This window comes from Sebastes umbrosus, chromosome 18 (assembly GCF_015220745.1).
Source record: "Sebastes umbrosus isolate fSebUmb1 chromosome 18, fSebUmb1.pri, whole genome shotgun sequence".
NCBI classification, from domain to species: Eukaryota; Metazoa; Chordata; class Actinopteri; order Perciformes; family Sebastidae; genus Sebastes; species Sebastes umbrosus.
This window is the reverse complement of record NC_051286.1, coordinates 15,200,299-15,271,959: the sequence shown is the minus strand read 5'-3', so window position 1 is coordinate 15,271,959 and position 71,661 is coordinate 15,200,299. Positions and strand designations below refer to the sequence as shown.

General features: G+C 39.6%; 5 protein-coding genes across 11 annotated transcripts in view; 2 read left to right on the top strand and 3 right to left on the bottom strand.

The window, feature by feature from the left end:
- Nucleotides 1–2,409: 2,409 nt before the first annotated feature.
- LOC119477552 (SH3 domain-binding glutamic acid-rich-like protein 3) lies at nt 2,410–3,943 on the bottom strand. The gene is made up of 3 exons (XM_037751690.1): nt 3,782–3,943; nt 3,359–3,526; nt 2,410–2,688 (listed from the first exon to the last, which is right to left on the bottom strand). Exons 1-3 carry the CDS (start codon nt 3,824–3,826, stop codon nt 2,626–2,628), a joined length of 276 nt encoding a protein of 91 aa, XP_037607618.1. The 5' UTR covers nt 3,827–3,943; the 3' UTR covers nt 2,410–2,625.
- Nucleotides 3,944–11,199: 7,256 nt separating this feature from the next.
- On the bottom strand, nt 11,200–43,570 carry LOC119477521 (deleted in malignant brain tumors 1 protein-like). The gene is made up of 29 exons (XM_037751626.1): nt 43,240–43,570; nt 43,005–43,082; nt 42,638–42,664; nt 42,195–42,509; nt 40,116–40,409; nt 39,673–39,987; nt 38,953–39,240; nt 38,289–38,603; nt 37,796–38,095; nt 36,604–36,912; nt 36,023–36,337; nt 35,127–35,435; nt 32,476–32,763; nt 31,817–32,131; nt 31,326–31,625; nt 30,134–30,442; nt 29,553–29,867; nt 28,657–28,965; nt 26,008–26,295; nt 25,348–25,662; nt 24,857–25,156; nt 23,665–23,973; nt 23,084–23,398; nt 22,188–22,496; nt 21,777–22,070; nt 12,817–13,110; nt 12,374–12,688; nt 11,655–11,941; nt 11,200–11,305 (listed from the first exon to the last, which is right to left on the bottom strand). The coding sequence occupies exons 2-28, from the start codon at nt 43,054–43,056 to the stop codon at nt 11,757–11,759; spliced, it is 7,599 nt and encodes a 2,532-aa protein (XP_037607554.1). The 5' UTR covers nt 43,057–43,082; nt 43,240–43,570; the 3' UTR covers nt 11,200–11,305; nt 11,655–11,756.
- Nucleotides 43,571–49,254: 5,684 nt separating this feature from the next.
- Nucleotides 49,255–60,116, bottom strand: sh3bgrl2 (SH3 domain binding glutamate-rich protein like 2). Of its 2 annotated transcripts, none has more exons than XM_037751688.1 (4): nt 59,851–60,116; nt 55,254–55,439; nt 53,700–53,780; nt 49,255–51,847 (listed from the first exon to the last, which is right to left on the bottom strand). In XM_037751688.1, exons 1-4 carry the CDS (start codon nt 59,893–59,895, stop codon nt 51,833–51,835), a joined length of 327 nt encoding a protein of 108 aa, XP_037607616.1. In that variant the 5' UTR covers nt 59,896–60,116; the 3' UTR covers nt 49,255–51,832. The 2 variants fall into 2 exon arrangements, with proteins under 2 accessions (XP_037607616.1, XP_037607617.1); XM_037751689.1 differs by lacking the exon at nt 59,851–60,116 and adding an exon at nt 55,605–55,704.
- Nucleotides 60,117–60,949: 833 nt separating this feature from the next.
- Nucleotides 60,950–67,035, top strand: lca5 (lebercilin LCA5). 6 transcript variants are annotated; one of them, XM_037751635.1, is made up of 9 exons: nt 60,950–61,132; nt 61,584–61,667; nt 63,366–63,766; nt 64,126–64,367; nt 64,595–64,900; nt 65,006–65,143; nt 65,242–65,338; nt 65,586–65,722; nt 65,815–67,035. In XM_037751635.1, the coding sequence occupies exons 2-9, from the start codon at nt 61,663–61,665 to the stop codon at nt 66,901–66,903; spliced, it is 2,415 nt and encodes an 804-aa protein (XP_037607563.1). In that variant the 5' UTR covers nt 60,950–61,132; nt 61,584–61,662; the 3' UTR covers nt 66,904–67,035. The 6 variants fall into 6 exon arrangements, with proteins under 6 accessions (XP_037607563.1, XP_037607561.1, XP_037607564.1 ...); XM_037751633.1 differs by having other exon boundaries at nt 63,351–63,766; XM_037751636.1 differs by having other exon boundaries at nt 60,990–61,132; nt 61,568–61,667.
- Nucleotides 67,036–67,110: 75 nt separating this feature from the next.
- LOC119477544 (protein FAM167A-like) overlaps nt 67,111–71,661 on the top strand; it is a 7,602-nt gene continuing 3,051 nt past the window's right edge. The window contains exon 1 of the mRNA XM_037751679.1: nt 67,111–68,467. The gene's annotated coding sequence lies outside the window, so the exon portion shown is untranslated. The remainder of the gene's footprint in view (nt 68,468–71,661) is intronic.

Sequence of the window (71,661 nt, the reverse complement as noted above, 5' to 3'; positions counted from 1 at the left end):
TAAGTAAGATATGTTTAGTAAAATGAGTAAATAAGATAAGATAAGTAAAATAAAAAAAGGTAAAGTAAGATAAAAAAACAGATTTTCTTTTGTCTTTAGTGAATTACAGAAGTGGAAAACACTTTTCAAATTGTTCTTAACAGTTTTAAAATACATGTTAAGGCTGATTATCAGACCAAATTACTGGTCAAATAATGATAGAAAGCATGACTTTTTAATTCTACAAAGTGGCTCTCTGGTGAATATAAAAGGAAAAATAAAAATAAGATAAGATAGAACTTTATTAATCCCAAAGGAAATTCTTGTGCCAGAGATTACTCAAATATACAACAAAATTACAACAAGTTCAAGTGTATAAAATACAAGTGTATAAAATTAAAAAAAGTACTATTTCTAGCACCAGTGCCTAATAGAATAACAATTAAGTAATATACATTTAGTAAAATGAGTAAATAAGATAAGATAAGTAAAATAAAAAAGATAAAGTAAGCTAAAAAAAAACAGAAAAATAAGTAATATTGCGCATGTTGGACATTAACATTGCACACAATGAACAGTGAATGTAAAAAGTAGTATTGCACATGATATTGATATTATATTTGTACTCAGTGTCCGGTGTTTTCAGCTGTCCTTCCTGCAGGAAGGAAATTATGGAAATTATTTTCATTCTTGCTTCATTTCACAATAACAAAAAAAGTAGCACTAAAATCACTTACCAATATTCCAGAGTCCCTGAATAGATATATAAAGTGTTTTCAATCTGTACATTTTAAACTATGAAAGGAATTTTGTCAGAGAGTAATACACTTTGTGTACTATTATTCTCAGTATCCTATGCCACTTTCCCTGTCAGATGTACATTCTGCATAGAGAGAAAACGGCTGAAAGAAAAAACATTTTGTACAACACTGCATTTTTTTATTACTTCTTTTTAGTGTGTTTCTTTAAGCAAATGGGTCTCAATTTGCTTGAGTTGTGTGTAGCAATTTTTTTTCTACATGTGACGCATCAGTTGTCCAACTGGTTAAGACATTTTAAAGTTGCCGGAATTTTTTAAGAATTGGTATGTGCCATTAAATTGCAGTGCTTTGAGCCCCTTCAGCGATGGTACTCTCACATTCAGGTTACAGCTCAAAGTGGGAACCAGTTTGCTACATTTCAAATAAAATTGTAACTTTAATGCAGCCACTGACTTTTTCCCAGAGAAATGACAAATTTTAGTTAGATTTTTCCAGTCACTTATTCACAATACAACAAATTAAATGCATTGATGGCTTCCTGTGTTTTATGTCGTAAAATTTTGCATGCCTTATGATTCATCTGTTATATCGACGCAGCGTTTTATATTCGTACTTCCAACTACATCGATAGGTACTCGGCAAGTTGTCCTTCACAGGTGACGTACTGTATGTCGATCTAAAATCAGTAAACTGAAAGTATACTCTCTTATTTTAAGTGTAAAAGAAGTATAGTAATAGCACACTTGAAAAAACTTCATTTTGGTAAGGGTTGTCTTACTTTTCTTACAATAACTTTGTGGTTATTTCAGTCAGTGATAGTATTAGGGGCAAGTTGGGCAGCTATGGATAGACTGTTACACTGCAATTGTGATTGTGCCTGGAGAGGACAGTATTTCAATCAGAATATTAAATTCACGTGTAGCCCTTTGACTTAAACGGTTACACCAAGTTCTCTTTTGCAATACAATATGCTTCACCGTCCACAATGAGCAGCTACAGTTTGTCTACAGAAACAAAATGTACTATGAAGTCTGATGTACTGAATTCAACATGCCTTATAAAATTGTGTTAAATGTTACAAATATGTCACAATATGACTACAAGTAAAAGAATGAAGCAAGTCAGACTGCACTTTAAAAAACAACACCTAAAGACACTTTGAGACAAAGTGAGCAGGCTTAGCCTGATAAACAAGTTCACCTCCGGAGGCAGGTAAACCAGTTACCTGCCTGCATGGACACACCCACTTGTGGGATTGCCATTCCAGTTGTTGTTTATTTATTTATTTATTTTTATCAATGTACATTTTAAACTATAAATTAAATTATGTCAGAGAGTCTATATACAGTCTATAAGTATGCTAAGTATTTTCTCAATACAGCGGTGCCCTGGGGGTATAGGTGTAGTGAAAGCCGGTGACAATTTCAGATGTTAGAGCAAATATGATCTGTTGCTGTGCTGATGCGCTAATAAAACTCCCCATTGAATTAGACACCTTGACTTGCTGAGGTATTCTAAGGGAAAAACCCTAGCTGGCCACAATATTCATTGTTTCTTAGACATTATGTTTACAGTTTTGTGTTTACATAAAACCAGATTATCTCTGTACAAACCTTTCACAAAAATAAGACGTGACAAAACTCATATTAATGCAACAGGCAGAGTTCAAACTTTTTAATATTTTTTTATTTTAATCATACAGATGTGCAACTCTGAGCCTTTCCCTAAAAAGAAGGCAAGCACTTCCACTTAAATGCACATTTCCCTTGAGCATTATTTATCAAATATAAATAAGGCCTCTAATACAACCAAAGGAAATGACAGGAAATAGTAGTGTTAGTCTTTTATAGGTGTGTTGTTGTGTCATAGTTGGTCTCTATTCCTTTTAGAGTTTGAGAAACTCATTTATTTTTCCATCCTCGACTGCTAGGTCAAATGCTGCGAAGTCCTGAAAGAAAGAAAAGGTGTCGGGAGTCAGAGATTTTGGGTTGAGGGTGGAGGGGATGCAGAGAGACAGAGAGAGAGTAGCAGTTATTATACAGAGTTTTTAAACAAATCCTGCAGTAATATATGTATTAACTACTATAAATTGTAGAGATTGTGTCCTGTACATGTTATATGTTGAAGTCAATCCATCCAATAATTGTTGAGATATTTCAGTCTGGACCAAAGCGGTGGATAAACCAAACAACCGACTATCATTATAGAGCCATGCTACGGGGCTAAAAATAATATATTTAACGGAAACCAACCTGTGAGGATCAAACGGGCATTCATAAAGCCAGAGCATCTTCTCTGTCACAACAAAATCTGAATGAAATTACTTAAAACTCTCCAGGAGTAACCTGAAGTGTGTGTGTTTTGGGGGAGGGTTTAGGGTGTGTGCCAGCACACCTGTGTGTGTGTGTGTGTAATGTACCTGTGTGTGGGATTGCTGTACTGTAAATATTTATTTAATCGCTGTCTCCACCCCAGACTATCAAAGTTTTTTTTTCCTCTTTCCAAATGCAGCAAGCGTGTAAATGATTTACATACGATTAGAATTCCATTACTTTTGAGAAAATGTTATTGTCAAGACACCTTATTATTACTTTTGCAGGTTATTGTGTGAGACTTACCCCACAGTGGACGTCCCCATTGAATATTTGAGGGGGCAGAGCCTTCGGGTCCCCCACCAGGTCCCTCATTGTTTTCTTGTCTTCCTCACTCGCAGAAATGTCAATCACTGTGTAGGCAATACCTTTGCTGTCAAGGACCATGGTAATTCTTTGCTGTTGTTTCTTCATCTGGAGAGGACAGAATTTCATCAGTTACATTTGCAAGACATTATACAGTTACTCTACCACGTTCTTGCAATAAAATGTACTTCACTGTCCACAATGAGCAGCTACAGTTTGTCTACAGAAACAAAATGTACTTTGAAGTCTGATGTACTGAATTCAACATGCCTTATGCCTTTCGTTAAATGTTACCAATATGTCATTGTATTAAAAATATGACTACAAGTAAAAGAATGAAGTAAGTAAGACTGCATACTGTACCTCCTTGTTACCGCTCACGCTGGATGCATACACTGTGATCCCCATATTTGCTATTTTAACAACAACACCTTGATGTAGAGACAGACTGAGAGAAACGCAGAGAGACAGAATGTTTCAGTGCCCTAAATGACGGATGTTGTATGTGGGGATGGTATTTAGACAGGTTTGGACACAGCTTACCTGCCTACATGGACACACCCAGTTGTGTGATTGCCATTCCAGTTGTAGATCCCGCCTACAGCGATTGTGAAAGAACAACACACACCTACACATGCACACACACTACCACCAGTGGTGGAAAGTAACTAAGTACATTTACTCAAATACTGCGCATAAGCACATTTAGAGGTACTTGTACTTGACTTAAGTATTTCCTGTTTATTTCAGAGGGAAATGTTGAACCTTTTACTCCACTACTAGGCCTTTTTCATGGAAGATATTTTGACAGGAAAAGTACAAGTGTAAATGATAAAATTTATGATAGCTGAATTAAATTTAGCTGATTTGTTACTGTACAGATTGTGTTGATGATTAAAGATTACCTATTATGCTTTTGTGTTTTTTCTTTTTCCTTTAGTGCATTGTTTAGATTTTGTGCATGGAAAAGGTTTGCAAAGTTACAAATCCCAAAGTCCACGTCAAAGGGAGTTACTCTCCCCGACAGAAACACTGCTCCTGAACTGCCTGAAACGCCTTGCTTGAAGTCCCGCCTTTTCTTCTGTAACGTGGTGATGTCACCAAGTAACACATTTTGCCTATAGTGGCTAGTTTGACACGCCATCAAACAAAGGTAGTTAGAGCGGAGCTGGAGCGGAGTCCAAAGAGTTTGGTTTGGTTGACCAATCACAACAGTGGGTCAGCTGACCAATCAGAGCAGTCTGGGCTTTTCGGGGGGCGGGGCAGGAGGTCAAACAGAGCGTTTCAGACAGAGGGTGAAAAGAGGTGCTGCAGCACAGCCGGTATGAAAAAAGTAAAGCGTTTTGTGAAATTTAAAGCATAAACATGTTCTAGTAGAAACCCAAAATACAAGTATGCACCTGGAAATAAGCACAATAGGTCCTCTTTAATATAATTACTGATGATTATTATTTACACAAATTAAGAAGTCATTGCTGTATTTCATGGTGTAAATTGTATCTTGGCTGCTGTTTTGGTCAAGTTTAACAACATTTGCTCCCTAATCAACTGGGTGTAATCAATCAAAAACTGCCAAGTTAAAAGATGCAAGTGTTGTAAGAAATACAAATTTATTGATCAGCATTCACATAAGCCAAATAAAGCAAATTGTCATGCAATACAAAGACAATGTAATCAGTATCTTGCTACAAGTCAGTGGACCTTAGCTTTGTGATTGGCAGAATCTCCCAGAAAAATACAAATCACTACAGAAATAAGTATGAAAAAAAGTGTTACGAGCAAACTTTTTCCCGTTTACACAGTATGTTAGTCAAAATCACATTTTCAATTGCCACAAACTTTATATTCTACATCTTTTATAGCAAATAACACAGCATCTATTTGAGGAAATGCAAAGTGTGTAGCTTTCTAAATAATTTGTTTATTTAAAAAGGTTCCAATGGTCTACCTTAAAGAGCAACTGAACACCAGCTGAAAATCTTGTTTTCTGCAGACCTCCAGTGGTTTAACTTCTCTCTTTGGTGCCCTGACGTGAAGTATACTCCAGGGTGTGTTAGTACATCGTCACATGACTGTTGGGTGTGAGTACAGGTGTAACAGACTTAAAACTTTCAACCAGAGAGAGCCATAAAAGCTGTTTTTTCAGCCTGGCGTTATGTTACTCTTTAAATTTAGTGAAATTGCATGACAGGTTATTCCTTGAGGCATTTTGTTATCACTCGAAAACGAGTGGTTCCAGCTCATAACAGACTCTCCCAGCCAGGTCTTCAGGGACCTTCTCAGCAGAGTTATCAACATCAGCATTGTTGTCTTTCGGGACAGGACTGTGTGCGTGCTCATTCACTTGGGTATTGGGGTCTCTGAGGGCGATAAGAGGGGTAACAATTGCAATCATAAGGATGTCTTTCAAATTGTTTGATCTGAAATAAAATGTGTAAATCTTGGCAAATAACATCAGCAACAACATTTTTTTATCACCTTCCATCGTATGCTACATTGCTCCTGTCTTCCACATCTTGCTTTATCGCTCCTCCAAACCTGTTAATAAACTGAACCATAGTACCTGAAAAGAAAAAAAAAGGTTTTGAGCTGACTCAAATACAGGGGGAATCCAGAGCAAATATGTCATTTTTAGCGGTACTGATTTTTTTGGCCACTCGGGGGCAGCACAACAAGCTGTATTAACCCCCTCCAAAGGCCCAGACACGGGAAGACTAGCGCTGACGGTGCGGGACACACCACCAAAAACTAGGCCAACAGACACTCACCGACGGCCGACCGTCAGCTTGGTGTGTCAGGGCCTTGAAGCAAAGAGTAGTTGGTGTTGAGATATTTTCCATGCTTCACTATGTTTACCAGCTAATCGCTAACCTTGCTTATCTGCCGTTTGCTGCTGGGCAGGTCATGTTCATTGGGTTTATTACAGTTTTTTGAAAACAGCAGTCTGCAGCTGAAAGACTGAACCAAAGCAGTAAAGTTATGGGCCCTTAAACCAAAACAATGAGCTGAAAGATGCTACACTCCTTAGAGCTGAAGGAAACTGCAGAATTGGATGAAAATTATCTGTGGGTAGCATACTGTCTTTTTTTTAAATTATTGAACCTCTTGGGGTCAGCGGAAACAAGCTGTGAACCCAACACTGATGCATTATCACTGCGAGTTGCGGGCCCTAAAACCAAATCAATGTGCTGGGGAGAACTGAAAATGATCACTGGGCCTGTCACTAAAAGCTCCAACTTTCACATTATAACTTAAATTTTTTTTTATTGTTAATATCAATATTTTACTTGGTGCAGCTTTAAACTTAGAGGACATCGGGTTAATTTTGGAATATAAAAAGTGTCTGCCACTTACCAGCACCCCGCCATCTCCTTCTCCAGACCAGGTAACCTAGAACCAGCATGAGTAGCAACACCACTATCCCACCCACAACTCCTGGGACAACTGAAGAGGATGAGGCTGCTGTAGGGGTTAAAAGATCATGTAGCAGAGTTAGTGATGGAGAAAGCTAGCTACATTAAGACAAACAAACTCTCAAGGGCTCTTTGGGTCTTACCGACTACAATGACTTGGAGTGACTTGGAGGGAGCAGAACAGAAGGACTTCGAGGAGATGTTTACGCCGTAGACACATGTATACACTCCTTGGATTTTAGGATCTACTGCAGGGAATTCAAAGTATGCCAGGTAGAATATAGTGTGGCCAAATGCTTCGATCGCTTCAGAGGTGTTCGTGTCAGTCCTTGTCAGATAGAAGAAACCCCCTGGATATCTGGAATGAATAGAGCAAGTGACAGAGAAGCTGCTGCCTTGGTTGACCGATATTTTGTCAGGGCTGTAGATCACCATTGCATGAGGAGATGTCAGGGAGATGCTGGGCTTCTCCAGTTTCACTGCAGAATAGAAGACCGATTTTTACAAACTCATCATAAAACCTGGTTGCAATCTTGCAGCACAAACTTCCAACAATTGTGTTCAAGCAAAGTAGCCAATTATTGACCTTTGACAGAGAGCTCAGCAATATTTCCTTGAGGATAATAGATGACTTGATTGGGCAATTTCTTTTGATATTCACAGAAGTATGACCCCTTCTGGATGAAGTCCACTGAAGGGAAGGTAAAGCTTGCAGCTTCGTTCTCAGAGAATTTTTCCATTTTAAATGAGTCTTGGCTCCTTTTCAGGACGAATGTCCCACCCAAGTGTTCTGTTACGATAGTGCAGGTGATCTCAACTCTGTCACCCCAGTTCACCTCTGGAGCAGGACTCAAAGTGATTTGGGGCTTCTGTAGAGCACCTGTAACAGATAATACGTTGTAGTAAGTTTTGTCATTACAGCCAACGCTGCTTCATCCAACACCAGCTGGAAACTAATGACTTCATTCACAGATTCAAAATGAGCCAGACCTCTTACCTAAACAGATAGCGCCAGCATCTTCACCGTGCCCGCAGTTATTTTCTCCAAAACCGGGATGCCTGCAATGTGTGAGAGCAACCTCTTCGCCTGAACACATCACATTATCCAGCCATATTGGACCAGTGCCTCTACCAAAGTGGGCACTTGCTGGATTAGAAACTGCGTGACCGCAGCCAAGCTGTCTACATACCACATCGGCATTGCTCATTTCCCATTCGTCATCACACACAGTTCCCCACTGGCTTTTATAGAAGACCTCCACTCTACCGGAGCATTGACCTGAGCCTCCGACCAACCGAATCTGTGCTGCATATGAAAACAGAAATTAAGTGAGTACAAATGCAAAGGACAGTCATTGAGACATGCATTTTCATATATTTCTAAGGGTGTTTTTGAATTTCATATGCATGTATTAATACACATATATTTTCCTTTTAAAGCACAAAGTGAATATATTGTATTTTCAAAGTCACATCACACACATCACATCAGAAGCTAATTTCAACAGCAATGGTAAAATGTTGATTCACAAAAAAACAGTGATGTGAAATATGACTTGGATGTATGTCACTTTTGTAATGCAAGTGAAACATTAAAGCAATCGTTTGACATTTTTGGGAATATTCTAATCCGCTTTCGTGCTGAGCGTTAGTTACAATAAACGGCCGATTAGATTAGTTTAGCATAAAGACTGGAAACAGGGAACCAGCTAGCCTGGCTCTGTCAGAAAGAAACAAAACCTGTCTAACAGCACCTCTAAAGCACATTATATTTGATTTATAATTCATTTAGGGTAGCTGTGTTAACTGTATGTGTAAACAGAATACAATTGTGAAACAAATGCTGATGATATTATATTATTTGTTTTGAACAGATCATTTAAAAGGCTTTACCTGCACAGAGAGCGCCAGCATCAAGCTCGTGCCCACAACTTGATCCTCTGAAACCTTTGACTGAGCATTGCCGAAGAGACGTCCCATTGTCAAAACATGAATTGCTAGCCTCCACTACCGATCCACTGCCTTGGCCAAAATGGGCGGCGCCGGGAGCGTTCAATGCATTTCCGCATTCCAGCTGATCGCACACCACCTGAGCTTTACTCAGGTTCCAGTCTGTGTCACACACCGTTTGCCACACGTCGCCATGACGCACCTCTACTCTGCCAGCGCACTCATCCTTACCATTGGCCAACCGGACCTCCAAGCCTCCTGTGAAGTCAAGTAAATTAAAATGATTATACAGCATCAGACATTTCAAATTCAATTTGATGTAGTCAAACACATGGCAGATAAATAATAATGAAAGAAAAACACTAGTGATGTACTTTATTGTTCCCTACATTGCACACAATGCAATGTAGAGATTGAAAGAGGCAACACGTTTTGCAAAACTAAAGAATTAGGAGAGATACAACTGATCAACAACAAACAAGACTGTATTATCTCTTTGTCTTTTTTTGTATGCTTTTTCTTACCCGTGCAGACAACACCAGCAACTGAGGTGGTGTTGCAAGATCTGTTTCTAAACGGACTCTGCGGGCACTGACTCAGCGTTGACTCCAATCCATTGCATTCAATTTGATCGATCCAGGTCTGCCCCGAGCCATGGCCATATTCAGTCATGGTGGTAATCTTATGAGTCCTCCCGCAGTCCATCTGTCTGCACACCACATTCGCATCATTCACATCCCAGGATTCACCACACACATTCCCCCACTGGCCTTTGTCGAAGAACTCCACTCTTCCACTGCAACGACTGTGTCCATCGGTCAACTTCACATTGCCTGAAAATGACAGTTGTGATATGAATGTACAGCCCAACTTTGGAGTTTGTTTTTTATTTGTGTACGTTTTTGGTCAGAATTGTAATGACCTAAAAGAGGAAATTGTGGTTTTATTTATTTTCGTGCTGTGAAAGCGCTCCCAACATTAGTGTTAATTTTTGGTACCGACTGACAATGTCTACTTTAATTTGACTGGTGCCAGATATAATTTGTAATATTGATTAAATTACAACTGAAACACAAGCAGTTAATTGTGGGTCACAATAGCCAGAAAGGCATGCTGGCTTGCATACTGCAAAATATGACCGGATGTAGTAAGACATCCTGGTATTTTGGCATATTGTATTCCACATACTATGTATTGGGACGTACTAAATCTTTTTCTTACATACTAAATAGTATGGTAGTATGGGTATTGGAACACACAGATGGAATCAGGCCGACAAAAGACAGCAAACCGGATATAATTTTAGTGGACGAGACTGTAAAATTAGGGGAGGCCAGCAGAGAATACCGGCAACGTTAAAATATTTTTATCTTTTTGCCGTCGTCAATGACAAAATTTATAACAGGATGTTACGTAGCTCCCTCACACAAGGAGAATGTTAAATTTGCAATATAATATTAAGAGAAAGCTGCATTTTATAGCTACATACATTAATAATTACATAAAATAAAAGACACAAAATAATTTGATTGAAAGGTCCAGTGTGTAGGATCAGGCGGTATCTAGCTGTGAGGTGAGGAGTTTGCAACCAACTGAAGCCTCTCCAGTGTGCCAAGCGTGTTGGAGAGCTACGGTGGCCAACGCGAAAACACGAATGGCCCTCTCTAGAGCCATTTGGAGAGGGAATTCAAATTTCAATTCAGCTTCAAGTCTTACCTGAACATTCAACAGATGCCTCTTCAATGCGATCTTGGGCGGTCCTGACATAGTCTCTAAGTGTGCACTGTGCGAGAGAGCTCTCTCTACCGCTACAAGTGATCTTATAACCTCTCGGATGTCCGCCTTGACCATATGATCCCGTGAACTTGACGGGATCTCCACAATTCATCTCTTTGCACACCACTGTTGCTTCATTCATTCCCCAATTAACATTATATGCTGGTGACCATTGGCCACCATGGTGGAACTCCACTCTGCCTGAACACTGGTTAGTCCCATTGATCAGTCTAATATCAGCTGGAAAGCAAGGGGGAGAGAATCAGTCTTAGTTGGTGTTTGGACAAAGAAATATCTGGCTGATTCAAATTTTATGTCATATTCTGATTGATATAGTCATAGAAATAACTCATTAAGTGTGACAGATAAATGTAAGCATTAAAAACACTGTGTAAAATAAAGTTTAACAACAGAGTAATAACCGAGATGATACCTGAGCACACCACACCAGCATCTTCACCGTGACCACAGTTGTTTTCTCCGAGGGTGGGATGTCGACAGTGCAAAAGGGACGTCTCATTCCCGACACAGCGTACATCATCTAGCCAGATGTCTCCTTGGCCTTCGCCAAAGAAGGCCCTGGATTTGGCTGTCTGGGCTGTCCCACAGTCCATGGCTCTGCACACCACCTGAGCATCGCTGATGTCCCACTCATCATCACACACTGTTCCCCACTGGCCGTCATGCTGAACCTCCACTCTACCAGAGCATCGGTCAGTGCCATTGGCAAGCCTTAGCAGTGGCTCACCTGAGGAGAGGTTCATTCATGTTAATCCAAGACAAACTACACAAGCTACTCACAAGCTAAAGTCAAATTACAAAACATTAGGCTTTATCTGGACTGTTGAATGCACTCAGCTTAGTGGTTATTGAGGTAGTTACTTAGTTGCCACCATCAGACCAAAATATGCATTCATAATTCATTCATATTCATAATCATTATTTTATAAATTATCATTTTTTTAAATCATATTTAGTTCCAATTCTACCTACTGCTGCTTTAATACACATAAGCCAACCTTGTTTTTAATAATCATGTTTCCTTTTCTATCCTAGTTGTGCTACAGTACAGTATATCCCAGTCTTTTGTGTCTTACCTCCACATGAAAGAGAAACACCTTCACATGCCCCTGCGTGTAATTCAAGTGTGCATTGAGAGATGGAGCTCACATTGCCGGAGCATCTACTTGTATACCCTCTCAGTCCGGTGTCACCAAAGTTGAAGGTTTCTTGGTTTTTTTGGGAGTTCCACAACTGAGTTCCTTACACACCACCGCAGCCTCTGCATTGCCCCAGTTGTTACAAATTTTTCCCCATCGGCCGTCGTGAAAGACCTCCACTCTGCCAGAGCAGCTGTCAGTCCCATTGAACAATCTGACTGAATCTGGAAAGCAGTTTAGAAGAGGTATTGTATTTAAAATGTGCAAGAGAAAATAATATTAATATTTCAGTGATGACATTTTGTTCACATGATAGGATTTGTGGTAAGCAGGACAGATTGCGCTGCTTCTCAATATGTGGTATTGCAACGAAGAACAACCAAAAACAGAGGAACTGCAAAGGATGATTGCGACAGGCTACAGGAAGATTTTTCTAGTGAAATTGGGAAGTAATGTTCAAGAAAACTCCTCAGAAAATATCAGCAGGGGTTTGAGTGCCGATACAGTAGGTATATCAACAGCAGACATGCATGCGAAAACCAATCAATACTTTCCAGAAATGGCTATACATCACCATTGCATACAAATGCACATTTATGAATCCCTCTTGGATTTCCAATTGTACTTTGAGAAAGAAACAGTACAGCATGTGTTACCTGAGCATATAACACTAGCATCTTCATTGTGGTCACAGTCGTGTTGTCCAAAACCTCTGTGCGGGCAGTCACCGAGGGTCTTCTCATGACCAGTACACTCAACGTCGTCCAACCAAACCTGATCCCGACCTCTGCCGAAGTAGGACTTGTACTTGACCGAGAGAGCATTCCCACAGTCCATCTCTCGACATACAACAGCTGCTTCCGGCATCCCCCATCTGTCATCACAGATCGTTCCCCACTGTCCATCGTGGTAGAGTTCCACTCGACCAGAGCACCGATGAGTCCCGTTCACCAGCCGAATTGGTTTACTGTCTGTCAGTTTAGGTGAAAAAGGAAAAAAAAAAGTCAAGTTAATTCAGAAACCATCCAGAACAGCAGATATGACCATGTAAAGTTCAACACAAAATTACTAATGTAGTCTGAACACATAGGTGACTTACTTGTACAGAGAATAGTAGCATCTACACAGCTTTCCTTGCTATCCTGAAGTGTGCACTGTGAGATGGAGCTCTCATTTCCAACACAGTTGGGTTTGATGCCACCCACATCACGTGCCTCTCCAAAATGTAGCACTTCAGTCTGAATGGTAGGATTGCCGCAGTTAATCTCTCGGCACACCACTTCAGCATCTGCCACGGACCAGTCACTGCTGCACACTCGTTTCCAGTTGCTATCATTGTAGACTTCCACTCGGCCACTACATCGATTGCTTCCGTTGACCACCCTCACATGTTCTGCAAATGATAGATAGGTAGATAAAATAGAATAAAGTAGAATAAAATCATCTTGTGATTGTGTAAGAACTTTGAAAATAATAAATGTCTAGGCCCAAGCCTTTTTCATGTTAAACAAATGTTTGACATTTGGAAAATTCCATTTTTGCTTGCCGTTGGAATTTTGTTGACAACATTGATGCAATTCTCATGTCTGTCCATTAAATATGAAGCCAGGAGACAGTTAGCTTAGCTTGGCAAAAAAAATGGAACCGGGGGGAACAGCTAGCCGGGCTCTGTCCAACGTTTTAACAAAATCTGCCTACCAGCTCTTCTACAACTCACTATTAACATATTCCCATTTGTTTAATACGAAAATTTGTTTGTTTGTACGACAAGTGTAAGTGAATGACAACCATTTTATGGGGTGTTATCTGCTGTACTATTTATTTGGTCTGAGCAGTTGCCAGGAAACCAGCAGAAACTTCAGGAAGTAACTGCTTCCAACCAAGAAAATAGACAAAGAGCGTATATTGCCAAGAAGTGAAAATCAATTGTTTGTTCCATTGCAATATCAGCGTCCAGCAGCAAAGCTACGCTTCCACCGTTTTGGACTGAAAACGACTACCGGACGCCAGTAAAACGTCCCCCTAAAAAGTGTCGTTCTAAAGTAAAACAAAATGATTCATATTCTATTGTCATATTCTACTGAAATGGCCTGTGCTGAACAATAAAATATTATAAATATAATAAGTTGTTTCAGTCCAAAATGGCAGCAGCGGCTGTTGTCAAAAAACACCGGAGTTTCGTCTCTTTGTTTCTATACTCTTTGATATAGATACTCCGTACACTAATTATGAAGCCAGGAGCCGCTTGGCTTAGTTTAGCTTAGCTTAGCTTAGTTTAGCTGAGCTTAGCTTAGTTTAGCTGAGTTTAGCTTAGTTTAGCTAAGCTTAGTTTAGCTTAGCTTAGCATAGAAACAGCTAGTCTAGCTCTGTCTGATGTTAACAAAAACTTTCATGTTATATCTTGTTTGTTTAATCTGTACAAAAACAAAAGTGCTAAGCTAACCAGCCAGTGAAAAGAGCTCAAACAGAAAGAGAAATACAGAAATCTCTCAATTAAAATAACTTTTGCGTTCGTACAGGAACACATCGCTGAAGCTAAGAAGCTCATTGAGAAAATAGTGCCTTTAAGTCTTTGTATTGAACAGTAACAAGACCTAACAAATAAATATACTGTAGACTGTTGAATAGCACAAATAGCTCTCCATACGGCTAAAGCCATGCAACTAAACTTGTGCAATTTCCACCCCAGGTTCAGAAATATATTTTAAGGGGACACTCAACCATTTCTACACATCAAGTACTGTTTACTTGTCATGAGGAGCACCTTATTAAGAGGAGTTGCATTATGGGAAATGTAGGATCCAGCATTTTGGAACTTGATCTATACCTGGGACTAAAAGTCAGGATATCTCTGCCTCTGCGCCTTTGATTTTGACCATTCTTTTTTTAATCTGACCTCCAACTTTATGGAAGTACAACACTAAATTGTTGGATCACTCCTTTAAATATTTAAATCTTTTAAAATACCACTCAACACTATCATAGCAAAGCATAAGCACTCAGGTTGCTTTGTTTTGAATGGAGATGTAGAGCAAAGGTGACATGAAGTGGAAGCGTGTGAGTGCATGATGACTTTTCACCAAACATACCGACATGATATATAAAAAAAAAATTAAGTCAGCTGGTGACTGTGAAGTTTGGTTTATCTCCCTTTTCTACCTCCTGCCATTTGAACTTTTGAACCTTTGCAGCAACTGGTCATGTGCTGACCTTGTGGTTGTGCTGCTGCTGCAACAGCATTAACCGCCACAGGTATAAATCATCTTAAAGTAGAGAACAAATTGTGAAATAACAATGCAATCACAGGGTTTTTTGATGCAATAATATGATCAGTTGCTCAGATAAATGCTGCGTTAGCTGCTTTTCTCCACAGCTGTATTTCCCAATTTATTGAGGAAGGGCCTTGTAATGCAGACCTAACTCTGTTTTAGGTTAATGACGAATAGATATTTAAAGCAGAATTTCAACATTTTGGAAATAAGCTTATTCACTACTGGCACTTACCACTCTCATATTTACTCGATAAACAAAAGCTACAGCCAGCAGCCAATTATCTTAGCTTAGCAGAAACACTGGAAACAGACGGATACAGCTAGAGTGGCTCTGTCTGAAGGTGACAAAATCCAACTACCAGCACCTCTAAAGCTCACCAATTAACACTGTAGCCTTATATATACTGAGTGTGCTATCAATCTTCTCAACTCTTTGCGAGCAAACAAATAAGCATGTTTGTTTAAGCGTCTAATTGAGTGGTATCCTACTGGTAATTCAACTTTGAATAAAACACAAGTGTGTCAAGTAAAGCAAACATAACTGATAAAAGTGAATGAACTCAGTCTTACCTGAACAGATAACCCCAGCGTCTTCACTGTGGCCACAGTTATTGTCCCCAAACTGTTTGTGATGGCACTTGAGGACAGAAGACTCACTACCAGTACACTGCACATCATCCAGCCAGATCATGTTCTTTCCCTCCCCAAAAAAGGCAGCTTTTTTGGCCTCAAGAACTGTCCCGCAGTTTAACTCTCGACACACCACCTCAGCGTTGGTAATGGTCCAGAAATCATCACACACCGTTCCCCAACTGTCTTGGTTGTAGACCTCCAGTCTACCAGAGCAACGCGAAGAGGTGCCAACCAGCCTAATTTTGTCACATTCTAGAAAAGAAAAATGAAGGAACCATGAAATCAATAACAAAAAGTCCTTTTTTACTAGATCGAGGTTTAAAATCTAAATATCTGATTAATATGCATGTGTTTTCAGGTATAAAAAAACATAACTTACTGACCTGTAAGCAACAGTAGACTCAGTAGACCTACAGCAGAAACATATAGTAAAATGTTCAGTCTAAAACAATAATAAATACACAGCAGTCAGTGATGTCATTTATCAAATTTATTATGTATCAGGATAAGACCCTTGCAATGTAGGCTACCATGAAGTTACAAAAATACAAACTTTCTTAATTGTCCAACATGAACTTTGTCAAATTGATCAAAGAAATAACATTTGATAACAAAACAAAAAAAAATTCTTTGAATACCAACTATGAGACTTTCATTTCTCTTTATCTTTCTCATGGTTCTCAAAGCATGCAACCAAACTATTAACTGTATTCACATGATAAGAAAGATAGTCAGAAACTCACCTATTGACAAATACAAAACAAAATGTAGTTTCTCAGCAGAATTGAAGATCATGTTGTGTCTTCAAAGTAGATCAAATGCTGTCAAGGTACAGTAAAAAAAAAAAAAGTATTGTTAAAAAGGGTGTTACTTTACTATCTCGTCTGTCTACGGCAGAACATGAGAAGCTGGTGGATTTTTGGAAGCCATCCAGTTTTTTTCTGACCAAAATCTGCAAAGGAGATTAAGTAACCCTCTTACCTTTTAAATCCAACAAGGGCAACTATTTAAATGAACTCACAATTCAAAATAAAAAGCTGATTACATCAGCCAAAGCATAAACGCCCCATGTACTGATCCAGTAATTGTCATGAATAAAAAGGGCTGCCTGGACTTGGACTGCAAACTGGACGCATGTTGACATTTTGATCAATCATTAAAGACAGGGGATGACATTTGAGGAGGAGATGTCATTTTGTTTTACACAATATCTACATTACTATTTGAAAAAGACATTACATTTAACAGGAAAACACACCCACATGTAACATAATGCTGGTATTAATGACAGTAACGTTGATTTATGGACACAACAAATGATCAACTGCAGAAAAATAACAGGGGAATGTAGATCAAAAGGAGAGTTGTCATGAACGAATGTCAAGAGGTGACCACCGACTCCCAATGTCCCCTCCCAACTCGGGTTATCATTCACAGCGGCCCTTTTATGTTGAATTTGTACAAAGCACAGACATTTCCCCCCTTTCTTTCCATTTCAATGACGAACTGACTTCAATAAAATTGCCACTTTGCTGTTTATTTGCTGCATACGCAACATATCGTAAGATCATTAAGAAAGCCTCCATAGACTACATGAGTACTAATATGCCACTTCGTGAAATTAAATAAAAATGGCACTATATTGTGAATAGTTCAAGATCTTACACTGTTTCAGGAACTTTTACATACTTTTGTGTTCAATTTTGTACCTTCAATTTGAAAAAGAAAAATATGAATGCAAAACCACATTCAGTTCCATTATAAATATGAGCTTTGCTTTGCTGTGGCATTCTTATTTCAATTGTAATCCTGGCATTAATTATGCATTTTCAAACATGTAAAGAAAATAGCAATTTGATGCATCATGCATCACACCTTAATATGGTTAGTCCTGGTTAATATGTTGGCATTTTATTTTTTTCTCACAATGTGATCCAAGACCTTGATTTTGTTTTAATTATTATTAATATTATGCAGCTTTAATATAATTTTTTTTATTAACCCTAAATCAGTGAAATATCATATTTTACAAATAATCTTCTTACCTTACAAAATGGGTTGATGCCGTTTTTTTGCTCATCAGAATAACAGGATATTTATGGACTGAGCCAGAAGACCCTTTTTTCAATGTGGCTAACACCTCCCCTTGAAAGTCTGAGCCTCAGTATTTTTTGTGCTTGTTCAGTTCCTGTTACTCAAAATGCTGCAGTACAGTTCCTTTAAATGCATCAGATGTTGCAAAAGAGCCCCAACCGTTCTCAAAGTGACCCAAATGAAAATGTCGAACAGCCGGATGCAAAATTATCAATATCAAGGAATGTGTTAATATTTCAAAAGAATTAATTGGCATAATTTCACCCATAAACTACTGTTTTTTTTTCTTTTAAGCTAACTACCATGTGTTATGGTGGCATTATTTATTGGTGGATGTGTACTGTACTATTTTGTACATATTTATTAAATTATGTATATGGATTTTGCAAGACATCTAGTTTTCTTTTTACTGTTTTAGGTGACTTTTTAATATCTGGCTAGGGACAACAACAACAACTTTTGGCTTTTTATAATTTTCTACATTCAGTATGCAAAACTAATAAAATAAAATAAATTGCATACACAGCAAGTAGATTAAATCCGATGACATCTGTTGGCCGTTATCCCCAAGGTGTTTTTTTTCAGTTAATTTTCTCTTCCTGTCCGATTACATGGCACTGACACTTACTGACACTGCATAACTGACTTGTCTATTCAGCATTTTAGGTTGCCTTGTTTGCACACATAATAACATGAATTTCCCTAATTTGCCTCTTTTTGCCATTTCACAAGACAACCAAACCTCCAACTTCCTCTTGATGGTGTACTTTTCTTACATTGTGTCATGTACAACCTGGACATGCGTGTGTACATACTTACTATACAATTGATAAGTCTTCCTTGTTTTCCTCATACTGTATGTTCTAGTATTTGTTGAATATTAATCAAGTTCTAAAGGAGACCAGAAAAGTCCTCACAGAAATGGGTGGCGACAGGAAACTGTCCTGAACCGTGTTCTGTGAGTTATTGCCAAATAGACATTTTTCACAGCAGACATTTGACTTGTCATAGTAAGAAAAGCACAAGTGTTACTGATAACATTAACAACGCAGCGTTATATTCAGGTAGATAGAGACTTTATTGTCACTGTCATGGAAAAACAACGAAAAACAGTTTAGCAGCTCTTGGCAGTAAAAGCAAGTAAAAACATAAAAACATTCAAATCAAAATATAGACAAATAAATAGATCAATAGATCATAAAGTGCAGCTTCATGGAAGTCAGCTATTGTTAATTTTATTATTTACACCAATGCTTTTCTTACTGCGACATGTCAACATGTCTTCTATGAAAAAGGCCTACAGATAGATGACATGTCTTCTCTGTGTCCATACTTTAGAATCCATGATGATTCTTAGTGCAGCTTCAATGCTATTTTTAAATTCCTCTTCTGTGTCTTTGTACTCTGTCCTGTTTGTATACTGATAAATATCTATGTGCAAGTATTTTGCATAAAACTAAAAGACGTCACTATCACATAAACCAGCGAGGATGTGCTCCAAATATGTAAGATTGTGTGGACGCAATGTGTTTTTTCAAAGTAATTGGTCCTCCAATATGAATTAGTAGCTATGTTGCTCTTCTAGGCTGCAGTTGTAATGATAAAGTAAAGTAATTGTTGTGAAATAAACCCCTTCAGTGCGATGCTTGTCAGGGTTTATTTTACAACAATGACCCGCTAGCTGTACATTATCCTTTGCTTAGAACTGCCCCCAACCCACCCATACCTGTCACCTTTAGACCAGTGGTTCCCAACCTGATAACCCTTCAAGGCGTCACAAGAAAAACCTGAAGGGTTGCAAAAGGATTAACAAGACAGGGGAAGGAAAAAAAAAATTGGGGAACAAAATTGTTTATTTTTTCTCTTTTGCCTTGCTTGTTGTAAAAGAAATAAATGAAACAATGATAGGAGGGAAAATCACTGTTTGACTGGACTGCTACCAGCTCAAAGACAACCTGTAATGAGGGTTCGTTACTATAAAGGGTCACGCAGCCACATGTACCAGTGTTCTCATCTACAGAACAGCAGCACAGCCAGAGGCTCTAGTGAAGCAGTGACCTCAGTCTTCAGTCAGTGTTCTCGTAATGACAGAACTGATGATACTCAGGTTTGGACAGCAGGTTAAGCACATATTGATGTCTGGGTAAATCATTACAGACACAGAGATTTGCATCACTCTCTGATGAGAAATGACATTACAACTCATCCGGGGCAAGAGGGCACTACGAGCGGCCTCACGGACAGAATGATCATTATCACAAGCAGCATAATAGTCTCACAAATTAAGTGGCAAGTTTAAAGAGGAACAGATTAAAAGTGATTCTTTTAATCTCAGTTGAGTTTCTTTTGATTAAAATAAAACAGCACAAAGGAGAAACAGGTGAACTTTACAGTTTCTATATTTGTTACTGTGGTGGAAATTTGACCGAATAAGGGAGACCAACAAAGAGAAATTTATCTTTGTATATTTATTTAGCTTTTGCGCAAAAGGACCGAAACCTCTAAAGTGACAGTCAGCGACTGCCGAGGAATCGATGCCGAGTGCATCCTCACCAGGGTTTTTATATGCATAACAACAAAGAACAAATAGTCAATGGTTACATTGGTTACATTTATTTGATTACATACTATAAATGAAGGCACACTTTCAAGCAGGGAATTTCCCTAAATGAAGGCACACTCTGTCTCAGACATGAAAGAGAAGAGTTAATGTGCAGGCTAGGCTATATTTCATCCTTTTATATCCATTTATACAGATCAGGCATTGTATAGAAAAGGACAGTTCATTTATAGTATCAGGGGTTCGAGTATAGTTCAGCAGAAAGGGAGCCAGTCATGCCTTCTACGAAACAGTATAACACAGAGAATCACACTTAATACAAAGGTTATACACCAAATGATAATTTTTCCCTCTAGTTACGTATTAGTACTCCCGCGTCTGCCTGTAGGGGCAGTACTGAGTGAGGAACAGCCTTGAAGAGCAAGCAACATTTCACTATATCTTTTCACCATAAGTAAAAGTAACTGACTAATAACATATATGAAATATTAAATGGATCATGTTTTGTGAAGGTGTTTTAAGTAATTGTAATAGAAAGTTGTAGCAGCATAAACATCAACTGAAACATCAAATGAAACCTTTTTCCCTTTTTTTCCTTCCCTTGTTTTTTTTGGTCTGTTTTATTATTTAATTAGTTTATTTTTTATTGAATTTGTGTTGTCGTTTGTTTATGTGTGCAGTGTCTTATCTACTGTAGGGGAAAGATAAAAAATTATAAAAAAAAAAAAATTGTATGAAGATGTTTAAATAACAGAGGAAAGGAAATGTGTTAATGAGATGTATTGACACAATGAAGTGGGCTATATACAGTCTATATATATATGTTTTAAAAAAAGAAAAACAAGCAACACTTCAGAAGTGGGTAAAAAAAGCTGAAATGCTGTTGCTCTATTTAGAGAGATGCAGGTGTTCAGAGTTTTTAATCATCAATAATTATTGGTCTTATCCAGTCACGATCACTGCACGGTGGCAGGGTTAAAAGATCATGTAGCAGAGTTAGTGATGGAGAAAGCTAGCTATATTAAGACAAACAAACTCTCAAGGGCTCTTTAGGTCTTACCGACTACAATGACTTGGACTGACTTGGAGGGAGCAGAAGAGAAGGACTTCGAGGAGATGTTTACGCCGTAGACACATGTATACACTCCTTGGATTTTAGAATCTACTGCAGAGAATTCAAAGTATGCCAGGTAGAACATAGAGTGGCCAAATGCTTCGATCGCTTCAGAGGTGTTCGTGTCAGTCCTCAGATAGAAGAAACCCCTGGGATATCTGGAATGAATAGAGCAAGTGACAGAGAAGCTGCTGCCTTGGTTGACCGATATTTTGTCAGGGCTGTAGATCACCATTGCATGGGGAGATGTCAGGGAGATGCTGGGCTTCTCCAGTTTCACTGCAGAATAGAAGACCAATTTTTACAAACTCATCATAAAACCTGGTTGCAATCTTGCAGCACAAACTTCCAACAATTGTGTTCAAGCAAAGTAGCCAATTATTGACCTTTGACAGAGAGCTCAGCAATATTTCCTTGAGGATAATAGATGACTTGATTGGGCAATTTCTTTTGATATTCACAGAAGTATGACCCCTTCTGGATGAAGTCCACTGAAGGGAAGGTAAAGGTTGCAGCTTCGTTCTCAGAGTATTTTTCCATTTTAAATGAGTCTTGGCTCCTTTTCAGGACGAATGTCCCACCCAAGTGGTCTGTGACGATAGTGCAAGTGATCTCAACTCTGTCACCCCAGTTCACCTCTGGAGCAGGACTCAAAGTGATTTGGGGCTTCTGTAGAGCACCTGTAACAGATAATACGTTGTAGTAAGTTTTGTCATAACAGCCAACGCTGCTTCATCCAACACCAGCTGGAAACTAATGACTTCATTCACAGATTCAAAATGAGCCAGACCTCTTACCTAAACAGATAGCGCCAGCATCTTCACCGTGCCCGCAGTTATTTTCTCCAAAACCGGGATGCCTGCAATTTGTGAGAGCAACCTCTTCGCCTGAACACATCACATCATCCAGCCATATTGGACCAGTGCCTCTACCAAAGTGGGCACTTGCTTGATTAGAAACTGCGTGACCGCAGCCAAGCTGTCTACATACCACATCGGCATTGCTCATTTCCCATTTGTCATCACACACAGTTCCCCACTGGCTTTTATAGAAGATCTCCACTCTACCGGAGCATCGACCAGAGCCTCCGACCAACCGAATCTGTGCTGCATATGAAAACATAAATTAAGTGAGTCCAAATACAAAGGACAGTCCTTGAGGCATGCATTTTCATATATTTCTAAGGGTGTATTTGAATTTCATATGCATGTATTAACACACATATATTTTCCTTTTAAAGCACAAAGTGAATATATTGTATTTTCAAAGTCACATCACACACATCACATCAGAAGCTAATTTCAACAGCAATGGTAAAATGTCGATTCACAAAAAAACAGTGATGTGAAATATGACTTGGATGTATGTCACTTTTGTAATGCAAGTGAAACATTAAAGCAATCGTTTGACATTTTTGGGAATATTCTAATCCGCTTTCGTGCTGAGCGTTAGTTACAATAAACGACCGATTAGATTAGTTTAGCATAAAGACTGGAAACAGGGAACCAGCTAGCCTGGCTCTGTCAGAAAGAAACAAAACCTGTCTAACAGCACCTCTAAAGCACATTATATTTGATTTATAATTCATTTAGGGTAGCTGTGTTTACTGTATGTGTAAACAGAATACAATTGTGAAACAAATGCTGATGATATTATATTATTTGTTTTGAACAGATCATTTAAAAGGCTTTACCTGCACAGAGAGCGCCAGCATCAAGCTCGTGCCCACAACTTGATCCTCTGAAACCTTTGACTGAGCATTGCCGAAGAGACGTCCCATTGTCAAAACATGAATTGCTTGCCTCCACTACCGATCCACTGCCTTGGCCAAAATGGGCGGCGCCGGGAGTGTTCAATGCATTTCCGCATTCCAGCTGCTCGCACACCACCTGAGCTTTACTCAGGTTCCAGTCTGTGTCACACACCGTTTGCCACACGTCGCCATGACGCACCTCTACTCTGCCAGCGCACTCATCCTTACCATTGGCCAACCGGACCTCCAAGCCTCCTGTGAAGTCAAGTAAACTAAAATGATTATACAGCATCAGACATTTCAAATTCAATTTGATGTAGTCAAAGACATGGCAGATAAATAATAATGAAAGAAAAACACTAGTGATGTACTTTCTTGTTCCCTACATTGCACACAATGCAATGTAGAGATTGAAAGAGGCAACACGTTTTGCAAAACTAAAGAATTAGGAGAGATACAACTGAACAACAACAAACAAGACTGTATTATCTTTTTGTCTTTTTTTGTATGCTTTTTCTTACCCGTGCAGACAACACCAGCAACTGAGGTGGTGTTGCAAGATCTGTCTCTAAACGGACTCTGCGGGCACTGACTCAGCGTTGACTCCAATCCATTGCATTCAATTTGATCGATCCAGGTCTGTCCCGAGCCATGGCCATATTCAGTCATGGTGGTAATCTTATGAGTCCTCCCGCAGTCCATCTGTTTGCACACCACATTCGCATCATTCACATCCCAGGATTCACCACACACATTCCCCCACTGGCCTTTGTCGAAGAACTCCACTCTTCCACTGCAACGACTGTGTCCATCGGTCAACTTCACATTGCCTGAAATTGACAGTTGTGATATGAATGTACAGCCCAACTTTGGAGTTTGTTTTTTATTTGTGTACGTTTTTGGTCAGAATTGTAATGACCTAAAAGAAGAAATTGTGGTTTTATTTATTTTCGTGCTGTGAAAGCGCTCCCAACATTAGTGTTAATTTCTGGTACCGACTGACAATGTCTACTTTAATTTGACTGGTGCCAGATATAATTTGTAATATTGATTAAATTACAACTGAAACACAAGCAGTTAATTGTGGGTCACAATAGCCAGAAAGGCATGCTGGCTTGCATAATGCAAAATATGATCGGATGTAGTAAGACATCCTGATATTTTTGGCATATTGTATTCCACATACTATGTATTGGGACGTACTAAATCTTTATCTTACATACTAAATAGTATAGTAGTATGGGTATTGGAACACACAGATGGAATCAGGCCGACAAAAGACGGCAAACCTGATATCATTTTAGTGGACGATACTGTAAAATTAGGGGAGGCCAGCAGAGAATACCGGCGACGTTAAATATTTTTATCTTTTTGCCGTCGTCCATGACAAAATTTATAACAGGATGTTACGTAGCTCCCTCACACAAGGAGAATGTTAAATTTGCAATATAATATTAAGAGAAAGCTGCATTTTATAGCTACATACATTAATAATTACATAAAATAAAAGACACAAAATAATTTGATTTAAAGGTCCAGTGTGTAGGATCAGGCGGTATCTAGCTGTGAGGTGAGGAGTTTGCAACCAACTGAAGCCTCTCCAGTGTGCCAAACGTGTTGGAGAGCTACGGTGGCCAACGCGAAAACACGAATGGCCCTCTCTAGAGCCATTTGGAGAGGGAATTCAAATTTCAATTCAGCTTCAAGTCTTACCTGAACATTCAACAGATGCCTCTTCAATGCGATCTTGGGCGGTCCTGACATAGTCTCTAAGTGTGCACTGTGCGAGAGAGCTCTCTCTACCGCTACAAGTGATCTTATAACCTCTCGGATGTCCGCCTTGACCATATGATCCCGTGAACTTGACGGGATCTCCACAATTCATCTCTCTGCACACCACTGTTGCTTCATTCATTCCCCAATTAACATTATATGCTGGTGACCATTGGCCACCATGGCGGAACTCCACTCTGCCTGAACACTGGTTAGTCCCATTGATCAGTGTAATGTCAGCTGGAAAGCAAGGGGGAGAGAATCAGTCTTAGTTGGTGTTCGGACAAAGAAATATCTGGTTGATTCAAATTTTATGTCATTCTGATTGATATAGTCATAGAAATAACTCATTAAGTGTGACAGATAAATGTAAGCATTAAAAACACTGTGTAAAATAAAGTTTAACAACAGAGTAATAACCGAGATGATACCTGAGCACACCACACCAGCATCTTCACCGTGACCACAACTGTTTTCTCCGAGGGTGGGATGTCGACAGTGCAAAAGGGACGTCTCATTCCCGACACAGCCTACATCATCCAGCCAGATGTCTCCTTGGCCTTCGCCAAAGAAGGCCCTGGATTTGGCTGTCTGGGCTGTCCCACAGTCCATGGCTCTGCACACCACCTGAGCATCTCTGATGTCCCACTCATCATCACACACTGTTCCCCACTGGCCGTCATGCTGAACCTCAACTCTACCAGAGCATCGGTCAGTGCCATTGGCAAGCCTTAGCGGTGGCTCACCTGAGGAGAGGTTCATCAATGTTAATCCAAGGCAAACTACACAAGCTACTCACCAGCTAAAGTCAAATTACAAAACATTGGGCTTTATCTGTCGAATGCACTCAGTTTAGTGGTTATTAAGGTAGTTACTTAGTTGCCACCATCAGACCAAAATATGCATTCATAATTCATTCATATTCACATTCATTATTTTATAAATTATCATTATTTTAAATCATATTTTAGTTCCAATTCTACCTACTGCTGCTTTAATACACATAAGCCAACCTTGTTTTTAATAATCATGTGTCCTTTTCTATCCTAGTTGTGCTACAGTACAGTATATCCCAGTCTTTTGTGTCTTACCTGCACATGAAAGAGAAACACCTTCACATGCCCCTGCGTGTAATTCAAGTGTGCATTGGGAGATGGAGCTCACATTGCCAGAGCATCTACTTGTATACCCTCTCAGTCCGCTGTCACCAAAGTTGAAGGTTTCTTGGTTTTTTTTGGGAGTTCCACAACTGAGTTCCTTACACACCACCGCAGCCTCTGCAACGCCCCAGTTGTTACAAATTTTCCCCCATCGGCCGTCGTGAAAGACCTCCACTCTGCCAGAGCAGCTGTCAGTCCCATTGAACAATCTGACTGAATCTGGAAAGCAGTTTAGAAGAGGTATTGTATTTAAAATGTGCAAGAGAAAATAATATTAATATTTCAGTGATGACATTTTGTTCACATGATAGGATTTGTGGTAAGCAGGACAGATTGCACTGCTTCTGAATATGTGGTATTGCAACAAAGAACAACCAAAAACAGAGGAACTGCAAAGGATGATTGCGACAGGCTACAGGAAGATTTTTCTAGTGAAATTGGGAAGTAATGTTCAAGAAAACTCCTCAGAAAATATCAGCAGGGGTTTGAGTGCCGATACAGTAGGTATATCAACAGCAGACATGCATGCGAAAACCAATCAATACTTTCCAGAAATGGCTATACATCACCATTGCATACAAATGCACATTTATGTGGGCTTCTCCAGTTTCACTGCAGAATAGAAGACCAATTTTTACAAACTCATCATAAAACCTGGTTGCAATCTTGCAGCACAAACTTCCAACAATTGTGTTCAAGCAAAGTAGCCAATTATTGACCTTTGACAGAGAGCTCAGCAATATTTCCTTGAGGATAATAGATGACTTGATTGGGCAATTTCTTTTGATATTCACAGAAGTATGACCCCTTCTGGATGAAGTCCACTGAAGGGAAGGTAAAGGTTGCTGCTTCGTTCTCAGAGTATTTTTCCATTTTATATGAGTCTTGGCTCCTTTTCAGGACGAATGTCCCACCCAAGTGTTCTGTGCCGATAGTGCAAGTAATCTCAACTCTGTCACCCCAGTTCACCTCTGGAGCAGGACTCAAAGTGATTTGGGGCTTCTGTAGAGCACCTGTAACAGATAATACTGTAGGGACCTGCCATTTCTGGTGGCAGACACAGTGAACTGCCTCAGGATCCTGGAGGTATGCTACCATTGGCCGTGGACCAAGCTCACTCTCTATTGGCCGCTGTAGCAATTCACACCTAGGTGTGAAATTCACACAGAACAAAACCAGAGGAATTTCTTTGTTCCTTCTCTTTCTACTCTTTCCTACTCATCTTCTCATCTCTCCTGACATGCGAGAGGTGAGCTTCTGCGCTCTTCCTGCTCTTCATCTCCTCACCTCCTGACCGGCTTGAGGTGAGCGGCTCTCAAGTCGAGAACTTGCAAAGCAGTTCTGCTTCTGATCTATGGTCTGTTAGGAAACAGACCTAGCAACACAAGGAACCAAAAAACGCAGAAGACGCGAGCGCCTGCCTTCTCACAGTTAGCACCAAGCTAACCAATCTGCACAGCAAAGACGACATCTTTGATTTGGAACCACAACTTCAACACATGGAATCACAAACCCTGTTCTTCCATGGTAACGTACTGGGCTTACCTTAGCATTAGCAATCGCACATGGCTGAGCAAGACTGTTCAACTTTGATTTCTAGAACGTACTGGTATTGATTTGGTTTGATGTTATTCATTGAGTTTGACTGTGTTGATTTATCTGTATTTGATATCTGGGTAGGTGGCTTCGCCACATCTGATGTGTTTAGTTTATGCTTCACATAGACAAGGTCTTGCATGCAAACTAACCATCTTTCCTAACCCACTGCATATCTAACACACATTAAGATCACATACATAAACTGTGAATTAGTTAAACATAAACATACAGCTTCATATAATCTTAACCCACATCACCCGCCCCCACCCTCTCTGTCCTTCTTGAGCACATGTGCTCAGAAGAACAAAGAGGTCACGTGATGACATGCTGGCGGCCATCTTTGATTCCGCCATCTTTGTAGTTTTACAGTGCTCGCCATTTTGTTTGTAGGCCATACAGACATTTTGAGACAAGAACCCATCTTGTTTCCCCCCCCTCTCTCTCTCTCTCACACACACACACACACACACTGCGTTTGGTTTGTTTAGTTTAGTTATTTAGTTAGATTAATATTGTGTTTTGAACCTTTATTATCTTGTAAATAAATGTTTGTGGAATATACATGCTGGTCTCTTTAATGTTGCACAAGAGTGAATAATGCCAACCTCTGCTATGTCAAGAACTCCGATATCCTTCAACCTTTACTATCTATTTTGGTTATAGTTATTAATTTAATTATTAATCAACATTCCAAATTGATAGTTTAGCATATATAATGAGACTATATTAACGTTTTGGTCATTGGTCCCTGATTCCAGGGTGGTGCCCCATTTATTATTGATGTTTATTGATAATCTTTATTAATATTAATAATTCTATTATTATTTATTAATTAATTTGCTAATAACCAAAACCTATAACAGTAGAATCCCTACAATACGTTGTAGTAAGTTTTGTCATAACAGCCAACGCTGCTTCATCCAACACCAGCTGGGAACTAATGACTTCATTCACAGATTCAAAATGAGCCAGACCTCTTACCTAAACAGATAGCGCCAGCATCTTCACCGTGCCCGCAGTTATTTTCTCCAAAACCGGGATGCCTGCAATGTGTGAGAGCAACCTCTTCGCCTGAGCACTCCACATTATCCAGCCATATTGGACCAGTGCCTCTACCAAAGTGGGCACTTGCTTGATTAGAAACTGCGTGACCGCAGCCAAGCTGTCTACATACCACCTTAGCATTGCTCATTTCCCATTCGTCATCACACACAGTTCCCCACTGGCTTTTATAGAAGATCTCCACTCTACCGGAGCATCGACCAGAGCCTCCGACCAACCGAATCTGTGCTGCATATGAAAACAGAAGTTAAGTGAGTCCAAATGCAAAGGACAGTCCTTGAGGCATGCATTTTCATATATTTCTAAGGGTGTTTTTGAATTTCATATGCATGTATTAATACACATACATTTTCCTTTTAAAGCACAAAGTGAATACATTGTATTTTCAAAGTCACATCACACACATCACATCAGAAGCTAATTTCAACAGCAATGGTAAAATGTTGATTCACAAAAAAACAGTGATGTGAAATATAACTTGAATATATGTCACTTTTGTAATGCAAGTGAAACATTAAAGCAATCGTTTGACATTTTTGGGAATATTCTAATCCGCTTTCGTGCTGAGCGTTAGTTACAATAAACGGCCAATTAGCTTAGCTTAGCATAAAGACTGGAAACAGGGAACCAGCTAGCCTGGCTCTGTCAGAAAGAAACAAAACCTGTCTAACAGCACCTCTAAAGCACATTATATCTGATTTATAATTCATTTAGGGTAGCTGTGTTAACTGTATGTGTAAACAGAATACAATTGTGAAACAAATGCTGATGATATTATATTATTTGTTTTGAACAGATCATTTAAAAGGCTTTACCTGCACAGAGAGCGCCAGCATCAAGCTCGTGCCCACAACTTGATCCTCTGAAACCTTTGACTGAGCATTGCCGAAGAGACGTCCCATTGTCAAAACATGAATTGCTAGCCTCCACTACCGATCCACTGCCTTGGCCAAAATGGGCGGCGCCGGGAGTGTTCAATGCATTTCCGCATTCCAGCTGCTCGCACACCACCTGAGCTTTACTCAGGTTCCAGTCTGTGTCACACACCGTTTGCCACACGTCGCCATGACGCACCTCTACTCTGCCAGCGCACTCATCCTTACCATTGGCCAACCGGACCTCCAAGCCTCCTGTGAAGTCAAGTAAACTAAAATGATTATACAGCATCAGACATTTCAAATTCAATTTGATGTAGTCAAAGACATGGCAGATAAATAATAATGAAAGAAAAACACTAGTGATGTACTTTCTTGTTCCCTACATTGCACACAATGCAATGTAGAGATTGAAAGAGGCAACACGTTTTGCAAAACTAAAGAATTAGGAGAGATACAACTGAACAACAACAAACAAGACTGTATTATCTTTTTGTCTTTTTTTGTATGCTTTTTCTTACCCGTGCAGACAACACCAGCAACTGAGGTGGTGTTGCAAGATCTGTCTCTAAACGGACTCTGCGGGCACTGACTCAGTGTTGACTCCAATCCATTGCATTCAATTTGATCGATCCAGGTCTGTCCCGAGCCATGGCCATATTCAGTCATGGTGGTAATCTTATGAGTCCTCCCGCAGTCCATCTGTTTGCACACCACATTCGCATCATTCACATCCCAGGATTCACCACACACATTCCCCCACTGGCCTTTGTCGAAGAACTCCACTCTTCCACTGCAACGACTGTGTCCATCGGTCAACTTCACATTGCCTGAAAATGACAGTTGTGATATGAATGTACAGCCCAACTTTGGAGTTTGTTTTTTATTTGTGTACGTTTTTGGTCAGAATTGTAATGACCTAAAAGAAGAAATTGTGGTTTTATTTATTTTCGTGCTGTGAAAGCGCTCCCAACATTAGTGTTAATTTCTGGTACCGACTGACAATGTCTACTTTAATTTGACTGGTGCCAGATATAATTTGTAATATTGATTAAATTACAACTGAAACACAAGCAGTTAATTGTGGGTCACAATAGCCAGAAAGGCATGCTGGCTTGCATAATGCAAAATATGATCGGATGTAGTAAGACATCCTGGTATTTTTGGCATATTGTATTCCACATACTATGTATTGGGACGTACTAAATCTTTATCTTACATACTAAATAGTATAGTAGTATGGGTATTGGAACACACAGATGGAATCAGGCCGACAAAAGACGGCAAACCTGATATCATTTTAGTGGACGATACTGTAAAATTAGGGGAGGCCAGCAGAGAATACCGGCGACGTTAAATATTTTTATCTTTTTGCCGTCGTCAATGACAAAATTTATAACAGGATGTTACGTAGCTCCCTCACACAAGGAGAATGTTAAATTTGCAATATAATATTAAGAGAAAGCTGCATTTTATAGCTACATACATTAATAATTACATAAAATAAAAGACACAAAATAATTTGATTTAAAGGTCCAGTGTGTAGGATCAGGCGGTATCTAGCTGTGAGGTGAGGAGTTTGCAACCAACTGAAGCCTCTCCAGTGTGCCAAGCGTGTTGGAGAGCTACGGTGGCCAACGCGAAAACACGAATGGCCCTCTCTAGAGCCATTTGGAGAGGGAATTCAAATTTCAATTCAGCTTCAAGTCTTACCTGAACATTCAACAGATGCCTCTTCAATGCGATCTTGGGCGGTCCTGACATAGTCTCTAAGTGTGCACTGTGCGAGAGAGCTCTCTCTACCGCTACAAGTGATCTTATAACCTCTCGGATGTCCGCCTTGACCATATGATCCCGTGAACTTGACGGGATCTCCACAATTCATCTCTCTGCACACCACTGTTGCTTCATTCATTCCCCAATTAACATTATATGCTGGTGACCATTGGCCACCATGGCGGAACTCCACTCTGCCTGAACACTGGTTAGTCCCATTGATCAGTGTAATGTCAGCTGGAAAGCAAGGGGGAGAGAATCAGTCTTAGTTGGTGTTCGGACAAAGAAATATCTGGTTGATTCAAATTTTATGTCATTCTGATTGATATAGTCATAGAAATAACTCATTAAGTGTGACAGATAAATGTAAGCATTAAAAACACTGTGTAAAATAAAGTTTAACAACAGAGTAATAACCGAGATGATACCTGAGCACACCACACCAGCATCTTCACCGTGACCACAGTTGTTTTCTCCGAGGGTGGGATGTCGACAGTGCAAAAGGGACGTCTCATTCCCGACACAGCCTACATCATCCAGCCAGATGTCTCCTTGGCCTTCGCCAAAGAAGGCCCTGGATTTGGCTGTCTGGGCTGTCCCACAGTCCATGGCTCTGCACACCACCTGAGCATCTCTGATGTCCCACTCATCATCACACACTGTTCCCCACTGGCCGTCATGCTGAACCTCAACTCTACCAGAGCATCGGTCAGTGCCATTGGCAAGCCTTAGCGGTGGCTCACCTGAGGAGAGGTTCATCAATGTTAATCCAAGGCAAACTACACAAGCTACTCACCAGCTAAAGTCAAATTACAAAACATTGGGCTTTATCTGTCGAATGCACTCAGTTTAGTGGTTATTAAGGTAGTTACTTAGTTGCCACCATCAGACCAAAATATGCATTCATAATTCATTCATATTCACATTCATTATTTTATAAATTATCATTATTTTAAATCATATTTAGTTCCAATTCTACCTACTGCTGCTTTAATACACATAAGCCAACCTTGTTTTTAATAATCATGTGTCCTTTTCTATCCTAGTTGTGCTACAGTACAGTATATCCCAGTCTTTTGTGTCTTACCTGCACATGAAAGAGAAACACCTTCACATGCCCCTGCGTGTAATTCAAGTGTGCATTGGGAGATGGAGCTCACATTGCCAGAGCATCTACTTGTATACCCTCTCAGTCCGCTGTCACCAAAGTTGAAGGTTTCTTGGTTTTTTTTGGGAGTTCCACAACTGAGTTCCTTACACACCACCGCAGCCTCTGCAACGCCCCAGTTGTTACAAATTTTCCCCCATCGGCCGTCGTGAAAGACCTCCACTCTGCCAGAGCAGCTGTCAGTCCCATTGAACAATCTGACTGAATCTGGAAAGCAGTTTAGAAGAGGTATTGTATTTAAAATGTGCAAGAGAAAATAATATTAATATTTCAGTGATGACATTTTGTTCACATGATAGGATTTGTGGTAAGCAGGACAGATTGCACTGCTTCTGAATATGTGGTATTGCAACAAAGAACAACCAAAAACAGAGGAACTGCAAAGGATGATTGCGACAGGCTACAGGAAGATTTTTCTAGTGAAATTGGGAAGTAATGTTCAAGAAAACTCCTCAGAAAATATCAGCAGGGGTTTGAGTGCCGATACAGTAGGTATATCAACAGCAGACATGCATGCGAAAACCAATCAATACTTTCCAGAAATGGCTATACATCACCATTGCATACAAATGCACATTTATGTGGGCTTCTCCAGTTTCACTGCAGAATAGAAGACCAATTTTTACAAACTCATCATAAAACCTGGTTGCAATCTTGCAGCACAAACTTCCAACAATTGTGTTCAAGCAAAGTAGCCAATTATTGACCTTTGACAGAGAGCTCAGCAATATTTCCTTGAGGATAATAGATGACTTGATTGGGCAATTTCTTTTGATATTCACAGAAGTATGACCCCTTCTGGATGAAGTCCACTGAAGGGAAGGTAAAGGTTGCTGCTTCGTTCTCAGAGTATTTTTCCATTTTATATGAGTCTTGGCTCCTTTTCAGGACGAATGTCCCACCCAAGTGTTCTGTGCCGATAGTGCAAGTAATCTCAACTCTGTCACCCCAGTTCACCTCTGGAGCAGGACTCAAAGTGATTTGGGGCTTCTGTAGAGCACCTGTAACAGATAATACTGCAGGGACCTGCCATTTCTGGTGGCAGACACAGTGAACTGCCTCAGGATCCTGGAGGTATGCTACCATTGGCCGTGGACCAAGCTCACTCTCTATTGGCCGCTGTAGCAATTCACACCTAGGTGTGAAATTCACACAGAACAAAACCAGAGGAATTTCTTTGTTCCTTCTCTTTCTACTCTTTCCTACTCATCTTCTCATCTCTCCTGACATGCGAGAGGTGAGCTTCTGCGCTCTTCCTGCTCTTCATCTCCTCACCTCCTGACCGGCTTGAGGTGAGCGGCTCTCAAGTCGAGAACTTGCAAAGCAGTTCTGCTTCTGATCTATGGTCTGTTAGGAAACAGACCTAGCAACACAAGGAACCAAAAAACGCAGAAGACGCGAGCGCCTGCCTTCTCACAGTTAGCACCAAGCTAACCAATCTGCACAGCAAAGACGACATCTTTGATTTGGAACCACAACTTCAACACATGGAATCACAAACCCTGTTCTTCCATGGTAACGTACTGGGCTTACCTTAGCATTAGCAATCGCACATGGCTGAGCAAGACTGTTCAACTTTGATTTCTAGAACGTACTGGTATTGATTTGGTTTGATGTTATTCATTGAGTTTGACTGTGTTGATTTATCTGTATTTGATATCTGGGTAGGTGGCTTCGCCACATCTGATGTGTTTAGTTTATGCTTCACATAGACAAGGTCTTGCATGCAAACTAACCATCTTTCCTAACCCACTGCATATCTAACACACATTAAGATCACATACATAAACTGTGAATTAGTTAAACATAAACATACAGCTTCATATAATCTTAACCCACATCACCCGCCCCCACCCTCTCTGTCCTTCTTGAGCACATGTGCTCAGAAGAACAAAGAGGTCACGTGATGACATGCTGGCGGCCATCTTTGATTCCGCCATCTTTGTAGTTTTACAGTGCTCGCCATTTTGTTTGTAGGCCATACAGACATTTTGAGACAAGAACCCATCTTGTTTCCCCCCCCTCTCTCTCTCTCTCACACACACACACACACACACACTGCGTTTGGTTTGTTTAGTTTAGTTATTTAGTTAGATTAATATTGTGTTTTGAACCTTTATTATCTTGTAAATAAATGTTTGTGGAATATACATGCTGGTCTCTTTAATGTTGCACAAGAGTGAATAATGCCAACCTCTGCTATGTCAAGAACTCCGATATCCTTCAACCTTTACTATCTATTTTGGTTATAGTTATTAATTTAATTATTAATCAACGTTCCAAATTGATAGTTTAGCATATATAATGAGACTATATTAACGTTTTGGTCATTGGTCCCTGATTCCAGGGTGGTGCCCCATTTATTATTGATGTTTATTGATAATCTTTATTAATATTAATAATTCTATTATTATTTATTAATTAATTTGCTAATAACCAAAACCTATAACAGTAGAATCCCTACAATACGTTGTAGTAAGTTTTGTCATAACAGCCAACGCTGCTTCATCCAACACCAGCTGGGAACTAATGACTTCATTCACAGATTCAAAATGAGCCAGACCTCTTACCTAAACAGATAGCGCCAGCATCTTCACCGTGCCCGCAGTTATTTTCTCCAAAACCGGGATGCCTGCAATGTGTGAGAGCAACCTCTTCGCCTGAGCACTCCACATTATCCAGCCATATTGGACCAGTGCCTCTACCAAAGTGGGCACTTGCTTGATTAGAAACTGCGTGACCGCAGCCAAGCTGTCTACATACCACCTTAGCATTGCTCATTTCCCATTCGTCATCACACACAGTTCCCCACTGGCTTTTATAGAAGATCTCCACTCTACCGGAGCATCGACCAGAGCCTCCGACCAACCGAATCTGTGCTGCATATGAAAACAGAAGTTAAGTGAGTCCAAATGCAAAGGACAGTCCTTGAGGCATGCATTTTCATATATTTCTAAGGGTGTTTTTGAATTTCATATGCATGTATTAATACACATACATTTTCCTTTTAAAGCACAAAGTGAATACATTGTATTTTCAAAGTCACATCACACACATCACATCAGAAGCTAATTTCAACAGCAATGGTAAAATGTTGATTCACAAAAAAACAGTGATGTGAAATATAACTTGGATATATGTCACTTTTGTAATGCAAGTGAAACATTAAAGCAATCGTTTGACATTTTTGGGAATATTCTAATCCGCTTTCGTGCTGAGCGTTAGTTACAATAAACGGCCAATTAGCTTAGCTTAGCATAAAGACTGGAAACAGGGAACCAGCTAGCCTGGCTCTGTCAGAAAGAAACAAAACCTGTCTAACAGCACCTCTAAAGCACATTATATCTGATTTATAATTCATTTAGGGTAGCTGTGTTAGCTGTATGTGTAAACAGAATACAATTGTGAAACAAATGCTGATGATATTATATTATTTGTTTTGAACAGATCATTTAAAAGGCTTTACCTGCACAGAGAGCGCCAGCATCAAGCTCGTGCCCACAACTTGATCCTCTGAAACCTTTGACTGAGCATTGCCGAAGAGACGTCCCATTGTCAAAACATGAATTGCTAGCCTCCACTACCGATCCACTGCCTTGGCCAAAATGGGCGGCGCCGGGAGTGTTCAATGCATTTCCGCATTCCAGCTGCTCGCACACCACCTGAGCTTTACTCAGGTTCCAGTCTGTGTCACACACCGTTTGCCACACGTCGCCATGACGCACCTCTACTCTGCCAGCGCACTCATCCTTACCATTGGCCAACCGGACCTCCAAGCCTCCTGTGAAGTCAAGTAAATTAAAATGATTATACAGCATCAGACATTTCAAATTCAATTTGATGTAGTCAAACACATGGCAGATAAATAATAATGAAAGAAAAACACTAGTGATGTACTTTATTGTTCCCTACATTGCACACAATGCAATGTAGAGATTGAAAGAGGCAACACGTTTTGCAAAACTAAAGAATTAGGAGAGATACAACTGATCAACAACAAACAAGACTGTATTATCTCTTTGTCTTTTTTTGTATGCTTTTTCTTACCCGTGCAGACAACACCAGCAACTGAGGTGGTGTTGCAAGATCTGTTTCTAAACGGACTCTGCGGGCACTGACTCAGCGTTGACTCCAATCCATTGCATTCAATTTGATCGATCCAGGTCTGTCCCGAGCCATGGCCATATTCAGTCATGGTGGTAATCTTATGAGTCCTCCCGCAGTCCATCTGTCTGCACACCACATTCGCATCATTCACATCCCAGGATTCACCACACACATTCCCCCACTGGCCTTTGTCGAAGAACTCCACTCTTCCACTGCAACGACTGTGTCCATCGGTCAACTTCACATTGCCTGAAAATGACAGTTGTGATATGAATGTACAGCCCAACTTTGGAGTTTGTTTTTTATTTGTGTATGTTTTTGGTCAGAATTGTAATGACCTAAAAGAGGAAATTGTGGTTTTATTTATTTTCGTGCTGTGAAAGCGCTCCCAACATTAGTGTTAATTTTTGGTACCGACTGACAATGTCTACTTTAATTTGACTGGTTTCAGATATAATTTGTAATATTGATTAAATTACAACTGAAACACAAGTAGTTAATTGTGGGTCACAATAGCCAGAAAGGCATGCTGGCTTGCATACTGCAAAATATGACCGGATGTAGTAAGACATCCTGGTATTTTGGCATATTGTATTCCACATACTATGTATTGGGACGTACTAAATCTTTTTCTTACATACTAAATAGTATGGTAGTATGGGTATTGGAACACACAGATGGAATCAGGCCGACAAAAGACAGCAAACCGGATATAATTTTAGTGGACGAGACTGTAAAATTAGGGGAGGCCAGCAGAGAATACCGGCAACGTTAAAATATTTTTATCTTTTTGCCGTCGTCAATGACAAAATTTATAACAGGATGTTACGTAGCTCCCTCACACAAGGAGAATGTTAAATTTGCAATATAATATTAAGAGAAAACTGCATTTTATAGCTACATACATTAATAATTACATAAAATAAAAGACACAAAATAATTTGATTGAAAGGTCCAGTGTGTAAGATCAGGCGGTATCTAGCTGTGAGGTGAGGAGTTTGCAACCAACTGAAGCCTCTCCAGTGTGCCAAGCGTGTTGGAGAGCTACGGTGGCCAACGCGAAAACACGAATGGCCCTCTCTAGAGCCATTTGGAGAGGGAATTCAAATTTCAATTCAGCTTCAAGTCTTACCTGAACATTCAACAGATGCCTCTTCAATGCGATCTTGGGCGGTCCTGACATAGTCTCTAAGTGTGCACTGTGCGAGAGAGCTCTCTCTACCGCTACAAGTGATCTTATAACCTCTCGGATGTCCGCCTTGACCATATGATCCCGTGAACTTGACGGGATCTCCACAATTCATCTCTTTGCACACCACTGTTGCTTCATTCATTCCCCAATTAACATTATATGCTGGTGACCATTGGCCACCATGGTGGAACTCCACTCTGCCTGAACACTGGTTAGTCCCATTGATCAGTCTAATATCAGCTGGAAAGCAAGGGGGAGAGAATCAGTCTTAGTTGGTGTTTGGACAAAGAAATATCTGGTTGATTCAAATTTTATGTCATATTCTGATTGATATAGTCATAGAAATAACTCATTAAGTGTGACAGATAAATGTAAGCATTAAAAACACTGTGTAAAATAAAGTTTAACAACAGAGTAATAACCGAGATGATACCTGAGCACACCACACCAGCATCTTCACCGTGACCACAGTTGTTTTCTCCGAGGGTGGGATGTCGACAGTGCAAAAGGGACGTCTCATTCCCGACACAGCCTACATCATCTAGCCAGATGTCTCCTTGGCCTTCGCCAAAGAAGGCCCTGGATTTGGCTGTCTGGGCTGTCCCACAGTCCATGGCTCTGCACACCACCTGAGCATCTCTGATGTCCCACTCATCATCACACACTGTTCCCCACTGGCCGTCATGCTGAACCTCCACTCTACCAGAGCATCGGTCAGTGCCATTGGCAAGCCTTAGCAGTGGCTCACCTGAGGAGAGGATCATTCATGTTAATCCAAGACAAACTACACAAGCTACTCACAAGCTAAAGTCAAATTACAAAACATTAGGCTTTATCTGGACTGTTGAATGCACTCAGCTTAGTGGTTATTAAGGTAGTTACTTAGTTGCCACCATCAGACCAAAATATGCATTCATAATTCATTCATATTCATAATCATTATTTTATAAATTATCATTTTTTTAAATCATATTTAGTTCCAATTCTACCTACTGCTGCTTTAATACACATAAGCCGACCTTGTTTTTAATAATCATGTTTCCTTTTCTATCCTAGTTGTGCTACAGTACAGTATATCCCAGTCTTTTGTGTCTTACCTCCACATGAAAGAGAAACACCTTCACATGCCCCTGCGTGTAATTCAAGTGTGCATTGAGAGATGGAGCTCACATTGCCAGAGCATCTACTTGTATACCCTCTCAGTCCGGTGTCACCAAAGTTGAAGGTTTCTTGGTTTTTTTTGGGAGTTCCACAACTGAGTTCCTTACACACCACCGCAGCCTCTGCATTGCCCCAGTTGTTACAAATTTTTCCCCATCGGCCGTCGTGAAAGACCTCCACTCTGCCAGAGCAGCTGTCAGTCCCATTGAACAATCTGACTGAATCTGGAAAGCAGTTTAGAAGAGGTATTGTATTTAAAATGTGCAAGAGAAAATAATATTAATATTTCAGTGATGACATTTTGTTCACATGATAGGATTTGTGGTAAGCAGGACAGATTGCGCTGCTTCTGAATATGTGGTATTGCAACGAAGAACAACCAAAAACAGAGGAACTGCAAAGGATGATTGCGACAGGCTACAGGAGGATTTTTCTAGTGAAATTGGGAAGTAATGTTCAAGAAAACTCCTCAGAAAATATCAGCAGGGGTTTGAGTGCCGATACAGTAGGTATATCAACAGCAGACATGCATGCGAAAACCAATCAATACTTTCCAGAAATGGCTATACATCACCATTGCATACAAATGCACATTTATGAATCCCTCTTGGATTTCCAATTGTACTTTGAGAAAGAAACAGTACAGCATGTGTTACCTGAGCATATAACACTAGCATCTTCATTGTGGTCACAGTCGTGTTGTCCAAAACCTCTGTGCGGGCAGTCACCGAGGGTCTTCTCATGACCAGTACACTCAACGTCGTCCAACCAAACCTGATCCCGACCTCTGCCGAAGTAGGACTTGTACTTGACCGAGAGAGCATTCCCACAGTCCATCTCTCGACATACAACAGCTGCTTCCGGCATCCCCCATCTGTCATCACAGATCGTTCCCCACTGTCCATCGTGGTAGAGTTCCACTCGACCAGAGCACCGATGAGTCCCGTTCACCAGCCGAATTGGTTTACTGTCTGTCAGTTTAGGTGAAAAAGGAAAAAAAAAAGTCAAGTTAATTCAGAAACCATCCAGAACAGCAGATATGACCATGTAAAGTTCAACACAAAATTACTAATGTAGTCTGAACACATAGGTGACTTACTTGTACAGAGAATAGTAGCACCTACACAGCTTTCGTTGCTATCCTGAAGTGTGCACTGTGAGATGGAGCTCTCATTTCCAACACAGTTGGGTTTGATGCCACCCACGTTACGTGCCTCTCCAAAATGTAGCACTTCAGTCTGAATGGTAGGATTGCCGCAGTTGATCTCTCGGCACACCACTTCAGCATCTGCCATGGCCCAGTCACTGCTGCACACTTGTTTCCAGTTGCCATCATGGTAGACTTCCACTCGGCCACTACATCGATTGCTTCCGTCGACCACCCTCACATGTTCTGCAAATGATAGATAGGTAGATAGGAATTTAAATAAAATCATCTTGTGATTGTGTAAGAACTTTGAAAATAATAAATGTCTAGGCCTAAGCCTTTTTTATGTTAAACAAATGTTTGACATTTGGAGAATTAAATTTTTGCTTACGGGTGGAATTAGGTGACAACATTGATACAATTCTCATGTCTGTCCATTAAATATGAAGCCAGGAGACAGTTAGCTTAGCTTGGCTAGCCGGGCTCAGTCCAACGTTATAACAAAATCTGCCAGGAAACCAGCAGAAAAAAAGGAAGTAACTGCTCCCAACCAAGAAAATAGACAAAGAGCGTATATTGCCAAGAAGTGAAAATCAATTGTTTGTTCCATTGCAATATCAGCGTCCAGCAGTAGAGCTACGCTTCCGCCATTTTGGACTGACAGTGACTACCGGACGCCAATAAAACGTCCGCCTAAAAAGTGTCCGCCTAAAAAGTGTCGTACTAAAGTAAAACTAAATTATTCCTATTTTATTGTCATATTCTACTGAAATGGTCTGTGCTGAACAATAAAATATACTGTAAACTGTTGAATAGCACAAATAGCTCTCCATACGGCTAAAGCCATGCAACTAAACTTGTGCAATTTCCACCCCAGGTTCAGAAATATATTTTAAGGGGACACTCAACCATTTCTACACATCAAGTATTGTTTACTTGTCATGAGGAGTACCTTATTAAGAGGAGTTGCATTATGGGAAATGTAGGATCCAGCATTTTTGGAACTTGATCTATACCTGGGACTAAAAGTCAGGATATCTCTGCCTCTGCGCCTTTGATTTTGACCATTCTTTTTTTAATCTGACCTCCAACTTTATGGAAGTACAACACTAAATTGTTGGATCACTCCTTTAAATATTTAAATCTTTTAAAATACCACTTAACACTATCATAGCAAAGCATAAGCACTCAGGTTGCTTTGTTTTGAATGGAGATGTAGAGCGAAGGTGACATGAAGTGGAAGCGTGTGAGTGCATGATGACTTTTCACCAAACATACTGACATGATATATAAAAAAAAAATTAAGTCAGCTGGTGACTGTGAAGTTTGGTTTATCTCCCTTCTCTACCTCCTGCCATTTGAACTTTTGAACCTTTGCAGCAACTGGTCATGTGCTGACCTTGTGGTTGTGCTGCTGCTGCAACAGCTTTAACCGCCACAGGTATAAATCATCTTAAAGTAGGGAACAAATTGTGAAATTACAATGCAATCACAGGTTTTTTTGATGCAATAATATGATCAGTTGCTCAGATAAATGCTGCGTTAGCTGCTTTTCTCCACAGCTGTATTTCCCAATTTATTGAGGAAGGGCCTTGTAATGCAGACCTAACTCTGTTTTAGGTTAATGACGAATAGATATTTAAAGCAGAATTTCAACATTTTGGAAATAAGCTTATTCACTACTGGCACTTACCACTCTCATATTTACTCGATAAACAAAAGCTACAGCCAGCAGCCAATTATCTTAGCTTAGCAGAAACACTGGAAACAGATGGATACAGCTAGAGTGGCTCTGTCTGAAGGTGACAAAATCCAACTACCAGCACCTCTAAAGCTCACCAATTAACACTGTAGCCTTATATATACTGAGTGTGCTATCAATCTTCTCAACTCTTTGCGAGCAAACAAATAAGCATGTTTGTTTAAGCGTCTAATTGAGTGGTATCCTACTGATAATTCAACTTTGAATAAAACACAAGTGGGTCCAGTAAAGCAAACATAACTGATAAAAGTGAATGAACTCAGTCTTACCTGAACAGATAACCCCAGCGTCTTCAGTGTGGCCACAGTTATTGTTCCCAAACTGTTTCTGAGGGCACTTGAGGACAGAAGACTCACTACCAGTACACTGCACATCATCCAGCCAGATCATGTTCTTCCCCTCCCCAAAAAAGGCAGCTTTTTTGGCCTCAAGAACTGTCCCGCAGTTTAACTCTCGACACACCACCTCAGCGTTGGTAATGGTCCAGAAATCATCACACACCGTTCCCCAACTGTCTTGGTTGTAGACCTCCAGTCTACCAGAGCAACGCGAAGAGGTGCCAGCCAGCCTAATTTTGTCACATTCTAGAAAAGAAAAATGAAGGCACCATGAAATCAATAGCAAAAAGTCATTTTTTACTAGATCGAGGTTTAAAATCTAAATATCTGATTAATATGCATGTGTTTTCAGGTATGAAACATAACTTACTGACCTGTAAGCAGCAGTAGACTCAGTAGACCTACAGCAGAAACATATAGTAAAATGTTCAGTCTAAAACAATAATGTCCAATAAATACACAGCAGTCAGTGATGTAATTTATCAAATTTATTATGTATCAGGATAAGTCCCTTGCAATGTAGGCTACCATGAAGTTACAAAAATACAAACTTTCTTAATTGTCCAACATGAACTTTGTCAAATTGATCAAAGAAATAACATTTGATAACAAAACAAAAAAAAATTCTTTGAATACCAACTATGAGACTTTCACTTCTCTTTATCTTTCTCATGGTTTTCAAAGCATGCAACCAAACTATTAACTGTATTCACATGATAAGAAAGATAGTCAGAAACTCACCTATTGACAAATACAAAACAAAATGTAGTTTCTCAGCAGAATTGAAGATCATGTTGTGTCTTCAAAGTAGATCAAATGCTGTCAAGGTACAGTAAAAAAAAAAGTATTGTTAAAAAGGGTGTTACTTTACTATCTCGTCTGTCTTCGGCAGAACATGAGAAGCTAGTTGATTTTTGGAAGCCATCCAGTTTTTTTCTGACCAAAATCTGCAAAGGAGATTAAGTAACCCTCTTACCTTTTAAATCCAACAAGGGCAACTATTTAAATGAACTCACAATTCAAAATAAAAAGCTGATTACATCAGCCAAAGCATAAACGCCCCATGTACTGATCCAGTAATTGTCATGAATAAAAAGGGCTGCCTGGACTTGGACTGCAAACTGGACGCATGTTGACATTTTGATCAATCATTAAAGACAGGGGATGACATTTGAGGAGGAGATGTCATTTTGTTTTACACAATATCTACATTACTATTTGAAAAAGACATTACATTTAACAGGAAAACACACCCACATGTAACATAATGCTGGTATTAATGACAGTAACGCTGATTTATGGACACAACAAATGATCAACTGCAGAAAAATAACAGGGGAATGTAGATCAAAAGGAGAGTTGTCATGAACGAATGTCAAGAGGTGACCACCGACTCCCAATGTCCCCTCCCAACTCGGGTTATCATTCACAGCGGCCCTTTTATGTTAAATTTGTACAAAGCACAGACATTTCCCCCCTTTCTTTCCATTTCAATGACGAACTGACTTCAATAAAATTGCCACTTTGCTGTTTATTTGCTGCATACGCAACATATCGTAAGATCATTAAGAAAGCCTCCATAGACTACATGAGTACTAATATGCCACTTCGTGAAATTAAATAAAAATGGCACTATATTGTGAATAGTTCAAGATCTTACACTGTTTCAGGAACTTTTACATACTTTTGTGTTCAATTTTGTACCTTCAATTTGAAAAAGAAAAATATGAATGCAAAACCACATTCAGTTCCATTATAAATACAAGCTTTGCTTTGCTGTGGCATTCTTATTTCAATTGTAATCCTGGCATTAATTATGCATTTTCAAACATGTAAAGAAAATAGCAATTTGATGCATCATGCATCACACCTTAATATGGTTAGTCCTGGTTAATATGTTGGCATTTTATTTTTTTCTCACAATGTGATCCAAGACCTTGATTTTGTTGCAATTATTATTAATATCATGCAGCTTTAAAATTACTTTTTTTTAACCCAATATCAGTGAAATATTATATTTTACAAATAATCTTCTTACCTTACAAAATGGGTTGATGCCGTTTTTTTGCTCATCAGAATAACAGGATATTTATGGACTGAGCCAACAGATCTTTTTTTCAACGTGGCTAACACCTCCCCTTGAAAGTCTGAGCCTCAGTATTTTTTGTGCTTGTTCAGTTCCTGTTACTCACAATGCTGCAGTACAGTTCCTTTTAAATGCATCATATGTTACGAGAAGAGCCCCAACTGTTCTCAAAGTGCCCCAAAAGAAAATGTCGAACAGCCGGATGCAAAATTATCAATATTAAGGAATGTGTTCATGTTTCAACAGAATTAATTGGCATAATTTCACCCATAAACTACTGTTTTTTTTTCTTTTTTCCTTGTTTTCCTCATACTGTATGTTCTAGTATTTGTTGAATATTGATCAAGTTCTAAAGGAGACCAGAAAAGTTCTCACAGAAATGGGTGGCGATAAGAAACTGTACTGAACCGTGTTGTGTGAGTTATTGCCAAATAGACATTTTTCACAGCAGACATTTGACTTGTCATAGTAAGAAAAGCACAAGTGTTACTGATAACATTAACAATGCAGCGTTATATTCAGGTAGATAGATAGATAGATAGATAGATAGATAGATAGATAGATAAATAGATAGAGACTTTATTGTCATTGTCATGGAAAAACAACGAAATACAGTTTAGTAGCTCTTGACAGTAAAAGCAAGTAAAAAAAATAAAAACATTCGCATCAAAATATAGACAAATAAATAGATCAATAGATCATAAAGTGCAGCTTCATGGAAGTCAGCTATTGTTAATTTTATTATTTACACCAGTGCTTTTCTTACTGCGACATGTCAACATGTCTTCTATGAAAAAGGCCTATAGATAGATGACATGTCTTCTCTGTGTCCATACTTTAGGATCCATGATGATTCTCAGTGCAGCTTCAATGTTATTTTTAAATTCCTCTTCTGTGTCTTTGTACTCTGTCCTGTTTGTATACTGATAAATATCTATGTGCAAGTATTTTGCATAAAACTAAAAGACGTCACTATCACATAAACCAGCGAGGATGTGCTCCAAATATGTAACATTGTGTGGACGCAATGTGTTTTTTTCAAAGTAATTGGTCCTCCAATATGAATTAGTAGCTATGTTGCTCTTCTAGGCTGCAGTTGTAATGATAAAGTAAAGTAAAAGTTACAGTCATGGCACTACTTGGAACTTTTTTTCCCTGTATGTCTTCCTCTATAGCTGGAACCATACAGTAACTGCAAATGTGTAGGAGCCAACATGTGTATTTAGCCTGTGTTGTTTATTATTACTTCTTTAGGCTGCACACATTCTTTTTGATTACTATCATTTTCGGTAATTGGCACAGGGGTGTGGCTTCACTTTATTTTACCTGTTCACTTCGACCGAGGGATTTTAAGACAAAGAGGGTGAGTCAGGCTCCGACACGTCAGGTCCTGCTTTAGTTTTTTCCACAACAGTTGTTGCTTGTAATTCTTTAAGTTTAATAAACAACATAAAACACATCTGGACTAGGTATGGATTGTTTGAACACATCACACAGTAAAGAGCCTACAGCTAGCGGGTCATTGTTGTGAAATAAACCCCTTCAGGGCGATGCTTGTCGGGGTTTATTTTACAACAATGACCCGCTAGCTGTACATTATCCTTTGCTTAGAACTGCCCCCAACCTGCCACCTTTAGACCAGTGGTTCCCAACCTGGGGACCCCTTCAAGGCGTCACAAGAAAAACCTGAAGGGTTGCAAAAGGATTAACAAGATAGGGGGAAAAAAAAAAAAATGGGGAACAAAGTTGGTCATTTTTTTTCTTTGCCTTGTTTGTTGTAAAATACTGAAAGGTTTTACGTATTCGGGCCTCTTAGAAGAAATAAATGAAACAATCTTTGAAGGGGAAATCACTGTTTGACTGGACTGCTACCAGCTCAAAGACAACCTGTAATGAGGGTTCGTTACTATAAAGGGTCACGCAGCCACATGTACCAGTGTTCTCGACTACAGAGCAGCAGCACAGCCAGAGGCTCTAGTGAAGCAGTGACCTCAGTCTTCAGTCAGTGTTCTCGTAATGACAGAACCAATGATACTCAGGTGTGGACAGCAGGTTAAGCACATATTGATGTCTGGGTAAATCATTACAGACACAGAGATTTGCATCACTCTCTGATGGGAAATTACATTACACCTCATCCGGGGCAAGAGGGCAAGAGGGCACTACGAGCGGCCTCACGGACAGGATGATCATTATCACACAAAGCATAATAGTCTCACAAGTTAAGTGGCAAGTTTAAAGAGGAACAGATTAAAAGTGATTCTTTTAATCTCAGTTGAGTTTCTTTTGATTCAAATAAAACAGCACAAAGGAGAAACAGGTGAACTTTACAGTTTCTATATTTGTTACGTATTAGTACTCCAGCATCTGCCTGTAGAGGCAGTACTGAGTGAGGAACAGCCTTGAAAAGCAAGCAACATTTCACTATATCTTTTCACCATAAGTAAAAGTAACTGACTAATAACATATATGAAATATTAAATGGCTCATGTTTTGTGAAGGTGTTTTAAGTAATTGTAATAGAAAGTCTTAGCAGCATAAACATCAACTGAAACATCAAATGAAACCTTTTTCCCTTTTTTTCCTTCCCTTGTTTTTTTTGGTCTGTTTTATTATTTAATTAGTTTATTTTTATTTAATTTGTGTTGTCGTTTGTTTATGTGTGCAGTGTTTTATCTGTAGGGGAAAGATAAAAAATTATAAAAAAAAAAAAAATTGTATGAAGATGTTTAAATAACAGAGGAAAGGAAATGTGTTAATGAGATGTATTGACACAATGAAGTGGGCTATATAAAGTATATATAAATGTTTTAAATAAAGAAAAACAAGCAACACTTCAGAAGTGGGTAAAAAAAGCTTTAATGCTGTTGCTCTATTTAGAGAGATGCAGGTGTTCAGAGTTTTTAATCATCAATAATTAGTCACTAGAAAGGTACAGTATGTATCGATTCATTTACTGGTGTCAGATTAGAGGAAATTGTTATGGAAACTTTTATTGGACTTTAATAGTTGTAATCCACAGAAGACTATCCACAAATATGTACCATATCACAAATATTTCACTATCCACAAAAATGTATTTTTGTATTTGTGTTGTGTAAAGTCACATCCACAAAAATACAGGCTGATTTGCAAATACGCATAACTTTGTAGGGACCTGCCATTTCTGGTGGCAGAAACAGTGACCTCATGAACTCAGTAACATGATCCTTGACTCTGGACTCAGCTCAGTCCTCATTGGCTACTCTAGCATTCACACCTAGGTGTGAAAATCACTGAGAACAAAACCAGAGGAATGTCTTCGTTCCTTCTCTTTCTACTCTTCATCTCATCTCTCCTGACCTGCGAGAGGTGAGCTGCTCATCTCCTCAACCCAGGCTGACCTGCTTGAGGTGAGCCACAGCTCTCCAGACCAGAACCTGCAAAGCAGTTCTGCTTCTGATCTATGGTCTGTTAGGAAACAGACCTAGCAACACAAGGAACCAAAAATTCAGAAGACGCGAGAGCCTGCCTTCTCACTAAGCTAACCAAAGACGACCTCTTTGACTTGGAACCACAACTTTAACCCATGGCATCACAAACCCTTTTCTTCCATGGATCGGTAACGTACTGGGCTTACCTTAGTTAGCAATCACACATGGCTGAGCAAGACTGTTCAACTTTGATTTCTAGGATGTACTTGTATTGATTTGGTTTAATGTTATTCATTGAGTTTGACTGTGGTGATTTATCTGTATTTGATATTTGGGTAACTGGCTTCGCCACATCTGATGTGTTTAGTTTATGCTTCACATAGACAAGGTCTTGCATGCAACTAACCATCTTTCCTAACCCACTGCATATCTAACACACATTAAGATCACATACATAAACTGTGAATTAGTTAAACATAAACATACAGCTTCAGATAATCTTAACCCCATATCACCCCCTCCCCCCTGCAGCACATGTGCTCAGAAGAACAAAGAGGTCACGTGGTGATATGCTGGTGGCCATCTTTGATTCTGCCATCTTTGTAGTTTTACAGTGCTCGCCATTTTGTCTGTAGGCAGACATCTTGAGACAAGAATCCATCTTGTCTCTCTCCCCCTCTCTCAAACAGACACACACACATACACACATGCTCACACACTGTGTTTGGTTTGTTTAGTTTAGTTATTTAGTTAGATTAATATTGTGTTTTAAACCTTTATTATCTTGTAAATAAATGTTTGTGGAATATACATGCTGGTCTCTTTAATGTTGCACAAGAGTGAATAATGCCAACCTCTGCTATGTCAAGAACTCCGATATCCTACAACCTTTACTATCTATTTTGGTTATAGTTATTAATTTAATTATTAATCAACGTTCCAAATTGATAGTTTAGCATATATAATGAGACTATATTAACATTTTGGTCATTGGTCCCTGATTCCAGGGTGATGCCCCTTTTATTATTAATGTTTATTGATAATCTTTATTAATATTAATAATTCTATTATTATTTATTAATTATTTTGCTAATAACCAAAACCTATTAAGTAGAATCCCTACAACTTGCTCTATAAACAGGCATTTTAATTCGACATAAAAATGTTATAGATTTACATGTAAAGTGATATATACGCATTTGTGCATCCATTTGTACACGTGGAATGATATTTACGCATTTGTGGATCACTACCTGACGGTCTGTGGGCCACGTGCCATTTGTACCTTCCCTCCTGTTCGTTTGGAGATTTTTGAACAAACATCCATTCATGTGTAATTCAGTTTGTCAACCTCCTGCCCGATCAGCCATCACCATTAGTTGGCCCCTGTATGTACACTGACCTCCTCACATCGTATTCACTGCTTGATTGTCTTTGCTACCTCTGGAGTCGGTCACGGCACTCACTGCACAAAAGTGGATCCAAGAGGTGGTGATCTTCATCTACTGAGTTTATTCTGACTCTGTAGGTATGACACTACATAAGCAACACAAACATTTGTTTACCAAATTTTGCTTTGAGTTGGCAATTTGGGTTTTCTGCATCACAAAAAAACAACTCCCCACCACCACCACCACCACCACCATCATCACTACAAAGGGGCTTCAGATTGGTCCTCTCAAGACAAAGAGACACTTCCGACTGTTGTTCCGGCTGTTTTCAAATATATGCAAAGACAAAAACAGTGTGTACCATTTTTGTGTGTACCGCACTTTGAAATTAACATTCTTTACCGTAGTATTACATTAATATGTGAAAAAATGCTGAGGCAAAATCAAGTTAAAAAAATTGCCGACTTTCATACAGTAAAGTGCCACTGAGTATAATTCTCACGAGCCGGTTTCAAACGGAAAAATTAAGCACAACAGAAGCACGGACAGAGAGGTGTTAACATACATTACATTACAGTACGGTCCAACAGGCTTGTTAGTATCCATTCACAAAAATTTACAAGAAAGTCATCACATTATTTCAAAATACATGAGGAATACAACTCAGCAAAATAGGAATGTTGTCAGTTTCAACGATGACAGAAATACATTGATGTCCCCTATTTGAAATAGGTCAAAATTACATCCTTTCACATGATGGCACAACATTTAGGGGAGAATAGCTAGTGAGGGTGCATCTGTTTGTGTGTGTCCTTCATGTGTAAACATTAAAGAATTAGTCAACCACCCACCCGTGATAATTTAATAAGGATGAGAGACATACAGAGAAAGTGCTTAGTGTTGTTTTTGGGACAGAGAACACAGATTGGAGGACAGGACTACGAGTTGGCCGTGATCATTTCATAATATGTAAAACATACAGCGGGCTGCTCACATTTCACCATTTGCTTAGACATTTGTAAATATATAGAGATAAGAGGAGACACAGCAGGGGAAGCTGAGTCCGTGCACAGTTTTGCAACTTGAATATCTCTAAGCAGCAAACTATAATTTCTTATCTCCTGTCCTCTGTCTGATAAGACTTGGGAGTAATAATCTGTGAAGTGCACTCCTACTATATGGCTCATGTGACCCTGATTGTAACCATGCTTTGTCTATAGCGGTCTGGATTAGAGGATAAAGCTGGCACTGTTTTTCATGTTGTCACAAATCCCATGAAAAGACCAAAAAAACAACAATGAGCTGACAAATACTGTCTGTGCAGCCAAAGCCTGATTTATCTGATTCCTCTGTGCCACAGAGCTCCATCCAAAAACTATTAAAAACACATGAATCAGCCACACCGTTGCACTGGGTGACGTGTTCCTTCATTATAATGAACATGGGCACTGTAGTTTATTTTTTAATCACACAAACACCGTCCTGCTGCTGTAAATACTCATTAGAGCACCAAATGTGTATTAATCCACGGCTTAAAATAGTCCCTAGAAATGTGCTATTTACTCCCGTTTGTGTAACGTTTGCTAAAAACTACAGTGCCCAGCTGTTTTAGGAAACTACTTGGCCTTTTAAAAAAATTAAACTATATATTTGAAACCTGATTTTAAAGCGTTTTCAGGAGGAACGAGTGCCACAGACTGGGTAGGGAAGTCAGAACGTACTGAAAGACAGACTATTGGTTTCGGTCTTTTTATTGGATTTGTAGATAATAAGAAAAAAAATATAGAATAACGGCCACCCTGTCCTTTAATCAAACTAGTTTGGCAGTGGAATGATACAAGAACGAGGTTTGTTTTATTTAATGACAGTGACTACGCACTTAACATGAATGCTGGCAATGATATATTAGGTATCATGTCTATCTAGCTTATGCTTTTCATAGCATTTGGTCTCATTTGCTTTGTGGTAAACTACAGTGTCACTGTCACCTCTGAGAAAGCATCCACACTCCCACACACAGCCAGACATATTGGCTAGGCCTCGAGTTGTTTCAGGTTGCATTAAGTGCTGCCTCTCACGTCCCCTCACTTAACACAGCCTTCAGTAACAGCTGCTGATTGAGACCGATACACACACACACACACACACACACACACGCACACACACACACACACACACACACACACACACACACACACACACACACACACACACACACACACACACACACACACACACACACTAAGGCATGCACACACAATATAGGTGTGTATTCAGGTGACTTGTGCTGCACTGCTGCACCTGATCACTTCTTTCCCCATCCACTACATTGTAGATTGACCTAAAAAGCAACTGATGCAAAAGCTGCTACATCTATAGTTTGCACAGAATTTACGCTACTGACAGTGTTTGCCGTCACGGTGTGTTAAACACGGAAAAGGAAACGCAAAATCACAAGTGATTAAGAATCAGACACTTCTTGGAGACTTAGGTGATGCTGGAATGAGTGTTTAAAGAGTCAGGAGAAGTCATACAGGGTGGAATCCGTGGGGTCTGATGTTTGGCAACATGCTGGCGTCGTAGCAGGAAGAAGAGGTGATGAGAGACAGGAAGCGATGCCGTTTTCTTCCTCACATTTTAAGGTCCCCTGGACGTCACATACCAGCAATTGGATCTAGGCTATGACTCCGAATCCTACAGATTTGGGGAAAAGGGATAAAGAGATTGAACAATTATCATCTACATTCTCCTTAATATTAACTACACCACTAGACGCAACATACTCTTGAATTTATCTTATATATTCTCTTCATTTTCTGTAAAGAGAAGTTAACTTCAGATGCATCAAACAGTCTTAACCAACCAAATCTGCTCTGCAGGTGTGCTGAATGATTAATCCCACCTGATCATAAATTGGAGGCGTGTGGCTGATTGTTTATTATTAACAGAGGTAATGCCCCTTAAACACTATTTAAGGACAGGTGTTGTGCCGTGTGCAAACAAAAAAAAAAGAGTTGGAGAGATGCCACCAAAGAAACAAAAAGGCTAGAAGAAGAGGAACTTCAGCAGTAGTGAAATTGAGGTGCTGTTATGTAAAGCATAATGTACAGCAAGCCGGTTATTGTTGTGAAATAAACCCCGACAGGGCGATGCGGCACAACAATTACACAACAATGACCCACTAGCTTTACATTATCCCGCTTATTACACGGCTACTTGCTTAAGAAATCAATAATTTGACACAAAAATGGTCCGCCAGAGTCCAACATCAGATCTGCGCCCATAGCAACGGTCTGTTATACATAGCAACGGTCTGCTATAAAGAAATAACAGACCGTAGAACGCCTTGATTGACCAATCAGAAAGGAGTATTCAACAAAGCCGTGTAATAAATAAAGTTAAACAAAGTAAACATGATTTTCCAGAGCGTCAGTACTGGCGTTACGGGAAAATCAAAAAGCATCGAAGAGCAGTTTGTTAGCAATTTCATCCAAGAGTTTTATAGTCTTAATTGGGATCAGTGGACCAATAGTATTTCTTTAATAATCCCATCATTATAATTACTCTAAAACATATAATAATCTAAATTTGATTATATATTATTAATAGAAATTTAAAACGTATGTTTCCCTGCGTTGGACAAACAATTTGTGGACCTGTGAAAATGTTTTTATTATCTGGGTAAGAGTGCTCTCCACCACTCGTAAGACATTCTCTTACCTAAGAGAAGAGCAAAAATAAGAAAACATTTGTAAATCCCAGAAATGGGTTCTGACAAAATAAGAACAAATCGTGGAAACGAACAAAAATAAGAGGAAATTTGTTCTTATATCACTTCCTGCATGAGGCCCATTATGCTATATATCCAGACATCTCTGCTAAACATGTCCACACTGAATGAATCTGCAATATCCTGCTGATTTATACGTAATCAGATCTCTTTTAACTTAGTTATCTAATCAACCTCTAGAAGAGAGACGGAAAAAAGGATGTGACTGAGGGGAAATCAAATAAATACATTATAATGATGAATGGAAATAAGGTCCTCTGATGTTTGGTAAATTGATCATGAATCACTGTAATTTTATATTCTTTCAAAAGCACCGACATTGTTCAGTTCCACTGAAGATGAGAGATATTCTACTGTGTATTGTATTAGTTTCCCAGTCATCTACTGTATGCACTGAGATTAACTCAATGTCCTTTGGTTGGTGTGGGAACTATGATTATCTAAATTCTAAGAGGATCTTTGGAAGACACATCAGATAAATGTTGATATTTGTAAAAACAGATTGAGGGGAGGAGACAAGGCAACTGAATCTAGATGATTTGATGCTTTTAAAATGACTGAAAAAAAGCTGATGTGCATGAAATACCAATAAGTTATAAATCAAATGTTTCACAGGCAGCTTGCAGAAACTAGAGCTGCTGATCCAGCACTGTGTTTAGTGTTTGAGGAAGTCAGGACTGACAGTGAACCTTGGTGGCTGTATGATTTGTACCACAGAGACATCAGTGTGTTTCTGTGTCTTATACTCTCACTTACTTTCACTGAGGGTTGGGAACTGAGCCCAAGGAATGCAAACACAGCGTTGTCCTCCTTCGACTGGAAGAAGGCTTCATAGTCCTGAGGGGCGAAAGACACAAAGATAAGGATGTTTACTTCTACACGTTTGAAAGATGGTTGTAAACACCCCTGCCATCCTCTGCTTTTAATATATTTCAATGACTATGACATTGCAGAGTAATGTTGGATTACCTTGGCCAGTGAGAGTGACGGCAGGCAGAGCAGATAATCTGCCCCATCCATGAAACTGGATTACGACAGGATTACAAAGTGGCGTGCAAGCTCAGCGGAGGACACGAACTGGCGAGCACTGACCGATCGAACTCATTCACCAGCATAGGTATAGCTCAACCTTGTACTGACTTGAACTGATGTGAACTGTTGGTATAACCAGCTTGAGCATTAACAATCATCCATGTATTTAAAAACTCAAGGTTTACACCGTAGAAATAGAAAAAGAGTAGAACAGACATTGAACTGTTTGCCGTGGTCATTTGACTAGTTCAAAAGAAAATGGTTGTTTGTTGTTATGGTGACAACATGTAAGTGTGTCACACATTGTTGGTCATAGCCGATGTCGGTGTAAAACGGGACAGCCGGCATGGCGGGACTACACGCACACAGAAAACGGCGCTGTTATGTTACACGTCACGCAAGGATAAGTGAGTCCTGGTGGCTAAGTGAATCCTGCTGTGGCGAAGGCATGACCTACCCAACTCTGTCTCTGATTGGCTAATCGTTGGTTGGTTGTGTTGGTTAGGTCTAGACATGAGGAATAAGATTGGTTAGTGTTAGAATATCAAGGTAAGCCAATCAGAAGCAGAGTAGGTCATGCCTCTACCATAGTACGGTAAAAAATCATGTTCCGGTGTGTCCATGAGTTGCCGCAAGTTGGTTTATAAGGAAGTTTATACGGAAGTAGTCCGCTACGTTCTTTGCAACGGCAATGGTGCACATAGAAATGGCTGCCGCGCTGACCATCTTTCTACGTTGATTTGAATGGGAATGTCCGTTCTACTCCTATTCTATTTCTATGGCTTACACCTTTAAAAGAAGTGTGTTCAGTTATCTCTTGTTATATGCTAAATATAGGTCACATTTTGTTGGTATTTTCCCGCTCTTTACTCTTCCGGTAAAACGTTGCAATATTTTGGATGCCTCATTTGAACTTGGCCGCATAAATTTATCCAGTCGAATGTGATTCAAGGCGACTTTAAAAGGCACCTTCTGTAGATTTTTATCACAAGTGTCACTGTACATCAATGTTTTGATGAGCGGCTCCACGGACTGTCTGTATCTGATGTCGTGCCAATGCATTGTAGAAGGATGCAATAAGCAAATGAAGGTTCAAAACATCCAACAAAGGCCTTCGTGAGATTGGAAATGCATTCAACATGTTGTTTATTTGGGATACCTACAGTGCGTTTTGGTGAGAATCTGAAAACTTCACCCTTTAGATTTGCAAAAATACTGCAAGACAGTCCAAATGGTTGATTGCTCATTAGAAACATTAGAAACAAACATCCATCGTACCCCACAGTAGCGATCCTCGTTGAAGATCTGCGGCGGCAGCGGGTTGCCTTTGTCCGGTAGCTTGTCTCTGGGGATGTTACGGTACATCCAGAGCCTCTGCTCCTCCATCATGGTGATGTCTACTTCCTGGAAGCTGATTCGATTGGACTCCAGGAAACCCACCACTGCCTGCTGATGCTTTTTTACCTGGAACGGGTCGAAAATGGATAAAAGAAAGAAAAAAATAAGTTAGAGGGGTTGGTTTGGGAGAGGTGGTAGAGAAGTAGATACACATCAGAGGTACATCAAAAAAAGAAAAATGACAAGGGCGTAATGAACTAAAGCAAACAAATGTACATATTCTCATATTGCTTTCATGTGTGCATAAAGTGCAGCTGGACACTCTTCTAAATGTGCGTATGGCTTTCTCTCTGTCTCTGTATATTGGCCGAGCAGTTGGGTCTTTAATACACTCACACTGCGAATGACAAACGGTAAGCTGACACCCGTCCAACCAGAGCACACACATGTGGAAGGTACTGTATGTATTCACTGCATAGCCACTCCATTGGTAACAGGGACATTAAGAAGGATTATTGATTAGTGGAGGAGATTATGTATCAAATCGGAGTGCTGACATCCTTTTCCTATACAGCATAGTACGCTATGACCTACATCAATACAGTTTACTAGATTTTTTACTTTGCTAAGGTATACAGTATGTTATTGCACACTTTGCTAATGTATAGGTTAATCTGTGTTTATATTTTAGATTTGTTATGTTAGTTGTAGTAGTCTGGCATATTTATAGTGTATTCTATGGATATATTTCTCTAGTATTTATATGTACATTTTATTTACTGCTCCAGTGCATTGCCTGGATAACCTGCTGCTTTAACACAATAATTTCCCAATTTGGGATCAATAAAGTACATAAATCTATCCATCTATCTATCTAGATTTCAGAACAGTCTATAGGCTGATGAATATATGTATACTGTATATAATTTTTTTGATATAGTTCAACCATTACTGCAGCTGTGTGCCCTTTGTGTACTTCCCAAGCACAAATTTAAATGGCCATTTAAGAAGGAATCCCATCCTGAAGACTTATGCAGAGAACTTTCCCATGTGTGGTCTATGGGATGGATTCAACAGCTCCCTATGGTATTGTCCCTGAAATACAAGGATAATTTTAGAAGACAGAAAAACTCCCACGGAAGGGAAAGTCGTAAACACAGAGGCACAGTTCATGTACGCATCTTCTAGTTTTATGATAAGAATGATTATCGCTCAATTGGCTGAGATGCAAAAGGAGAAAAAAACTCACTAATTTTACTTAATTTCAACAATATTTTGCCTTTCTTTCAATTGATCTTTTTCATTCGCATCTAGCTTGTATTATTTCTAAAATGTTTGTTTTGAGCACTGAAATCATTTCACATTCAGTGCCACCATCAAGCATTCTGTGATCATTCAGTCACTTTGTTCATTCATTCATTCCGTTTCATCCCTCCGTTTTTATCATCTCATGCAGTCTATCATGGTGATTCAATCTCAGTCATTACAGTATGTAAGCTTGAGCATTCATTAACATGACAAAAGGACTGATTATTCAAAATAATTTGGGGGCGAGACAGTGTGAACAAACACAAACAGGGGCTTCTATTTTGTGGGGAATATGTTTCTAGGAATTCTGCCTTTTGATGGAGAAGATGAATAATAGAAAGATTTAATGATGTGTACTTATACACATCGTGTGTGTCCATTACTTTAGTGATGCCGAGGGCCACAATGGAGCTATTGTTTTACCTTAATAAAGACAGTAAGGGATTGTTCTGGACAGACACACACACACCCAAACAAGGTTATCTGTTGTGTCTTCTTTCTAACAGCGATTCTCTCTGTGTGGCCATAAAACAGCTTTATCTGGAAAAATATGTCCGTTTGCGCTGGTCAAAGGTTAAAACTCCATAGAATCACTGGTCTGAGTCTGTGCTGTATGTCACATTGCTGCTCTCCAACATGGTGATACGACCTTCCTCTGAGCTGAAAAGCAGGCAGGTGAGTCTAAATAATGTAAGAGGTCCCCCCGGTGAGGGTGAAGGAGAGTGTGTGTGTGTCAGGGGAGTTCAGATTTTGGTGTGCATGTAGGATTAAAGACACAAATTACACTCCTAAATAAACACTCACATTACAGTATATGAGTAGGCATGCATTGTTTGAGAGCACTTTCTGAAATGTAGGGATTAACTAGAGGTTAAGACTAATCTTTTAGTCACAAACAGAGAGGGGAACACAGGGAAAGAGAAGGAAAAATACATTAATTACACCTATCCTGAGCAACAAAGAAAAATAAAAAAATCTAAAAATAATATTAAAAAAAGTATAGGACTGTTTTCCCCCCCAACATTACTGCGATACAAATTATTTTCAGCTTTGCACATTCTTTGTCAAGAGGAGGGATTAAGATGCTTTCTAAGCATAAAATCATCTGATAATGTGAGGACACATAGGGTGACTATTTTAAATGATTAAAAACTACATTCATGATAATTACTGGTGCTTTAGGAATTAGAAAAACGGCAAGGAAATTTAAATCTGATGAGACTGATACATGTCCACTGTGGGGGTTGGGGGGTAACCTAATTTGTCCTTCATTCAGTCAGTGGCGATGCTTTCCGCCCCACTAATCTGCTGTTGTTAAACTGTCAACTGCTCATTTTACGGGTTCACTGAAGTGTTTTGATTATTACTTTCCCCTCGAGTCTGCTCACATATTCCTGCTTGTGTCTGTTTTCCCAGATTTCCAGCTCCTGACTTCACTATTTCTCACAGTACTGTTGTCTCCCTCCATCTCTATCTCACACATCCATTTCACTTCAAATCAGCTGAGGGTCTCGCCTTCTCCCTTTATTCAATCACTTGTAACTCAATCCAGTAAACTGCATTCACATGAGCTCGACACTCGCATAACTGACCCAAATGGTGAGCCTATTCAGGCGTGTGAGAGAGAGAGAGAGTGTGTGTGTGTGTGTTTTGAATGTATGTGTCATTGGGTTAAAAATAACTCCTTTGTAAACGCTCACAAACTGCGCTGACCTCTTCTAGAGATGGAGCAATGATGATAAAATAAATATATTACTCATTTCCCCCATTACCTAAGACGTGAAGCATTCACGCAGGAGTGTTGTTTGATGATTTTATGCTGGTACTCAGTATCAGCTGGGCCTTCTCAGTGGTAAGTGCCTGTTGTTTCCCAGGAGGCACAATAGGACTAGGGCTATTATTTTTATTACTGATTAAGATATGTGATGGACATTTTCATATCTGCAGGTATAGGAGCTTGTAAAAATGAACCATGTACCTTGTAAAGACCTCATGACCCCATATACTGTGGACTTTGTCTACGTTTTAATCCTCTACAAATAACAAACTGCTAGTGTCCTAGTTAATGTCCAGGGACGAGTCATGACTGTGAAGATGCTGTTCTACCAGCTTAGAGATAATGATTACTTTACTATCTTTGTGTGTATAAAAACCTGATTTCTCCTGTGCATCTGCAGATGTTTTGAATTAAACTTACAGAAAGAAAAGCTTTGACTTTAAGTTTAATTAAACAGAAATTGCCACCACAGTTGTCTAGTTTTTTTCTTATTAATCCATTAATTGCTAAGTCTATAGAATGTCAGAAAATAGTGGCAAATGGCATCAGTCCAAAACCTAATCATATTCAAAACACGATGATATAAAACTGTCAAAAAAAAACAACCCTCACATCCGAGAAGCTGGAATTTTCTGTTGATCGACTACTCAATTAATTGTTTCTGCACAACACAAGATCCACAGGCCTTCTAATTAAGTATAACGACATAAATAAATCAGTCTTGTGTATTTCCAGTAAGCCTTTTTAATAGCTTACTGCTACTCAGTTGTGTAGGAACCCCACCCTACTTAGTGGTTGAACAAGTTATTTGTGTTGTGAACAACACCTCACAACACAAATAAGAGTGAAGGTTACTCCAAAAAAGGACAGAGGGATTGTTCCATGAGGTTCACCTCTACCTGCTCCTGATAATGGCTTCATAGTAAAAATGCCTATATGTGATAAATATTGGTGGATCTACTGTCACACAACACAAATCTGCTGTGTTTGTTAATCTAACAATGGTATGACAACCACAGAGACAATGATTGTGTCATTTTTTTAGGTTAATATAGTAAGGCGTTCCTGTTATTTTGTCCACCCCTGTGTACATCCTCAGGGGTACTTTGTTCTACCTATAGGAAGGATAAGTTTTATTTTACAATAATTTGTTATTTATTAAGCTTCTACAGGCTCAATGCAATGTCAAATTACAAATATATATATATATATATATATATATATATATATAAAAAATGCAACAGGCTGAATTAACATTAGCAATGCCTGGAACACAAAATAAATCTAATATGATAATTAAAAATGTGCGTCTAAATAACCTGTAGGAGCACTAAAAGACTACATAATGGCAATAATAAACACTATTGTGCGAGCAGAAAGATTTCTAAACATGCCTGCATACCTTTTATACAACTGTCAACAAGCTTGAAAACATATTTTGCAAACACTCACCGCGACAGAGCCGCTTGATGAAGCGATGTAAACCTTGATTACCATTTTAATCCCAAATTGATGTCAGGCTGTGTCGACAAAACTGTGTATGGTGGCAACTATAGTCGCGTTTATTCCCTTAAAAATAAAAGATCAAATTGAACCAGCAGCTGTGTTTCAGAGGAGAGAAGAGGCGCGTCTCCAGTATTTAAACTGAGCCATGATAATAAAACAGCGTGCGCTTCTGCTGACTGTGGCGCTCAAAGATTGTCCTGCACGGATGCAATACACATCATAATAAACATTGGACTTCCGGTCACAGCTTTCACAATAAAACAATAAAAAAAAAATAAAAAAAATTGCTTCAGGGGGCAATAAGATAATTTTGGGAGAACAAAAATTATAGTTTGTAACATTGTAAAATGCATCCATACTAATAAGATTATTAAAGTATTACAGTAGGCCCTATGGACCAAATCTGAGGTCTAAATACATATAAACTCGGAAAAAAAAATTTGGAAATTAGTGTTTGGTGGATTATTTTTCTGCTGTTACAATGCTAATTGGCATTGTATTTTACATTGTTGGAAAGTGTGTTTATTTACCTTCACAATGATGTCCAGCTTGTAAGGATCATGCATTTGTGGGATGAGCAGCACAGCTGATTATGTGGGTAGTGCCCAAGAAAATGACGGTGTATTAAATGAATAAAGTGTAAAATAGCCAATATGTCTTCCTTGTTACTGATAGAGAGTTCAATCATCCAATCCACCAAACAACTCAAAACAAGAGTCAATACCAACAGGAGAATACACTGTTTACCATTGGCAGAGGATTTTGGCAAATTTTTCTTTGTTTTTTTCTTTGACAATAAACAGACTATTGTGTAATAGTCTGTTTATTGTCAAAACTGTATATACTGCTCCTATTTTTATACTTCCTTCTATTTAAATGGTTCATATTTTGTTACACTTTGTTTAGCTCTTTTTTACTGTGTTACCTGATGCATCTTGTGTTTTGCACTATCCCCTTTGCTGCTGTACACTGCAAATGTCCCCACTGCGGGACTAATAAAGAAATATCTCATCTCTTATCTTATCTGTCACAACATGCACAACAGCGCCACTCTGGCAGAGGGGTGGTACTGCAGGGAGGGCTGCGGTTGCCATGGTGCGGCGTCAGCTGGAGCAAACCTCAAGGCGTGGAGCAAACAACTAATAGCATCTGAACAAGCCAGGACTAAACGTTACTCCGTCTTACTGTCTTTACTGTGGATGATTACAGGACGGCGCGTTTTAAAAAGGTAGTCATGACTGTTTCGATTAAAAGGTTGGACTGTCTAAAGCCTTCTTATATCAAACAGTAGCTGAATTAGTTCATGTTAGCATGCTGGCTAGTAGTTGAAGCTATGTAGCTTAGCTAACATTACAACCCCTTATGGGCTAACGTTTGCTAATGCCTCTCTCTTATCCACGTCTATTCTATATAATGTTGCATATAGTGCAGTTAAAGAGCCCACTGACACTGTCTGGTTGGCTTCATGTAACTTTATTAGCCACACTGTAGCTTTGAGCTAACAGGCAGTCTCAACAACAATGCACCTGTCAACAGCAGACGGCCTACTTTAATCCAATCTGTCCGTGTCACAAAGAGCAGAGCAGGCCGGGGGAAGCGAGTAGTACCACTATAGATAACACCCTTATATGTATACATTCTATATTTGTTTACAATATATCAGCTAATATCGTTATCAGGAGCCTCTGGAGACAGTCAGACATAAGCAAGATGAAGCAGAAGATGATGTCAGCAGAGATGATGGGGAGACTGTAACCTATGTGGTGAGTGTTAACAAACTGTACACCCAGGCATATTTAATGATGGTAATTATATTAATTAAATCACTGTTTTGTCATCAAAACCATTTGACACAAATGCCACTGAAATTGTGAAGTAAATCAGTTTGAATTAACAGTCTTCTACTGTATGTATGCCTATTTCTGTATATTTCTCTCTGATGATTAGAGAGGAGATTTAGGAGAGCCATTGTTGAATGTTTAAGTCTGTCTATTCAGTCAACAATGCAATTTAACAACTCTGTTTTCAAAAATAGGTTTGTATTAAGATGTTGGCAGGGCCTTTCTGTCCTGCTTCACTGACAATTATGTTCTTTTGTATTTATGGTGATGGTGTTGTGTACTGTTGTTGCCATAGATACTTTCCCATCAAGTGATTCTATTATTGCTGGGGCTGATGAAAGGGCCATAACTGCATGACCTTTACATGCCATTAACACAAATATTAAAGAGTGTACTCGCTATTAGTCTTAGATTTAGGGCTGTCCCGAATACCATTTTTTGGGCTTCGATGAATAATATTCGAAAGTATTCGAAGCTTCGCACTGATGTATACACATACCTCTACACACAACAAACAGCTATATCTGTCTGAGAAGAACTAATAATAATTCATGTTGAATATGAATAATGTTGTGGGATTATTCCTTATTTCATGGTCTTTTTGGGGATACATACTTGTATATAAAAATAAAAAAAAACATAAAAAAACGAAGCATTCGAATAGTGATTTGGAGGTTGAATACTATGGCAACGGTCGAAGCTTTGAAGCATTCAGGTCAGCCCTACTTGGATTCTATATTTATTCCTCAAACTACTCAAGGTTGATTGGCCTCTTACAAACAGCACCAACAATTCTGGAGGTGCTGGACTTTTTTTAAAAAATGTTGTTGATGTTACAAACAGGGCAAGTGTGTGGAAATGTTTAACGTAGGGTTTGCGCAATGTAGAAAAAACTAAAAATAACTACCCATTAGGCTGGCAACATAAGAGACCAACATTATAATTGATACAAATACAGTTACTCACAAAAAACTGTCAGAAGAGTTCTACATTTTATACAGTATATTGTAAGACTTTGCAGGAATACACAAGATATATACTGGATTTATACAATATATGTATATTTAATATGCAACACTATATCTACACTTAATTTTTGTTTATTTATTTTCTCTTCTTTTTCTGTATTCTTTGAACGTGTGTGTACACGTGCATCTTATTGCAGTCAGAAATACTAATCTGGCTGTTTAATAAGTCACCAGGGCAAACGGGGGCAGGCTAGTATTTTGTGTGTAGCAACAGCGGTGTGTAGTAGTGATATCATACATCATTCAGCCTCATGGAAAATTCCACCTCATGCGTGTTGTCGCTTAGTGACCAAGACACACAATACGGAAAACCTGAGAGAAACCAGTTGGCCTCGCTTCTTATTACTGTTTTGGATGAATTTTGAGCATTTTCACCTGGGTCAAACAGTACAAATGTTGAGGTCAGTTAACCTGGGGACTTTTAATGTTTGAAAGTTTGTTAAATCTGGTAAGATACATCCTGTACAAGTAAGCCTTTGTTATTGTTAAATTGTAACAAAGTGTAAAAAAAAATCCTAATGTAATTCAAAGTCTGATATGTTTCTTTCCCACTTGTTGTGTTTTAAATTCAACACAGCGTTTCTTTTCAAAGTGACAACATGGAATCTGAAAACGTAACTGATCCGTATGAAGACAACCGGGATGCCGATCAAAGTCGCCAGTCGCTCCAGAGTACAAAGGAAGATTCCCGAGCGTCATCCTTCCAAAAACGCAAAAAGAACTTCCGGGACAAGATCCAGGACGAGGGTGAAAAAGGCGGCTGCATTGAGAGCAGGTCGAAGACCAGAACCTGGCGTTCAGATCCAGATCGGGACAAGGTATCAGATGGAGAGGGACGGAGAAGTAGTGGGTCGTTTTACTCAGAGGACTATGAGAATGAGTCTCGTTCAGACCGTTCGATCTCGCCATACTCCCAGTCCCAGACTCCATCCCCTAACCGTCGAAGAGGGGTGCGGGCAAAGAGGATTTCTAGCAGCCCCCTCTACAAGACGGGTATGTAAAGCAAGGACATGATCAAGTATGGGCAGATGAATGAATGAAACTTAACCCTCACTGGTTAAATTTGATTTACTGTCCAGGTGATGGCAGTGTAAGGCAGATTTTTAACATGGTGATTTCTGCAGTAAAAAAATCCTCTTTGACTTTGACTCAGATCTCAATAAGATCTTTCCTACTGAAGTTCTTAAAAACACACTAATTATATTGCTATGACTTAAAGTTTTTGATCAGTCTTCAGGTCAACCTTACTTTCTATTCACCACTTCTTGTCCTACTTGTTTCAGTCTGTAAAAGTGTTTATTGTCATTACCTTTAAATTCTTTTTACATCATGTGTGTTTCTTCTCTTCGCAGGTGGTGTGGTGCGCCGGGGCGTGTCTCGTCCACAGCGTCCAGGTGGCCAGCCTCTGACCCAGCAGCATCGCAGGGGAGTGCGTTCAGAAAGCAAGGAGTCCACGCCCCCTAAAGACCTGGACCTGGTGACCAAGAGGATGCTCTCAGCCCGCCTGCTAAAGATCAACGAATTGCGTAACTCACTTGTTGAGCTGCAACAGCGCACTGACGAGCTGCAGAAGGAAAATCGAGTTCTCAGACAGGTAGACCCACCCCTTTAGTTCAGTTTGGGTTAAATATATGAGGCCCAGAAGGGTCTTAATGTCAGATTTTAGTAGCCAATACTGACGTTTTATAGTAAAAAAAAAAAAGAATTCTGATGACAACATAAACACACACATCTTTGCAAGAAAACTTATCCTTACCTTAACGTAAATTTTCTTCCTCTTGTGGCGTCCTAAAATATTTTTTTTTCTTTTCCACGCCGCAGCTTCAGGTGCGTCAAGAGAAAGCCCTGCATCGCTACGACGACACGGAAAGCGAGATTTCCCAGCTGCTGTTGCGCCACACCAACGAGACCCACGTGCTGCGTGAGCGGCTCAGGCGCACTCAGGAGCGGGAACGGGCTGCCGAGCGACGGATGAAGTACAGCGAGGAGCAGCTGCAGAGGAGCCAGACGACCATCGCACGGCTGAAGAAGCTGGTCGACCAGCGAGAGTTAGGAGCCAGAGACGAGCTGAGCCGCAGCCTAGAGGAAGAGAAGACGCGGGCCCAGGATGCAGAACGCAAGATTAAGGTACATTTGGTTTGCCGGGTTATACTACATCAATTTGAAAATCACTTGCAGATGATAAATAAAACACACGCTCACACATGTTTGTTTATATGTGTGTGTTTGAAGGAGCTGGAGCGTAGCATGGAGCTGAGCAACAGCAGCTACCAGAGGCAGCTGGCTGCAGAGAGGAAGAAGACGATCAGTGCCCAGGAGGACATCAGTACTCTGCAGGAGGAGCTGGAACGACTGACCAATAAACTTAAGGTCCATATACAGAGAAATATACTTAAGAATACCAACTGTTGGGTATAAAAAGCAGCATTGTATGAAATTTTCACTTTGTTGATTTCTTTTCTTATCAGGAGAAGGAGAGAGAACTAGATTCTAAGAACATCTACGCCAACCGCATGATGAAACCCACACTAAGAAAAGATGTTGACAGTGGCACAAAGCGGAAAGGTAAGGCTCAACTATTGGTTTCCAGAAGCCTCATTTGTGCAGTCAACCAAACTGTCTGTTTGTTCTGCTTTGTGATGGTGATTTGATAATGCTTGAAGAAGATCTCAGTCAGATCGAAATGTTGCATAATTACAATCGCCTGGGAGCTTTTAGTACAGTGCGTGGATATTTTTGTTTGATTCGTGCCTTGGAATAGGTATAGCAGAAATGAACTCTAACATACAGTAAATTACTGCTTCACACACAGTCCCCAGCAGGAGCAGCACCAAGGCAGTGCAGACTAAAGACAGAGCGTCCAGTCTGGATTTCCCCTCACCTCCACCCACCGTCACTGATGCCAGTGAGTGCAGTGAACAGGCACCTGACGGATACCTGTCACTCAAGGTAAAGTCACTTCACCCCAACGTCCACACTTCTTCTTCTGTCACTGTTATTCGTACGTCATTCACCTCTTTCTCTCAATCAATGTACGTCAGCAGGAGGTTGACAGAGTGGACAGACAGGCAGACACAGAAAACAGACATCAGAAGATGAGAGACAGAGAAAAAGATAAAAAAGACAAGGAGAAGGAGTCGGTGAAGGAGAAAGAGGAGAAGCGGCAACTCAACCAGGAGCTTAATGTGCTTGAGGAGAAGGCAAAGATGTTGTCCACAGGCTGGGAGGAAAAAATAGAGGAAGAAGACAACAAGAGGACAAGTTCTCTGTTAAACCAGGAGGAAGAGAACAACAGGAAGCGTGGCCACGTCCAGGAAGAGGTGGAGAGGTGGAACCAGGGGGCTCTGCCCAATCAGCAAGCAACAGAGGAAACGCATCGCAAGAAAGAACAGCTGCTGGCTAAGATGCGCGAAATAGACCGTCAAGACCATGGAGCCCAGGACGCCATGTTTGCCGAGTCTAGTCCCTCTGAGTCCAACAACAAGGCGAACAGTAACCATTCTTCTCCTCGTCTTCCCGAGCAGAGGAACTCTTCCGTTTTTAACCTCACAGAATCGGAGGAGTCGGCCAGTTTGCGTGCCGCTGTCGGAAGCAGGGAAGGCGGGAGGGGGAGATCAGGCACGGAGGGTGGAGATGGGACGACGGGAACGGGGAGGAGAGCGCCACGGCCCCAAATCCCCAGGGACGACTTGGCGTTCGGGAGCTACGCGCCCTCTTTCGGACATTCGGCTTCTCGAGGTTCTTCGGGCTTCCCTCCACCGCCGTCCAAAGAGGACAGGGACTCGGCGTTAGAAGCAATAGGTATTTTTAGTCTCAGAGGGGTGGAGACGGAGAAAGAGAAGGAGACGGAAAGAGGAGCAGGGAAGGACAAGAAGTCCAGCCTCATGCACCAGCTATTTGGTGCCCTGGCAACGAGCGACAGCGTGAGCATCTCCAATAAAATGGAGGTCCTAAGCAGTCCCCCGACTACCAACGGGGTGCGTTCGAGAAGGGAAGGACTGCTCGGCTTCAAATCGGGGTCTTCCACTCCTCCAGCATCCTCCCTGAACACCTTACACGTCGCAGATAGCAGGCCCGCCATCCGTGCCATCGCCTCATTCGACGACGACATAGAGGAACTTACTTTATGAAATTGATTTAGATTTGAGGTGTCTCATAGCAGGCCAAAATAGAAGAGATTGGGTGATGAACATGGTCTATAAATTCAAGTCTGGACACTATTGATTTCCCAATACTATATAAATGATAAATCATTTAACTTGTGTGACTGTTTTTAATGTGTTGCTGAAACTGGTAATGTAGGATTTTTTTTCGACCCTTTGTTCACTTTTAAAGCTAGTTTCACTTGTAAGTGTTGTGGAGACGGTGGCTTTCACTGTTTTTTTGTTAAATTTAAAGAGTTTTCTCAGTCTGCATTTCAGTTTTTCCGGTAGAATATGACTAGTAGTTTATCTGACCAAAAGAAGACGGAACAAACAGAATCCTTGTCCCTAGAATATTTGTTCAAAACACAAGCAATACAGTCACAATCAAACAGACTTTGGCTGCAATTCACATTTATTTGTGTTTCACATTTTCGCACTTTGCCATATTTTGCAGTAATGATAGTTTGGGGTTGCTGTTATTGTTGGTTGGTTTAGGATCCTACAATTCTTTGTGTATCTTTTATCTGGACAAATTCTATTCCACAAAGTTTGAGCGTACTCATTTTTTAGTTATTCCATTAAGAATCTACCACTAAGCAATATGACAATCACAGTATGTTTAGACTGCTTCCTGAAGGTCTGACAACTATACAAAGCGGGTTATTTATACAATTTACTTTATGAAATGGCAATTTTCTGCAGGTTAATAACTACTAATATTTTATCGATACTATAGGACTTTCCCGAATACAGTTTTTTTGGGCTTCGGTTAGTTTGAATTTGTGGATATTATTATGCAGAATAAAACGTGTAAGTATAATAAACGTGTGTTTGCCACAGAGCTTATTTTCTGCAATAATCCAAAACCCAATGGAAAAATCCCATTGGGTTTTTTGTCAAGGGAACCCAGGGTGATGCTAACTTCCTAAAATACGTCATCCCTGTACCACTCTATTACCACACTGCATTAGTAAGCTTTAAAACTGATACTTTTAAAAACAAAATATTAATTTTGACACATTTTTGAAGAGCTCTTTGTATTTATTCAGACAGAATTTATTATAGTAACTTTCATAAGGGATGAAAAGTGTAACAAATGAAAACTTTGTGGTTGATCAGTCTGTATTTATGTGTTTTTTTGTTGTTGTTCATTTTTCACATTTTGTACTTATTGTCCAATTATATTGTTATAAAAAAAAAAAGTTTCTTTGTCGTAGGTTATTTTGTTGAATGAAAATAAACTGTAGAAAGAGTGAAGAGTGAAGCCTGGTTGTTGTCAGACTGTGGCGCACTTGCAGTAATATTCATGTGGCGGGCGGGAAGTGTGTGATAGGGATTCCTGGGACGTCTCCAGGCAACCAGAACCTGACGCAACCTCCCAGCCCCTCCTCCAGCAGCTCTCTGCTCAGAAACAAGTGGACCGTGGAGCTGTTAGGGTGATGATATGAGAGAGAGGGAGAGAGAGAGAGAGAGAACAGACTGGAGATGCTCTTCACTGATGTGGCTGCTTGAACTACAAGTTGGACTACAGCAGGAGGATTCATACAAGGTAAACACAGTTTGAATTACAGTATTTCAGATGATGCTATACCCTGCAGCACTGGTGCCAGAGGAGGTTCAGATGAAATGTCTGCTCATGTGTAGAAAATCCTGAAATGAGAGCTATAGCTGTGTGTTGGCTTTTTGCTGAGAAAAACTTATTAAATAAAGTGAGAAAAATGAGTAAACTTGACACTAACTTTATATGGCAGAACTCTTAAGAAGGATCATTAAATTGTAGGCAATTGCTGTTTTTACATACTGTATCAATGTTTTTTTTTTTTTTTTCCACCCATAACAAATGATTGTGTGCATGTGTGTTTTTCCATGATAATAAAACCCCATTATCTATATGCAGACATGCAAAGTTTCAGGTTGCATTATATTATAATACTTACCTTTAGGTTATTGTGATTTGATTAAAGACAGAAGGAATCATGTTTAATTTGAATTAATTTTAGCCCTCCCAAATGTGTTTTTTATTTAAATCCATCCGACATATACAATCAGGAAAAAAAACACACCTGTTGATAGCTACTGATATCCAGCATGGGTTTTTTCTTCTTTCTTCTTAGGCTGTTAATGTGGAACATTTTGAACCACAGACTGTTTTATTAAGTTTCTGTTGCCATAACAAAGGAATCCAATATGCCACAGTAAGTGGGTGTTTACATTTATGAATAGTGTAGTTGCCATTTGTCAGAAAAATCCAAATCAAACTTCAATCAAAGGGCCACTGACGCACCATGGCAAAAGAGCTGATTGTGCATGCAACATTTTCCATGTTTCTTATGATTTATTATTATTACACAAACAATAAAATCACGGCTGTCGCTGCCTCTCTTGCTCTGGTAAAAAAAAAAAACATAGGGCCACCCAGGTGCATGCTGGTCCTATACCTGCCTACCTATACATATACTGTATAACCACAGGTACCCACAGTGTTAATTCACAAACAAAACTAAATACTAATTACGCAAAAACTACAAAATAAGAACATAATTAATCTAAACAAATAACAAGCAAAAGAAAATCATATCAGAAATGTAATCTAAATAAAGCAAACAATCAAACAATACTACTTATTATTAGTAAAACAACAAATAAATAGCTCCTACAAATAGCTTTTGGGTTAGGTTATCTATCCCTTTGAGGATAATGCTCATATTCTCATGTACTGTAGTGTATATCAGCACATAATCAACCCTCCAGTTTGAAATTTAACACCTTTAATAAATGGAAATGAGGTAATACGTCACTAAAAGCCTGATTAGTTATACTCTGCAGTTATGTAGACATGCCTGTATGTGCCAGATAAGAGAGCCAGACTTCTTAAGTTCTTAAGCCAGACCAGGTTTTGGCATCTCATAACACCACAAAATACATTTTATCGGTGTGGTAACGCTGCAACTGGATGTTGCCGAGCAATCAAATTCTGCTGCCTCGAAACCAAAGGAATGAAGGGGTAATGCTTGTTGAGACATTTGGATAATGACGATAAATGGTCTTCTTTTTTTTCCCCTACCAAGATTTGTCAGTGTTTGTATTTGCCCCAGACTGAATTTGATATTCAGGAAATGTAAATGTCGGCTTCCTTAAGAGAAAGATTTCCTGCTGGTCTATTCAGAAGTGTCTGGGTTCACCAAGCAGCCAAAAGGAGGCTAGTTTGGGGTTATGATTTTAAACCGTTTATTTCTTTATAATTGTGATCGCAGCTCATTATATAATATTATGCGTACGCACACTTTCCCCCCCCATCTTTCTAAATCTCTTCGCTCAGCAGCTCCTATTCACAATTTAAATCAATTCCTTACTGTACATACAGGGTCTTTACAAACTCTTTAAAAATGCATGCAGCATGGATTTTCCTCCTCCTTTATTGGTCTCCTGTAACAATGTGGTCTCCAGAGACACAGTGATTCCTTTAGAGAATACGGAGAGGATCCATTCCCGGGCGTTCATACAGTAAGTCAGCTACTCTTCACAGTCGGAGGTCTATTTTACCTCGCAGAACAGCCAAGCCTATCATTAGATACACGGGGCAATGAATGACTTCACTGCTGGTCTGCTGTGCCCATTATGGAATAACTGAGCACTAACCACTTATTGAGGGCTCGGAGACTTTGTAAGAGGACACTGGGCAGAAAAGTCTGCTTTTGCTGCCACTGTTATGAGCGTGTTTGCTATGGCTGCATTAGAGATTAAAGTCTTTCCTGTGGGCCTCTATAGACTCACCAGCGTGTTTCTAAACTGCTCAGATTAAAAGAATACTGAGATTTGGATGCCATATGTTGGTGTAAATTTGGATGTATAGCATGATAACAATGCAGGTTCCTTTAAAACTGTTATGTGATGTGACTTTTTAGCCATGGTTTTATGGATGGCAATGTTAGTCTGTAGGTCGGTCTACCACTTTGGTCCAGACTAAAATGTGTCAACAACTGTTGGATGAATTGCCGTGAAATTTTTTGTACAGACATTCATGATCACCAGATGTAGAATCCTACTAATTATAGTAATGTCCTGAATTTTCCTTTATAATGTTAGCACCGCCATGATGTTGACAAGTTGAATATCTTAATAAACTTTGGATGAATAGTGTGAAATTTGGTCAAAAATTTGGAATTTGGACATTCATGCCAATGTCCAATGTCCAATACTTTGGTTATGACCAAATACCTGCAAAACGACTGATATTCCCATCAGCCTCAGCTGTAGGCTACTTTGTGTTTAGTGCTCATTAGCAAATGTTATCATACTAAACTAAGATGGTGACCATGGTTTAGGGCTGGTGCGATATGGAGAAAATCAAATATCACAATGTTTTTGACCAAATACCTCAACATCGATATTGCGACGGCATTGTAGGGTTGACAATTGGTGCTTTTGAAAATTAGATTTTCTTTTTATAAATAATCGTCAGTAATGTGGATATAATGACTAAAGTGGGTAAAGGCAAATAATATAACAGTCTGGTAAGTTCCGAAAATTACATAATTTTACTGTAATGCAGCCTTTAAATCCAGGAAAAGACAACACTTATATGCCATATTGTGATATCCAAAAGTCGATATTTTGTGTTATATCACATGGCTGTTGATTGCCGTAAGACAGACAAAATGCATATTGTTGAATTGTGTGGTTTTGTTTAAAAAAAAAAGGGTGTACACTACAGTAACTGATGCTACGTCCAATGAGGAGTAC

What these genes read in the sequence shown, in the direction of transcription:
- LOC119477552 (XM_037751690.1), bottom strand. Translation starts at nt 3,826, where the DNA reads ATGGGGATCACAGTGTATGCATCCAGCGTGAGCGGTAACAAGGAG. An exon ending in GCGTGAGCGGTAACAAGGAG is followed by an intron (nt 3,527 to 3,781) that starts GTACAGTATGCA and finishes TGTCCTCTCCAG; the next exon opens with ATGAAGAAACAACAGCAAAG. An exon ending in ATGGGGACGTCCACTGTGGG is followed by an intron (nt 2,689 to 3,358) that starts GTAAGTCTCACA and finishes TCTTTCTTTCAG; the next exon opens with GACTTCGCAGCATTTGACCT.
- LOC119477521 (XM_037751626.1), bottom strand. Translation starts at nt 43,056, where the DNA reads ATGATCTTCAATTCTGCTGAGAAACTACATTTTGTTTTGTATTTGTCA. An exon ending in GAGTCTACTGCTGCTTACAG is followed by an intron (nt 42,510 to 42,637) that starts GTCAGTAAGTTA and finishes TTTCTTTTCTAG; the next exon opens with AATGTGACAAAATTAGGCTG. An exon ending in TGCTGAGCTCTCTGTCAAAG is followed by an intron (nt 13,111 to 21,776) that starts GTCAATAATTGG and finishes TATCATTTGCAG; the next exon opens with AACATGTGAGGGTGGTCAAC.
- sh3bgrl2 (XM_037751688.1), bottom strand. Translation starts at nt 59,895, where the DNA reads ATGGTAATCAAGGTTTACATCGCTTCATCAAGCGGCTCTGTCGCG. An exon ending in CATCAAGCGGCTCTGTCGCG is followed by an intron (nt 55,440 to 59,850) that starts GTGAGTGTTTGC and finishes GACCCGTTCCAG; the next exon opens with GTAAAAAAGCATCAGCAGGC. An exon ending in ACGAGGATCGCTACTGTGGG is followed by an intron (nt 53,781 to 55,253) that starts GTACGATGGATG and finishes TTCGCCCCTCAG; the next exon opens with GACTATGAAGCCTTCTTCCA.
- lca5 (XM_037751631.1), top strand. Translation starts at nt 63,128, where the DNA reads ATGAATTTTGAGCATTTTCACCTGGGTCAAACAGTACAAATGTTGAG. An exon ending in CAGCCCCCTCTACAAGACGG is followed by an intron (nt 63,767 to 64,125) that starts GTATGTAAAGCA and finishes TTCTCTTCGCAG; the next exon opens with GTGGTGTGGTGCGCCGGGGC. An exon ending in CAGTGGCACAAAGCGGAAAG is followed by an intron (nt 65,339 to 65,585) that starts GTAAGGCTCAAC and finishes CTTCACACACAG; the next exon opens with TCCCCAGCAGGAGCAGCACC.